Here is a 64,301-nt window from a genome sequence, read left to right on the forward strand (position 1 = left end):
TAGCCGAGCAGCTGCATGCAAGACTTACATCAGCAGCTGCAATGCAAAGTGTCCGATGCAGTGATATAAAGCACACCGCCACTGGACTCTAGAGACGTGTTCTCTGGACTGACAAATCACGCTTCTCTGTCTGGTAATCCAATGGACAGATCTAGAGAACTTGTCTGAAGTTTGGTGGAGAGGGGGATTATGGTGTGGAGGTGTGTGGAGGCCCCCTTAGTTCCCCCCTTCGTTGACCCCCTTAGTTCCAGTGAAAAGAACTCTTAATGCTTCAGCATATCAAGATATTTTGGACAATTTCATGTTCCCAACTTTGTGGGAACAATTTGGGGATGGCCTCTTTTCTTCCAACATGACTGCACACCAGTGTACAAAGCAAGGTCCATAAAGACATGAATGGTGTGGAAGAACTTGCCTGGGCTGCACAAAGTTCTGACCTCAACCTGATAGAGCATATTTGGGATGAATTAGAGCGGAGACTGCAAGCCAGGCTTCCCATTCAACATCAGTGTCTGACCTAACAAATTTGCTTCTGGAAAAATGGTCAAAGATCCCCATAAACATACTCCCAATCCTTGTGGAAAGCCTATCTCAGAAGAGTTGACGCTGTTATATCTGCAAAGGGTGGACCCACATCATATTGAACCCTAAAGAATGGGATGTCACACAAATTTATATGTGTGTGAAGGCAGACAATCAAATACTTTTAGCAATATTGTGTATAGAAAATCTGTGAGGTCGACGCTTACACTACCAGAACACTCAGGCAAAGTCAGATAACCTTGGCAAAAATATTATTTAGAAACTCTTAATCAATGTGAACAATGGTAAAATGTGTGTACTCTTAAGACTTATTGTATTTGCAATATTAAGATTATCCTTTAGCAGGGAATCTCTACTCCAACTTAGCATTACAGTTTTTTCTAAACTACCGTAGGTTTCTACTACTACTGCCCGTCACCACTCCCAGGGTATGGGCCACCAAAGTTAGATCTCCAGAGTGGTTCTCCTGGTCGAAAGGCGAATCGGTTCGGTGGCTTCCTTTCGGCTTTCACCACCTAGCGTCATTCGTCCCTGAACTGTCGGGGGTCCTCCATCTTCCAGAAAGTTAGTCTCTGTTTTTCTTATTGGCATTTCCTGTAGTGGTTGAGATTTTCTCTGGGGTGGGGTTGCTAACCCCAGGCCCAACCCTCCTCCTTTAACTCCTCCAACGGTGGAGTTAAACAAGGTTTACCTGACCCATATTTGTTAAAATCGGATAATAAAGACATCACTCAGATTTGGCAAGAAGCTACTGGGTCAGTCTGACTTCTGAGGATGGAAGAGGAGCAATGCTGGATCGTCCAGTATAAAATAGTTATCACACTTGTCATCTGGATGTGATGTTCAGAAAAAAACAATTTTAAACATTTGATTTAATCAGGTCAGATCAGAGCAGCTTTACCTGCTACACAAGCTTAACCTTGTTGTTTCATTTAGGAACCCATGTTGCTATTAGATTGGCAGCATTATCGGTCAAAGTGTCAGACAGCATGTGAGAACTTGACCCATTTATGCATGAGTCAGATGAGCAGCCAAGATACCCTGGCTGGAGCCCATGCACAATGGGGTCATGAGTCTTATCACCTAGAGCTTTGGTCTGGACTACAGCTAAAAGAAAACTAAAGAGGTTTCCTGCAAAGTATCCCTGTCATTTGTTTGATTTTGTGAGGAGGCTTTGTGACAAAGATAAAACAGTTATTGCATTATTGCAGAAAAGGACATGACCAGGCTGTCGCTCTGATTTAGAGAGACACACTGGACAAGACACTGATACAAATCTGTTGCAGAATCTACAAAATTTACCATTTATTTCACTAGATCTCCACAGACAACATCTGTCTTTTTTTGTATGTTTGTTGTAATTTGTTTTATGTATTGAATATTAAAGATGTGGATATGCAAACATGAATAACCAGGATACTAATAAGCAAGCTTCCCACTCGCAGGGAGACCAGTGATGGAAATAGTGAATGTTGAACTGGAGGGTAATCTTCTGAATGTACTATGATGGAGTGAAGTGCAGTGTGACTTATGCTCCATCTTGAGTGATGCCTGTGGCCGGTTATCTATGTGCATGGTTGCCCTTGCCATGGGGTTACTGCTGCACTCATTTATGATGCGTCTGCTGGTTGTTTTAGATGCAAGCAGGAGTCCATTAAATACTGTGCAGTTTGGCAAAATGGCCATGTCTGTCGCAGAAGTCACAAAAGGCTTGTGTTAAATCGAACATTAACATGAACAGGCACAGACTTTCCCCAGCAGGCAAAGTTAAGATCAGTTCAAAAATCTCTGTGGTGAAAGGTGTACTCCCACACTTCTTTCTTTGTTGGTAAGCGTAACACGGACCTTTCTTTATGTTGGAATATAAATAAGCATAGATCTGTGTGAGGACAGCACATCCAATTTAGCTCACATATTCATCAAATTGCTGTTGCTATGGAAACAGAAGTCTTATGCAACAAATGCAAAATGGTTCCTATAACCAGGTGAACAGCAAGGAGAATAACTGAATGAAAAATGTGTCTATCTATAACATGCACATACATACATTATATATATATATATATATATATATATATATAGATAGATAGATAGATAGATAGATAGATAGATAGATAGATAGATAGATAGATAGATAGATAGATAGATAGATATAGATATATATAGATATATAAAAAATTCCCCACTCGCCCCTGTGGGCGGTCAATCCTTCAAGCTCGGGTCCTCTACCAGAGGCCTGGGAGCTTGAGGGTCCTGCGCAGTATCTTAGCTGTTCCTAGGACTGCGCTGTTCTGGACAGAGATCTCCGCTGTTGTTCCCGGGATCTGCTGGAGCCACTCACCTAGCTTGGGAGTCACCGCACCTAGAGTTCCGATTACCACTGGGACCACCGTCACCTTCACCCTCCACATCTTCTCGAGCTCTTCTCTGAGCCCTTGGTATTTCTCGAGCTTCTCGTGTTCCTTCTTCCTGATGTTGCTGTCATTCGGAACCGCTACATCGATCACTACGGCCGTCTTCTCATGTTTGTCTACCACCACTATGTCCGGTTGGTTAGCCACCACCATTTTGTCCACCACCTCCTCTACCTCCTCTCTATATATGGCGATATTCAATAATTACTTAATTATATTTTTTATTACATTATTATTATATTATTATATTGTTTCATAACTGTGTGGAGTTCACACATTAGGAGGTCTGAGACTTAATATTGTAAACCTTTAATTCTTTTGTGCCTGTTGTTTTTCACTATCACAACCCTGCATTAGCACCCAGATGAAATTTAATAGCTTGTAAAAATCCAAATTAGGGACTAAAGGCATGCTAATTCTAGGGCAGGGTGGGAAACAGCTTTGTGCAAGTAGCAAAATATCTTCTGTGTACTAAATAAAAACACATCGATGGCTGTTTTAACCTATTTTCTCCTCATTTTTTCTTTACTTCAGCTATGTGGTGATTCATGATATCTCAGTAGCATATGGCATTGACATTAAAGTGATGTTTTGTTGCAGAAATACTGATAAAACTTTGATTATTATTGCAACACATTCTAGTGGTCCAGCTAACTGTGCATAAATAGCCAAAGGAGCCATTATGGCTTTCCTCCATTGGATGCATTCATCCAGTGATCTATTCTGCTTAAGGCTATCAGGACAGCCTTGCCAGCTGTTGTGACCGACTTTGCTTGTCTGATTTGGAATGATTTCCCAGACGTTAGCTTAATCAGAAACAAAATGCTGCCCTTTTACATTGAAATGATACAAGTCATTTTTTTCCAGTGGTTTGCTAGCTTTCACCTCAAATTGCTATTACTCTTCCTTGTTATTCACCATAAAGCTCTGAGCTTCATAATGTGTAATCAGTAGAGCTTCCTTTGTATTCATAGTGTGATAGGTGTTATGTTCTGGCTCTACCCCAAGCCATGGTTACTGACCTAGCAAACCTCTGTCATGGTTTTCTATGATTTGTGATCATTTCCTATGATTCTGTTGCTCCTTTAGTACCCCCCCCCTTTCACACACACACACACACACACACACACACACACACACACACACACACACACACACACACACACACACACACACACACACATATATTAGATATCTCTAATCAAACAGCATCTTGGTTCTCTTGGCTCATCTGTTCACCTGAGCCTCAGGTACCTTGGTGTGATCTTTGATTCTGCCATGTCCCTAGAACAACACTCTCGCCAGTTGTTTAGGAATTGCCTTTTTCAGCTAAGAAACATCTCCAAACTGCGAACTTTGCAGTCTGAGTTAGAAATGGTTATTCATGCTTTTATTTCATCTCGCTTAGATTATTGTAACAGTCTTTTTCTTTGTTTGGGCAAAAGGAATCTTGACCGTCTCCAGTTAGTCCAGAATGCTGCTGCAAGGCTTTTAACTAAGACACCAGTGTTCCGTTCATTACACTGGCTTCCAGTACATTTTAGAATTCATTTTAAAATCTTGGTACTGACTTTTAAAGCTTTGAATCGTGATGCCCCCTGCTTTCTGATCTTTTAGAACCCCACGCTCCCTCTCGCAGCCTGAGATAATCTAATCAAAGGCTGTTGGTAGTCCCACGAACTCGTTTTAAGACTAGAGGTGGTTGTGGAATGCTCTCCCTCCATCATTACGTTGCCTTGATTGTATTTATTCTTTTAAAAAGCAGCTTAAGACTCATTTATTTAGATTGGCTTTTAATTAGATTTGTGCTGTATGTTTGATTATTAATGTATTCTGTTGTATATTACTGTGAAGCACTTTGTGGTTTTTATCCTGTGAAAAGTGCTATATAAATAAATTGATTTGATTTGATATATATATATATATATATATATATATATATATATATATATATATATATATATATATATATATTGTCATCATTTTGTCATCATTCACCCGTATATCGTATATCATGTTTCATACAAGGAATGAGACTTCTGCTTTATGGGGTCCTTTATGGGGCTTCTTTAATACGATTATGTGACCTGACAGTCTGAGGTCTGCCTCTGACAGTGATCCATGTGGAGAGGAGCTTGTGATTGTCAGTACAATGCTTTCTTGCTGCTGTGCCTTGCCTAAATGATCGCCATGCGGTAGGCTGCGCTGCAGAATCGCCACTGGCAAATTAACCATCTTTGCGACTTCGGAGCAGACAAAGGACGACAAACATGAGCCAGTTCCCGGACATGTGTCTGTGTTTGTGAACACGTTTCCCCACATTTGTATTTTATTACGCTGAGAGTTTCGGCGGATCCATTCATTACCACCGCCCCTCACTTCTTGCGCAATAGTGAATCCAAGAGAATCTGCCAAATAAAACATTTTAACTAAATATTCACGTTATATCATCAATTCCCTGTAAGTCTGCGATTAATATTTTGCCACATGCTGCACAGCTAATTTTAATTACGGGATGAAAGTCTGGTGAGACTGGATGCATACGCCAAATATTTATGTGGTCTTTTTGTGTGGTCGCCATTCTTTTTTTTTCTGGAGGTGCTTTAATATGTGGTTAGCTCACAGACCTTACACCGACATCGCAATGGGGGGGATGAGAGGAGAGAAATGGGTGGAGGGGGAAGCGGGGAGCTGCGCCACAGCGGAGAGGAGAGAGCTGAAATCTGAGTGCGCGCTAGGGCGGATAGTGTCCTTCCAAGGTCAAGTCACCTACATTGAATTTTATGAGTTCCGGTTATCCATTCAAAATAAACCCAATATGAACAGACTGGCACTGCTTTATTTTTTTGCACAGAACATACTGTGTAAATATTTGATCCGTAGTGCTTGGTTCACAATTCCATTTATTAAACTAAATTAAATACATAAACATAATTCTTTTTAATCATGTCATACAACATCAGGCACAAAAAATGTAATACAGTTCAAGCATCACGTCTCACATAAAAGTCTTTAATCAATACTAAAATAACTATTTAAAATGGTGGTAGTTAAGTGACGTATCACAAATTTTTATGTGATTATGAACAAATTATTATTCATAATGGTTCAAAATTTTACAAATTTTTTTTGTAAGCAAGGAATTACTGAAATCCTTGACAAGCTGTGACCTTTTTCCTTTTATTTCAGCGCCTAACATAATCCCAAACATTGGATTGGTTAAGTAATTTTTTCTCCTCTTCAAGCGCAAGCAAACTTAGGCACAGACCGCTTATAATTTTATTTTGAAAGGGACAGCGGTCTTTTCCGATTCCATAAGGTAAAACTTCGCCTGCCTTGATTATCTAACGGCTCCAGCGACAGGGAAACACACCCGTCAGCAGCGCGCATTGGAGACAAAAAAAGCGCCTCACGGACAAAGGTAATATGGATGCGCTGGAGAGGATTCGCTTCAGCCGGGTATCACAGTGGATGAGCCGCTTCTGTTTCATTTACCGGGAGACCAATTAGCCCACCTTAATGAGGTGCTGGGATGCGAGATACTGCAAGCTAAAAAGGCGGAAGGCTGCATTTAATCCGTCTGCGGATCCTGTGAGCTTGCAATGGCTGTGGCTGGGCTGTGCAACCGGATAGGGAATAATGTGCCTTTTTATTTTGTGATATTTTCATTATTTTGTGGCCTTTCATTTGGACAGTTACGATATTCGATTACAGAAGAACTAGAAAATGGGGCACTGGTTGGTGATCTGGCGCATGACTTGGGGCTGGATATTCGAAAGCTCGCCACCCGAAAAATCAAGGTAACCTCCAACAGCGGCAAACGCAATGTGATTGTCAACCCCAAAAATGGGAAATTGCTTGTCAATGAAAGGATTGACAGGGAGGCACTGTGCGATTTATCCAGCACCTGCCTCATTAATCTAGAGGTGCTGATTGAAAACCCCACTGAAGTGCACCACGTCGAGGTGGAGATTGTAGATGCCAACGACAATGCGCCGCAGTTCCCCAGAGACGAGTATCAATTGGAAATAATAGAGTCTGCTTTACCGGGGTCTCGTTACCCAATTGAAAACGCTCAAGATCCAGATACTGGGTCAAATTCAGTTCGCATGTATCAGCTTAGCACAAACGACCATTTCGCGCTGGTTTCTAACAAACCCTCTCTAAATACAAAGCACATCGAGCTTGTGCTCAAAAAGCCCCTTGATCGCGAGCAGACGCCTTACCATCAATTAATTCTAAGTGCTGTGGATGGTGGGACGCCGGAAAAAACAGGGACGACTAAAATCAGTGTCCGGGTACTGGACTCAAATGACAATATTCCCTCATTTGACAGCTCAGTGTACAAAGTGAAAGTGTTAGAAAACTCCCCCAAAGACACCCTGGTGATCAAATTGAATGCAACTGACCTGGATGAGGGCACAAATGGGGAGATTTATTACTCCTTCAGCAGCTACACCCCGGAGAGAGTGAGGCAGATGTTCAGCATGGACACTAATACAGGAGAGATAAGAGTGAGAAACAATGTTGATTATGAAGAGACTAACTCCTATGAGATGTACATTCAGGCAATGGACAGGGGCCCCGGTGCTGTGGCAGCACACTGTAAAGTGGTAGTAGAGGTTGTGGATGTGAATGACAACGTCCCTCAGATAGTGTTGTCATCTCTGTCGAGCCCCGTGAGGGAGGATGCCCGTGCAGACACAGTTGTGGCCCTTATTAGTGTTACTGATCGAGACTCTGGAGCTAACAAGCAGGTGAACTTGGAGATCCCAGCAGGCCTTCCATTCAAGATCAAGTCATTCAGAAACTATTACACTCTGGTTACCTCAGCCTTTCTGGACCGTGAGACCACTGATGCCTACAATGTCACGCTGAGTGCCACAGATGGAGGAAATCCTCCCCTATCCTCCCAGAAGACTATACAGGTGGATGTGGCAGATGTTAATGACAACCCTCCACGATTTGAACAGACCTCATATACAGTCTATGTGGCTGAGAACAATGCCCCCGGGGCCTCTTTGTGTACTGTGAAAGCTCGAGATGCCGACATCAAAGAGAACGCACGCATCACCTACACAGTGCTCAATGACAACAACCACGGCATTCCTGTCACCTCATATGTGTCTGTGAAGGCCGATACAGGGGAGGCTTATGCCCTGCGAGCCTTTGACTATGAGTCACTGAGAGAGTTTCACTTCCAGGTCAAAGCCCAAGATGGGGGCATTCCTCCGCTCAGCCGTGTCGCCACAGTCTACATCTATATAATGGATCAGAATGACCATGCACCACTGATAGTCAACCCCCCTGGCAATGGCACGCGCTCCTTGGAGACGGTACAAAAGAATGCCGAACCTGGTGTCCTGGTGACCAAAGTGGTGGCATACGATGCAGATGCTGGTCCAAATGCTTGGCTGGGGTATGTGCTGGAGACAGCCACTGACCCGGACTTGTTCAAGGTGCACGAACACAACGGAGAGATCAGGACCACTCGGAGGATCTTGGAAGACAACTCCACCTCCTTCACTCTAACTGTTCTTGTAAAGGATCATGGCCAGCCTGCTCTCTCCTCCACCGCTACTATTAACGTGGCAGTCATGGAGGTGCCACCAAAAGTGGTGTCTGATCCCAAGAGGATAATGCGACCTCAAGGCCCAATCCCTTTGTCCAAAGTGACCGTCTACTTGACCGTGGCTTTGAGTGCCACGACCTTTGTTTTCCTGGTCACTGTGGTGGTGCTGGCTATCGTCCGCTGCCACGCCTACTGCACCCAGCCTGGGTCCTGTTCCCCATGCTGTGTGTCACAGAAACCCCCTCCAGATGGTGGGAACAGCAGCGTGAGTGCTGGCGGAGGTGGCAGCAGTGGAGCTCCAGGCCAGCCTAATAACAATGTGGTGCTTCGGAGAGACCTTAAAGTGGAGCCTCACTACATCGAAGTACGTGGGAATGGCTCCCTAACGAAGACTTACTGCTACAAGACCTGCCTGACTGCCACGTCTGGCAGTGACACTTTCATGTTCTACAACACAGGACGACCCATCAGCGGCACCTGGGGCAGCGGTGCCGACCGCTTTTTCACCAGTGGAAGTGGATTTGTACGCAGACTGAGCATGCCCGATGCCTCCCTCCAAATCTGCCCAGAGGTGGGTCATGAATTTTTTATTTTTACCTTTTGTCCGCATAGCCGGAAGGTCAGGAACCTTCAAGTTTTAAAAAGTGTCTTGAATTTGACCAAGGTGTAAGCAGTATTAGGCACTTTTAAACATGCCAAACCTGACTTTTCATTCCAATATTGTGCCAGTGTGCAGTGTTACCATATTCTCTGTCACTGTCACTTTGTTGCTGCAGGGAGATGACATGTTGCACGTCAGGTTTTTACCCTGTCCTGAACTGAATCCCTGCAAGCTTCAGTCTCTTTGTTTAGTTCCCACTTGCACTGCAAACTTACTCAGTGTAGCCTAGCTCAGCACTCACACCGAATTAGTGTCAGTTGTGATGCTTTTCAAGGGTCCTATGTTATTTCTGATGATTCAGAGATTTGTGTTTCACCTTGAGATTGTCATCACGTCTACACCAGGAACAGGTCATGTATCATTCCTACTACTTGCTCACCCTCTTTGCATGCAGTTTTGATTTGTCTGTGTTTTTGTTGTGTGTGACTGAGTAAGGCAGTGACATAGGAGCAGTTGGGGTTTCCTGACTTGATTTCTGCTTATGGTTAGTTTTGAGGTTTATTTTTAGGGCTGTATTGCATTTATGACTTCTGGGTGATTTTTTTTAAAAAAAGAGAGAATCATTAATGAGTTAACCTCATTTAATAATAGAGATTTTTAACTGGCAATATTAAAATTAAGGGTTTGGCTTATGTGATTTCCTGAGCACATTATTTCCATTTGTGTTTATGTTAAAGTTATTCTAAAGTCATTTAGATTATGTCTTAAATGACTCTTGCAAAAAAGTTTGGGGTGACATATTCTGCTTTTATCACTAATGCTTGCTGATGATGCAAATATTCATTTTTTAGTTATTTTTAGTTTTTTGCTTTTTTGTTGTTGTTGTTGTTTTTTTTTTTTAAATTTATATGATGTTGAAGGTTTGGATTTTCCACGAGTTCCCTGTCTTAATTAGCAGGTGGCAGTCTCTGGTAAATTAGTTATTTTAAAAAGAAATCTGATCAAGACAAATGTAGCAGTGTAAATGAAATTAACCTCCACACTGTGTTCATCAGCCTTGCAAATTAAATTTACTCAAATGGGCTGGATCTACCAGCAAAAAATACTCCCCCCTGATATGAACTAAGGAACATGATGTGCTTTCTTTATCTGGGACACTTGCTGCTGCCAGCGCAGGTTTGTTTCTTAAACACAGTTTTTTTTTAAATTCAGCGTTGTGCATGTGCCTACTCATGAAGAACATGATTATGAAAGAGTCCGGCATAATTAATGGCTGTGAAGCATTAGGTCATTAAAACAATGACTTGCCCCTTCTATGCCATTTATATTGCAAAGAGGGGGACGTTCTTTGAACTTACATGTAGAATCATCAGTGAAATCTACAATGACCAAAGTCCTATTGGGACTTCCACTTATTTCTGGGAGTCCTAGCAGGCTTACAGTGGTGAATAGCCTCAAGCCCCAGATCTGAACTTCACCAATACTTTTTAAATTTCTGTGCTCAACCTGAATGTTGTTTATCAGGTTTTCAGTGCAAGTATAGAATGTGCTATGTACTATTAAAATGTGCCCATACAGTTACCATTGATTAATGATAATTTAATGTTTTAGATGAGATATTCAGAAAAGGAACACAATTAAAGAGGAAATACTTTTATAAATACTATGTGTTGATAGCTGAGATAGCCGTATCTTAATATAGCAAGGACCAATGCAGGCCAGAGATATTGGATGTGGCTGGTCTCTCTTTTTTTATTGGAGTTTAAAGGCAATTATTTACCAGAGGGCTGCTGGGAATTTGAAGCACTCAGCTAGGTTCATCAGGAGCAGACAGATTTACTCCAGTGACACACAAACACATACGCATTAGTCTGTACTGTCATCATAGTATTCCTTTAAAGGGCATTACTCTCCCAGCTCACACATTTACAGAGCAGTGGAATGAGAGACTGTCCAGAAGCTGTCAATATGGCTTGCAGTCATTGTCCTTTTTAAAGTCCTTTCGTGTGTGTGTGTGTTTGTGTGCGTGCGCGCGTGCGTGCGTGCGTGCATAAGGGCGTGTGTGTGTGTTTGTGCTTGCAATCAGTGACACAACTGCAGTGTTCCTATCACGTCCAGAACTGGGATGCGTATCATGATTAATTGATGAGGCCATGGCTCTGCACAGTATGAGATCAAGCTAAACTTACTCTCTTCATCCTCCCTCTCTGTCTCTACCTCTCTCTCCTTCATTTTCTTTTCTCTCGCTACCTCTCTCTCCCTCTTGCTCGCTCAGCCCAAAGCCCCGAATGCTGACTGGAGATATTCTGCATCTTTGAGGGCAGGGGTGCAGAGGTAAGCATTTTCCACGTTAAAGTCTTGTGCAACTTTTTATCATCTCAAAAAAGGTTCCACCTTTCCACTCTACTCATCCTGCCGCCATCTAGTCTGCACCATTAGAGAGACCCCTCATTTTGCTCTTGCAGCTATAACATATACGATTCCCCAAGCAAATGATTTATTCACATGTTACAGTTACATTTATCCCCACACCTCTATGGAAATGATTCAAAAAGCTACTGCAACACTAATGCTGTAGCTTTTCAGAAATGACTGTGAGTGGCGCCTAAGCATTTGTTTGAACCTTTAACCTCAACCTCTCCCTTTGGGAAAAGGCCTTTGCGGTTCGGTCACTGGATTCATAGCCTTGGTCCTCTGCAGTGAAATACTATATAGGTCATCTACATTCTGAGCATCACTCCCTCACTTGCAGTCTTTAAGCTGGAAGCATGAAGGACAAACAGGCAGATGATGACATTTCCTAGATTATCACATGCACATGTGCTTCAGTGTCTGCATGTACAACTGCCCCTCACCACCACCCCATGCATGCGTTTGCATTTCTCTGTGTATCACATATTATTGTGCAAAGATGATGTTTTTTTACATCTCTAAGTTTTTCCACTTCTTATTGCCAAATCCACACAAAACAACACCTCCAAAGACATATTAAACTAAAACATTTTAATTGTTTTAAGTCTACAAACACTGTAGTACTCTAGCTATGATTATCCTCTCCTAAAATCATTTCTAAGATTTGGGATTGAAACCTCTCCTAGGTATTGTGTCAACAATAGATTGCTGTGATTTTAGTGTGCTTGCTCTTTCATGAATATTCGAGCATTCCCACCTACATATATCTAATTAATGAAGCACTACACTTTAAGCAGTGTCATTAGCTGCAAACCAGAGAATACTGAAATGAAGAGGATCATAGAAAAAAGCACCAACGATTAGAAAAAATTCTACCCAAAACAAAACTTAACAGTTTTCCCATGATTATGTCAGAAAATGTCTTTTATTTCCCCATAAGTTGATCTAAAAACAGCAGGGACATCAGGAATTAATGTGTTTACTACTCACACGCCTATGCTTTCTGCAAAATTCTCCCAAATTTCATGGTACCAGTGCTTACAGCTCATTTGTGAAGTCATCTTCTTAGTCTAAGTTGATTTAATTGGATATTAGTGTTAATTTGTATGGATCATGTGCACTCTGTCATCAAGTCACTATTACATGACATGGATTCAGATAAATCATCACTGCAATTTGCCGCTGCCACTTCTTAAATGACAGTGACTGTAAAACACACAGAGACACAGAGATGGCTCACATCAACACTTAGCCACAACACAGGCGTGCTGTAATGTAACAGCATGTAACACCAGCACTGTTGACCCATATTCTGAGTGTAGACAGAAGTGCAATACATCAGTACTTTCTGTGTCATATTCGTATACATCAAACTGCTTAGAATACACCTGGTCATTTTTTCTTCATGGGAAAATCAAGATAATGCTGGTTGCAGATGATAGTATTAATGTGCTGCAGAAAACCTAGTCAACAACAATTAACTATATATTTATAACAAATGGATGAGGGAAAAGATTTTTTACTAGGGTGGGTGTGGCAGTTTTATATAAGCTCATACATTCATATTTAGTAAAATATTTTGACTTTCTGCCAAATGCATTTCCTCAAATGTGGTTGTTTTCACACCACAGTGTCAGCATGGTAAAGATAAAGCTATACAGCAAGCTGTCAGTTGGCTTCCCTTAGCTTAGAAACTGGAGACCAGGATGGAAAGGGGCAGGTTTGCTCAGTCACTCAGAAAATTGGACAAACTAAAATAATTGTTTTTCTTTCTCAGAACTGAGTTAAATTCCTATTTTTGCACCTAATTGTATCCTTGTTAGTCTTTCTCTCTAGCAGCCAGTGTAGGTGAAAGCCAGATCTCTTCCTCTTGTTTGGGGGTTGCTAGGGCACTGGCCAGAACTATCTTTCCTACCATCAGAAGGAGAACTTCTAGCAACCTTGTTACTGCTGGCAGATTCAGGTTGGCTGATTTAGAAAATGCTGATATTCTGGCCTGATTTTCAGACATCTGGGATCGACATCTGCTCATCCTTGGATGCAAACGGATTAACATTTGTTGGTAGGCTTATTGCACTCGTAGAAAAGTAGCAAGTGCTCTTTAACTTAAATAGTTTTGCTGTCTTCACTTCACCTGTCTCTCCCCTACTGTGCTTCTTATAGCTCAGCCCCTGCTAACACACACAAGGTGAAACAAAGATCAGAAGATGAAAAGCTAGCACACCCAAAAATGATGGCAAAACAAAGTAGAAAGTCTCACACTGTACTAAATCTGTAATTAGTAAAAAATTTGATTGATAGACTGTTAAATGACTTTTTCACTGGTTTAATTGATCTTTTTAAAAAGCTCTATATTTGAAAAGCTCTATATATACTATTGTCATCAGTAGTGTTCTTATGTATTTGTATAAACATGTAACAACTACATTAACCTACATTATGCTATTATTTCAAAGTGAATATGAAAGTATTTGTCACTTAAAGTGTTAAATTACTTTTTTTAAAGGCACACAATGAAACATATGCATTTCATGCATTATTCTATTGTGATATCAAAGTAATTTAGATATATTCAATTACTATTCAAAACACTGAGCATGGATCATGATAGTTCATTATGCTTATAAATTTCAAAAGCTATGGAACAATTACAAGTGCAGAAATCCGTCAAGTCATATTTTACATAGAAGACTTGCAAATGAAGACTTGCAGTGCACCTTTGTTATTGTTTGCAAGTGGCACTGTTTTCATGTAGCAAGGTGTTTGGGCATAGTTATAGTATTTTAGTGTAGTTATAGTGTATACTGGTGCACACTGTTTTAGCGGTTCTTAATCCTGGTGAACTTCAACCACAAACACAACCACATAAAACAGCTGGTTATCTGGGACAGAACAGCTATTTTCAGTTTCCATTATAAGCAGCAAAGTTTAAAGAGCACTTCATGTAGTCCTACAGTAGTCGTCAGTATGCATATTTCTATTCTGTGAAAAGTCGCTCATTCTTTTATGTGCTCCGACTTTCTTCATAGCTATTCCTAGACCAATTTAAATGCATTACCAAAGCCCTGAGTCTTTAGATATTCTGTCATAGGAGGCAAAGCACAGGTATTCAGCCTGAAGGGTGGGATGGTTTGGGTTTGTTTTTTTGTTTTTTAAGTGGGGGTGGGGGGCTGTACCCACTTGCAACAAGACCACATGAATTTATCCACAACTTCTCTTTCTGGAGAGCCAGAAAGCCACTGTCAAGGTCTAAAATAATCAGTATTGCTGTTTGAAAGTTTTTAAGCTATTTGAATACCACTTAATTTGCCTTATATTAAACAGAAATGTCATCTTATTAGACTATTATTTTAAATTGCTCAGTTGTGGATGGATTCCAGGGTCTGCACCAACAATCATTTGAATTTCATAACAAAATCTCCGAATGTTAAGGAAAATGTGTCCTGTTTTTAAATATTTGAATGTTTGCAAATTTTTCACTGACTTTGCTAAATGTGATTGCCTTTCAGTTCCGTCCACATGGAGGAGTCCTCTGTGATGCAGGGAGCCCAGGGCATGCTGGTTCAGAACTGGCCCACTGTATCTAGTGCTGCAGGTGAGTGGAAATGTAGGAATCAGGATACAGGAGGAAGATTTTTTAAAACTGATATTAGCTAGATGTGTTCAGAATATTTAGCTAGAAATAGTTCAGATGCCCAAAATATAATTTGGGTTAAACCATCTAGGTCAAGGTCAAGTTGATTTATATAACACATTTAAAACAACAGTGTTGACCAAAGTACTGTACATTAGAAAAAAGTGCCCCAAGAAAAAGTAGACTAAAAATCCAAAACACAATAAAACAAAATAATATAAAATGAAATAAAATCCAAAACAATAAAATAAAGCAAAGGAAAAAGTTCTACTTTTTGATGGATGAGAAGCTGGTTTTGTCCTTACATCATGATATAACTTGAAGGGCAGCTGAACAGTGAAGCCCACTGCCAAGGTCAACACCTTATGCCAAAATTTTAAAGATTTTTTTCCTAAATTTGACGGATTCTTCTTTTGCCCGTGTTCAATCTCTACCTGCAACTTTTTTTGTAAGATCATTTTTTTGGCCTTTTAACCTTTATTGGATAGAGACAGTGTAGATAGACAGGAAAGCGGGGAGAGAGAGAGAGAGGGGAAGGCATGCAGCAAAAGGCCGCAGGTCAGACTTGAACCCAGCCAGTCACCTGCTCACCCACTGAGCTAAACCAGCACCCTAATCTACAACTTTTTATCCACCATTAATATTTACCATAAATAAGTAATTGACATTTGTCTCATCATGTAACTGTCAGCAAACAAACAAATTAGCATGTATGCAGAGTTCCATAGGCCAAGCAACATGCATAGTCAGATAGCCACCAGAGCCGTTGGACCCTTATGCAGAGCACTTTCATACATAGAATATTGTCACTTTAGACAACAGCAGCAAGCAAGAGCTAGAAATCAGAAAAGGCAGCTGTCTCTTATAAGAATGAGTTAGTGAGTGGGTGACAGTACTGAAAAATGTTGCAACACAACTGATGTGTAAAGAAAGCTGGACTCATAGACCCGTGCTTTACAGAAAGTGTGTCTTAGAGCTCATGCTTAAAAGTTTGTGTGTGGAACTTTACAAGGGCACAGAGGCTGGAAGACTTTGGTAAGCAAGATTTCAAAACCACGTTTCAGCACTGTGAACCGTCCCCCTATTCTTCCACCCCCGCATCCATTCATTGATTTTCTGTCTGGCTTCAGGAATTAGGACATACTTGAGGGTGAAGAGTAGCATCACAGTAAATCACTTGGCAAACCAGGGTCAGAATATGATTTTACTGCCTGTCAGTAAACATGTATAAATAAAGATTGTTTTTCTCTCTGTATAAAAGGAAATTGGGAAATTGTTTGAGATACCAGCTGCATCATTTCCCAGTTCTAGTGTATTCCCCTCTGCCAGAGTGCAGCAAAAAATGTGCAGTTTTTTTACTTACAGCAGATGGAAACCATCTGGCCAACTCTGCCCCTATAAAGACTCAAATATTGTCTCAAATATTATCTTTAAGCGGAGTGCTCAGCATACTGCGGTCCTTCCAGTTGTTGCTGATGCATTAGGAAATACATTTTTAGGAGTGGCTTAGTGCAATAGCACTGTTACACGTCATCCTTTACTGTGACACATTTTCACATCTGTAGCAAACTGTTATCACAATGAAGCCTTTAATAATTGACCAATTATTAATAATTGGTCAATTATTAAAGTTGTTCATCTTCCATCAAGTGTTGCTGGAGTTCCTGCATTGTAAATTCTTTCATCCTCTCCATGCACCTTGGAAGTAGGTGAAGTTGTGCCAGAAATCTTTGCTGCGATTTATCACAATGAAGTCTTCCGACATGCTGTGATGCATCTAAATGTGGCACCTTCAAAACTGTGTTTATGTAAGTGACCCTTGGTGCAGATGAGGAGACATTTGTCTGATGCCAGAGGGGGAGATGTGCTGTTATCACAAACAAGAAAGTGCCATAAAAAAAAGAAAGATGTGGCAACATTTAAAGAAACTGTGATTAGAAGATGAACAGAGGAGACGTACAGGGGGATGGAGGGAAAAAAAGCGAGGTGTGGGGGGATGGAGAAACAGAGAGAGAAAGGTTAAGAGGATTGGCAGGTTCCTGCAGTAGTGGTGTTGCTAGGGAACACCATGTGACCTGTTGCCTGGCAACACTGTCTAACTGAGAGATTGCTGCAGCAGCCGCACCCTCCATCAGCAGGGAGTGGGCGAAGGCAGTTTCCATAGCAACCAGTCATATCTCTGAATGGAATATTTAGAGACAAAACAACAGAGGAGTAAAGGGGAAGGGGACTTGGCAAAACCATGGTTTTAAGAAAGAAAGAAAATGCATTTTAGATGATATCAGGTGGAAAAGCAAGGTTTATGCATCCTATGCAGAATACATGTGGTACATGTCACATATATGTACGAGCACTGTGACTGTCGCATTTCAGTGTGCCACAAACCATCAGAGGGATTCATTTTAGATGGAACCGTGTCTCGGAGTAGCCTATTTTAAATGTAGGTTACACCAAATGAGGCTTCCGACACCCTTATATTTTCACATCAGGTGCCACTACATGCTCCTCGCTATACTTCCCTGCTCACTAGCAGTTACAGTGTAATCCATTTGCTGTGAAGTATAGGCTGTTAAAAAGAAACACTGGCTGGGGCATGTTAGATAAACAGCAGCACAAAGGCAGCAAAGCTCTTTAAAATATTGCACTCTGTGACATGAAGAGCTTATATACACCTAAACAGGAAATGTCTGAATTAAAACGTGGGTTGTTTTTTAAATTAACAATGCCAGAGGTCTGGATTTTTTCAAGCAGTGCATGAAGCCCTAGAATGTTCCAAGACACTAAGGCGATGCCCATTTGTTTCGGTGTGCTCTGTCAGTGGATATTGTACTTCTCTGTACATCATGCAGACAAATACAAACTTTTTGACCTCTGCTCTGTGTATACTGTATCCACACACATTTGGTACTCTAAGCAGGTAATGGTAACATGGTTACAAATCAAAATGAAAATTGTAGAAAATCTAAAGATCATCTAAAAATTTATTTACTACAGATTATAGATCCAGATGTTTCCACCAACGCAAGTAGCAACATTTCAGAATGAAAAATTAAGCCGCCCTGGCTCAAAGGTTAAGCCAATCCCTCCCTCCCAATGGTAAATTGCCAGACAGCAGAAATAAATGTTTTTACAGCCTCTATGAAGACCAGAAATGTTTTGGCCTTTATGGGAACTCTAGAGTGAGTTTTAATATATTGAGATCACCTGTTTAAATTGCTTAAAGGCTTAACACTATGTATTATTAGGCCCATGGCCCCTTTGACTGATAGGTAGACACTAAGCTTTACCTCAGCTAATTTGAGTCACTGAACTGGAAGTCTCTCTGGTACCTTCTGGAGTATTTTTAGTGTAGTTATCTAACAAATAATATGGTTTGCTGTGAGGTATAGACCTTCTAAGAGTTTCTGCTTGAGTTTTGACAACTAATATGTTTACATTGATCCAAATATGCTCACTGTCCCCCCCCCCACCACCACCACCACCACCACCACCACCACCACCACCACACACACACACACACACACACACACACACACACAAACCCAAGTCATGCAGGCATCAGGCCTTCAGAACAGGAATTCACAAACAGTGTGACATCACATATCACATGGGTAAGTCTCTTTTATATACAGTCTATAGGTGAACTTCAGGATTTTCCTTGGCACCTGAAATGTATTTAAATAAACTTGATATTCCATGAAGATGAATTCCTAATTTGACCTTTCACCACCAGAATATAAACTTAAAGTACACAAGATGTTTCTAACTCGTATGGTAATCATCGAATTACACCGACTACATTATACATAATACATGAGGTTGAAATTTTAATGACCTTTTAATGGCTTGTTCTCAACTACTGTGTCACCACTGCTGTCCAAACTACTGTGTCACGTGTAATTTTATGGTGAAAAGTAAACTGCAGGTTATAACGCTTGCCCCAAATTAATTTTAATACTGTGTTTTCACATTGCATGTTTACATACATTAACCTGTAAAAATAAAATGTAAAATGTGGAAAGACCCTTTGTGAACATTTAACTATTAGATAAGACAATATTACTTAGAACTCCCAAAATTTAAGCAAAAAAATCACCTTCCTTTAAGAGGACTTATCAGGTAACAGGAAATGGTGTGTCTGTTACATAAAAATGAACTGTATACTATGTATAGAGCAGTAAAGTGCACTATATTTTCTCCCGCAGTTTTTCGTGCATCTGAGCAGCTATCTTTTCATATTTTATTACTTAAAGTTCTTTCTTCTCCACATGAGAAGTGGACTTTCTCACTTTAGCAATGGAATCAGTTAAATCGGACTTTGTTGAGCACAGATTAAACATATGCTAACAGACCGTCAAATGGTATAATCCTAATCCTAAAACGACTGGCATTAGAGTTTATTAGTAGTAAGTCCACTAATGTTAATGTGAGATAATAGCATCTGACACTAAATAATTACTAAGAAGCTGGTTATTTAATTTATTTAAGTAAAGAAACAAAAAAAATGCAGAAAGTTGTGTGAATTTTAAGAAAAAAGGTCAACCAGATTACTCTGCATGCCTTCAGTAGCAATACCCAGGTGTTAATGGGTGGCCTGGAAGGATCTAGAACAGCAGTCCAGCTCCCACAGTTGGCGACTTATAAAATCTGATAGGCAGGTTAATGCTTATTACTATTGAATGAGTTCATTTTCATGCGCTGCAGACTAGCATTGCTTTCAGTGACAGCCTGGAGGTATTTGCTCAGTGGTAAGAAAATAATGACATCCCACAGCGCGCTTACACTTTCAACACATCCCTTTTCCCTTTCTCTTCCCTGTGATGCGTTCACGGCGCAGACATAAAGTTGGTAGAGGTGCTTAACTGGCTGCTGAACAGGAGGGAGCATAAACTCGAATGTATCTTTTCAAACAGCTCAACAAATATCAGCAAACAAACAAACTCTTTCTGCACAGTTTGTCACAAAATGCATCCATCAGATAATTGCGGTATTTCCCACGGAGAGAAAATAAAACGTTAACGTGTGACACTGTCAGAGATGGAGAAAGATGTAAGAAAGAGAGGAAAGGAGATAATTTTCAAAGGACTGCTCAGCAAGTTAAATTTTATAGACTAGAAACTTGAATCTTACATGTTATACCCTCATTCATTTTAAACATTGGTAAAACATATAGTTGATATAGTGATGCACTATGCTGGGCTGGTTACGTCTAGGGTACTATTACTAGCTTATACTACAATAAGGGTAGCACACAGAAATGTATATTTAAGATGATGATGCCGATTAGATTCACTCACTGAATCTACCTTTTATAATTCCTCATTACCCCATTAAACATCACCTTAAATCTTGCTGAATTCATTTGGCTAAAGCAGTGAATATTGGACTAGCAGCACAGGTCAGCTGATCGCAGTCTACATGCAAAGAAAATTCTACTGAGCTTGCTAAACAAATTATTATGTGACTTATTTCTAAGTAATTCTTTCCCCCACGTTGCACTGCGACACCCAAGCTTCCAGTTCCCCCATCTGCCAAATCCCAATTTGACCCCTGGCTATACCCCATTGTTTCTGTTTTATTTTGGCTTTTTTTCCATCACCTTGTCTTCTATGTGCTAATTATAAAATGTTAAACACGTGTAATAATTAAATGATCACTTCTGCAAGCAGAAACTAATTCGAACTAATAATTTATTTGTCTGTTATCTGACTACTCCTTCTATATTAAAATCAATGACCCTTTCTGGCATTGTAGTTTCTTTATTTAATATCTAATGTACTTGCAATGAGTCAATGATAAATCATATATGAAGCATGCCTATACACTTTATATGCTCACTGAGGTTAAACCGCACAATAATGCAGAGCGACTGACTGACCAGTTCAGTAGAGACCATTACATCTGCTGTCATTGTAGCCTGTACGTGTTATATATTTTTATACTCAATGGACTCGTTGTGGGGACTTTGTGGGACACTGTGCGTCTGAAGAGCACACATTTTCAAAATAGTGTACTTCCCAGTGGGGCAGTGGTTGAAATCATTTCAGCACTCCAGCAATGTCATAAATAGCCTACAAAGAAAAATCAAACAGAATATTTTTGTAGGGGCCCGTTTTTGATCTAAATATTATCCAGGCTGAAAGTAGGTCAGCGCAGAGGGAACTGGTGTGAGCCTGAGAGCGCCGTGTCTGCAAAACCCGCCCACCCCCATCTTTCTTACTGCCTCTCTCTCATTCACGCTCTCTCTCCCTTCTCTCTCCGTCTTCATCTCATCTAGCATCCGCTTTCTTTTTGCATTACGAAATGTATGACCCTTTGACCTCAATAGATGGGTCCTTTTCTCACGTTTCAAAATAATTATTCAATATAGGCTATAGATCCCTTCTTCATTTTTTATTTTTTTGTCAATTTGCAATCTGGGTTTCTTAATCTTTCACATCCATGCACTGTTGAATCCTTGTCTCTGGCTTCCAATGAGAGTAGGATTATGCTGCAGCCATCATCCAAATACAAATTGCACTGCCAAGTTAAACATCCCTGTGGTTTAAAGGTTAGTCCCCTCCTGTCCCTTCAGTGAACTGGGTTGCATTGCTCTCCTTAAAGTATATGAATCTTGGCTATTGTCAGGCCAACATTTAACCCTGTAATGCCAAATGTATCATATCATGCTTCTACCACTTACAAGCAAAACGATCAAAATATCGCTGCGTGTTAAGGCCGCAGTGAAAGAGTATACAACGCGTATGTGTAAATGTACCAACAAAATGCACCTCATTGATAAAAGATTAATGGAAAATTGATATCAGTCAATATCAGTCAAGTTACACATCTTTACCACTTCTTTCGACAATTGATGCTTTCATTTGAGATTTTACTTCCTTAATATATCTTATATAGCTTTGATTTCAGCTCTTTTCTCCTTTTTTGTCATTTCAATTTAACTTTGCTCTTTCTTTAACATTTCCAAATTATTTTGGTCTGTGATATTGCATTTATTTTATTTAGCTGAGTTTTTCATTATTTGGCTTTTGGGATAGTTTAGCTTGGAAGCTTTAGAAACAAATGGATAGCTTTAGCCTAACTCTCATTAAAGGTATTTAAGTCTGCTTACCAGCATCTCTATGGTGCAACTGGGTACCAGCTAATGTGATGTTTTTAAAAAGTTAATATTTTTTTCCTTTTTTAATCAGAATCTCTCAGCTAGAATGCTAAGTATATCGATTCCCTAAAATTTTAAACAGTTCCTTTAACAAATAAATAAAATGTAATGAATTATTCTCTTTTCTTTGTTTTTGTTTTTCCTTTTTGTTCTTTTCCATTTTTTAATCACGCTTGTGTAGATGGAGAAGGTGGTGGAGAGCTATCACCTCCAGTGGGCGCTGGAGTTAACAGCAACAGCTGGCACTTCAGATACGGCGCTGGACAAGGCTATGGCCTTCCTCAGCCCCTGAAACCAGGAGAGATTCCACCTGAAGCCTTCATCATTCCTGGATCTCCAGCCATCATCTCTATCCGCCACGACCCAGGTCCTGTGGATGACAAGGGTGAATTCATAAGCTTTGGCAAGAAGGAGGACGCCAAGAAGAAGAAAAAGAAGAAGAAGGACAAGAAAGATAAGAAGGAGAAAGGAAAAGATGAAAGCGGTGATGACTAGAGAAGTGGTGATATGAAAGCAAAGCTATTAACAAACTACCCAATTTCAGAGCCAGAAAAATAAGCCAAATGCATATTGTAGAACCAAGGGAGCCTCCTTGCGCCATATTTGCATAGACATTGTATAGTGGCCAAATCCTCATTAGACCAGGCCTGGCTCCAAACGTCATGCGAACTTGTTAAACAAATGCTCTTTATCGAAAGAATGGACCAAATTACACCAGAAAATGATTTATTGTCTTAGATTAGCCTTTGTGATTTGCTGCCCACCCCCACTTCCCCAACCCCTTCCCCCACCCCCAGTTTGTATAACAACAACAAAAATAGCACCCAAAAAAGGTGTACTATTTGTAACGACCATTGCCAACTGAGGCTGCCTGTGATGACATCTCTGGCCCTCCTCCTTTTTGACTAGTTCAAGGGTAAGTAAAAAGTAAAAGAAATAACTTTAAAATTAAAAAAAAAGTAAACGGGGCTATTGTCTTCAGTATTGTGGAGGTGTTGTAGAAAATCTAAAAATGTGGGCTTTTATAAAAAATAAATACGTAAAAAATATAATAAAATGAGCAAAGACAACAGCATATAGTATGCGTAGCATAGGATTAGCACCTTTGAGACTACAAGGTGCCTGAAAGAAGTTAGACCACGCTCAAATAAAGAGCTCTGTTTCAGTGTAACATAGCACATTGTGGAGGCTGAGGACCTGGACTGGGTTGCACCAACTATGCGCAAGTTTGTTCCCAGGTTAGGGTATAAAGTGGTGGCCTCATAACTGCTAATTCCTTTGCAATTAGCATGTCGCTAAATTCAATGATAGAGTAGGTATTAAGACGTGAGTTCAAAGGTGAGATCTTTTGATATTATTAAAAGTTAGAATGAGTAGCAAATAAGTAATAGCAATATACTGGATGGTTTTGGGACTAGATTCGCATAAAACATGGCCGATTCTCATTTGACTTTTAAAGGAAAATGCTAGTATTTGAATGTTTTAGTCCACTTTCTACCAATCATTTTTTAAGGCTAATCATTTTCTAAAGCACATCATTTTGTTTTTGGAAATTCTATTGGTTTTTTTTTTACCTGTTTTTTTTAATGGACTATAGCACAAAAATGCATTAGCTGAGACTCGGAACTGTTTCACACTGTTCATCAAAGTGAACACATCGAATTTTGTCCTTGTTTTAAGCCGTATTTTCATCACACTATAGTGTAGCTACTGCACTGACACAATTAACCAGATTAGGTACAGTACCTAAGGCGAGTCTCAGCGTATTATTTTTCACATTCCATGGAATCTAATGCCAACAGAAAAGGAATGACACACTAAATAGTTGAAAATAGCCCACAGTGTTTGTGCAATGTGTAGACAATGGACAGAAACATTCAAAATCATGGCTGTGGCTCTTCAAGTTGCAAAACAGCAGGGAACTGCTAAAGAAAAAAAAAATGCTGCGTGCAGAAAACTAGATTCTTTATTGTTAGTGAGTGCATTTGTGTGACTTGTATCATTTGCACCTGCTTTATTGCTTGCTTAATATTTTTAGCGTTTACTTAAGGTTACGTTTGGACAGATTTCTGTAGTGGTACCGCTTGTAATTTTAGCAATGCCTGAAATGGGATTAGTGGCGACTTCGGCCATAACTAGGGAACCTACGTGCAGCTGATGCAACCAGCCCCTGACATGGCTTCTTCTCTTGGAATATGACACAGGTTAATGGGGTCTGAATTAGCACACCCAGTCTGAAACACACATTACTGTACACAAACACTGATTACACACAATCCAACAAATCAAACATATGCACACATGAACACATAAATTCAAAATACACGAAAAGAATACGCAGCCCTTTGTGGAAACTCCAAAAACTGAAGGCCAATGCCACCCTTAACATGGGAGTGTATTATATGGCTAGGAAGCAGGAACGCTGCTTGTCGCTTCATTTCTGTTCCGATCCGTCCTCTTCTGTCTTTGAATGTTAAATAGTTGTTCTTTAAGCCTTGCGCCACTGCCTCGCCTGCTTCAGTGCTTGTAGGATGTGCTTGCCCGCCGCCTGTTTCCTCGCTCTACTCCTGTTTCCTCAAATCAACATGGTTGGACATCTTTCCACTTTGCTTCAATGAACTGTACAACAGTAACATGTGTGTATTTGCATATTTACACAGATACAGACACATAGACATATAGACACATGTCACACTCTCATAGACATTTTTTTTGTCTCAACTTCAGCTGAGTTTAGGCGCTTCTGCCAGAATGTCTCCTCTGGTTGCTCATTGTTGACAGCTCTGTCATCTCTCGCATGACTTGTATGCACTGAATTGCGAAGACGCCTGAGAGCTTAGCAGAAACTGAGATTATGCTGTGCTAGATATGAGGCAAGATGGAGTGCGAGTCAGAAAATAGTAGTCATAGTAGTCCATTGTGTAGATACAGTGTAGGAGACAAAGAAACTATTGGGCAAGTCATTTCTCCTTTGCACAAGCACATGTATTGCAGTTAACGCTGACTGGGAAGGACAGTTCAGCTGCAGTACAAAGAGGCTGGAGGCTGAATTCAAATTATGATAATTACTATTATAATAAAAATTGTGACTGAAAGGTAACAAAATGCAAGGTTCATTGGCTTCACCTGGCATCACCTTAAAATTTCCCTTTTTTTGCTTTATGGCTCCACATGAATATGGGGGGAAAAAGTTTGCTGGGAAGTTTTGGCACTGATATTGTGTATAAACATAGTGTGGTAGAAATGGGAGCAGCGTCAACATGATTGAAAGTGTCATAAAATCTCACCTCACTGTTCCTTTTATTAGACCACCATATTACCGATCACTATAGGGGTATATAGGTGCTGCTCAGTCCTTCCCATGCACACTATTCCCTCCTCACCTGCCCTGTTCTTCAGGTGTACTTCTGTGCTGTCAGATCACCAAGTGGCTGTTTGCATGTTATAAGCAAAGGAAACAGATCCTATATAGATACTATATATATACATAGATATGTTTTTCCACTGGGAAATGCGTATTGGAATATATACATATACCTCTGATACACATTCTCAAAGACAATACACACACCTCTCCATACAGACACAAACATACAGTAAATACAGACATGGCAACAGCAATTTGTGGAAAAACCTAAAAGAAACACATTTTTTTATCATGTTGAAAATAAATTTAATCTTCTAGATATACATAATGCTATTGTGTTATGCTATGAAATGCCTTTTTTTCTTTCTGTTTTTACCCATATGATTTTCATGGATAAGAAAATCAGTCCTTAAACTAACTTGTGTTCAACTTTGAAATGATGATCAAACAGACACTATTGTGAAATTATATAATTTGCTCACCCTCCGTACCTTTCCCTTGCCCAGTAGAGAAAAAGGCAGAAAAATAAGAAAAAAAATATCAAAATACAAAAAAATGAAATAAAAAAAAAATGAAGTTGATGTATTCTCTGCTTGTGTATAGTGAATGTTCCTCAGTCGTTGGGTGTGGCGGTGAGTGGCACATACCAGTCGACTGTGACAGTGCAGATCTGTTAATAACTTTTTTGTACACCTGCTCATCATTGTAAAGGTGATCATAGTGATTCTTATGATTTAATCAATCTGGTAATGTGTTTTGTTAATACGTCACAAATAAAGTTTTTTTTTTCTTAAGTATCTCAAACAGTGTTTTGAATTCAGTTGAACTAACAGCTTATTTTCTCCTTCAGTAGACTGTGACGCCCTTTTTTTCCTCTCCACTTTCGCAACAGTGGAATTTTGAAATGTGGGAATGCAGGAAATGAGAAAATACAGCATTAGGATCTGATGTCAACAAGATCTCAACATTTTAAAGTTGGCAAAGCCATGAAAAGGGGACTGGATGATGATGAACGTGGGACTTTAACATCCCTTCTATTTGAACAAAGACTTGTCTTTCTTTAGGAAAATAGGAAAAGCCTTTATCTATTCATTGCACTGGCTCCATCTGTCTGAAGAAGTAATTAATGCACACCACCCTTCCTCCGCTTTCTTGCTGCAGCCGACCCATACTGTTCATATTTAATAAGCATTTTGTTTGCAGCATATGTAATAATTAAAAAGGCTTTCTTTTTGTGGAATTAATATCTAAAGACATCAAATTCTACTTTAAAGATGACTTCATTCGAACACAATTCATTCTGAAGACACTGGTACATAGGACTGTGACTTTCCTCCATTCCTGGGTAGCACAGGGGGGCAGTGGTTAACAAGAAAGTCCCTGCTTCAAACCTCATGGTCACCTTTTTCTGTATTAGCATTCTAACCAGGCCTGCTGGCTTTCTTCTGGGTACTTCCTGGCACAGCTTAAAAGCACGTATGTTAGTCTAACTGGCGATTTTAACTCATTAGTGTTAGGTAGATAAAGTGGTTAAAGTGCATAGAACAATGTAGTGCATGAATCTATGGTTAAATGTGATTTAGGTATGTCTGGATTGCTTTGAGCGGTCAGTGTGATGGGAAAAATGTTACATAAATGTCAGTCCTTTTCCAACAGAATGATGATAATTAGCAGTCATACTGACATATTGTCAGTGATGTAAAAAATAGAAGAGGAAGAAACAGTGAAGGGGCATAATTAATGTTTATCTGCCCTCTTGTGGCAGTTTTTTAAAATGCAGCTTTAAAATGAAAAACAAAATTGCTAATTTCAGTGTTTGCGTTTCATAATACAGCTGTATGGAACACTATTGAACCTCACTAAAATATGTTTTCTCCATTGTGACTCAACAAGAATATAGCACTCTGGAAGCTGCTGAATTGCATACAGATTTTCAGTAAATTCTCAAATATTTGATGGCAAGGGCAACAACTTTAGACTTACAAAAAACAGCCAAACGGGTCAAAAGACTTATATGATCCAGACAGAGTCACAAGCCATGTCACTTCATCACCTTTGTATAACTTCATTGGTAACTACAACCAAACTCTCGATAGTCATATTGCATTGTGACAAATGACAACAAGAGTCCAAGGATTAATAATGTTACTGTCTCTGATTCACATGTACAGACTATTATCAGGAGTTCTCATGGTTTAAAAAGATGGGCTATAATTATTCTAATATGTCATTATATTTGCCTAAAGGAAACATGTTTGAAAAAAAGAGAAAGAGCCTTAGTAAAATGTAAATGTATGCGCATCTCTTAGACCCACATCTAATATTCGAAGCCCACTTGTCAAATTATCAGTCTATTGTCACTACGCTAACAAGGCAAAATACAAATATACACCCTCGCAAGATTTTTTTTTTTTTAAAGGAAAGCGATTTTCCTTTTCAAATGTCTTCACTAAAGCATAACCAACTGTTATGATGAATAAATGCAAACTACACAAAACTCTTACAGTGACAGTTAAACCGTTTTCGCTGTAGGCATTTTCCCTGATACAATACTGTGTAATTGCCCCGAGGCTATGAGATAATATTTTATTCACAAAGTCAGCCTCATGTTCCCTACAGCTGCAGTGATGGAATTTGAGTGCAATCTCTTGAAATCAGAAGTCAACACACAGCCTGGTTTCCATAGTCAAATTTGCTAATATCTGATGATAACAATAGTCTGATAAATAATTATATTACACATCATATTTCTCATCTTTCCAGTCTAAACGGAGCTGGCTACCAACCAAATTATTAGTCAGCAACCAGTCTATGCTATATATTACCTATATAGAGTCACAGAATGGATACATTTTCATTATTTTAATAGATTAGTGTATGAAAATAAAACATTAAAGTATTAGAATATTCTTAGTTTGATTTCATTTGTTTTTGTATTTAAAGTTTTTGGAGGTTTTAACATCCATGACATAATCCTCTTCATCCTGTCTAATTTATCCTGTCTTTTCTCCTTAAATTTGCAGTGCTGTCTAACACTGGCTGAAGATTTAATCTTGTGAAAGTAATAACACTGTAGGAGATGATGCAATGCAAAAAAATCATTTCAGGTGCAAAAGAATCGTGAACATCAAAACATACAGTAATAAAACAACTCATTCTTATCTTTTTATTTTAGGAATATATTATTTAGAGATTGTACAAAGATCACTTGACTATAATCAATATTATGACGTCCATAATAGTGCATAACCTGATTGATTTGACAGCAAATATAAACATTACCATACTTGATTATTCATAATTTCAATATATCCTATGAATATCATGTTGATGCAGGCATGGGAATAAATTATGTTAGAGGCTGTGGGCTGTAGTGTCCATGAACTTAAATGACATACATCAAAGGGCTTATATACGACACATTAAAATCCATAAATGAGAAACATTTTGATGTTTTATCAATTATTTGTCAGATGTAAAAATACATGGTTTTTTAAATAAACATTAATTGATATTAAATTAAACTTTTATTCACTTAAAACATGTACTTGAATGTTGCATGTTTGCTATGGAAAATAATATTTTTTTCCATTATCCCAAGACAATATTCAAATTGTTGTTATAATTAAAGAAATTTGCCAAAAGAAAAGAATTCCACAGGGCTTAACTGCAGTACTTGATAAAGGTAGAAACCATGCTTTAATGTCAGCAGCAGGAAAAAACCTTCAAAACTCATTTTTTTTAATGTATTTATTTTTTTATTTTTTTATTTTTATTTATTTGTGAAGACATCAAAAATTTTGCACAACAACATAATAAAGTTGCAAAAACAAGAAAAAATCTGAATCTGAAAAGTAATTAATATTCATAAAAGTAAGAATACACACGTGGTGAAGTGCTTTAAATGCCAATGTGGAGAAAAGTACACTGTACGATAGAAATACTGTATGTTAATTACAAGTACTTTTTTAAGGGTGTCCTGTCCAAGCAGAATTATGGTCTACATCCACTGTTGTGCCAAAGGACCGGGGTGTGATGGTGAAATGCAAACTGTGTACAGGACAGAAACATCTGTATTATTCTGCTAACATAACTTTGGCTCCTTTTTGCGAACATTTGCACAGACAGCATGCTAATGCAAAGCTGGCAAAAAAAAAACCCAGAGTGATGTTGAAGCTGAGTGATTCCAAGCCCCAGACCCGCAACTGGACCCTGGACTTCAACAGAGGCAGTGGCGTAACAGAGGAAGTGATAAGGAGTCAGGCTTGAAACACTGTGGCCTCCATTTCTGTCCTTACATGCTAAAGTAGAATCACTGTGACGATCACTTTGAATTCTCTTTGGGTTGGTTTTCAACTTTGCTTTGTGCTGTCGATTTTGTGTTCATATCTAAGCACTAAAAGAGAGATCCTCATCCTCAAAGATGTGTCCTCATTAGAATATGGATTTGTGTTGGTATGTAGAACATTAGCTTAAGGTATATATTGTTTACTGGAATAAAGTGAAAGTAATGTTTAGTGTATTGAATTGCTTTTTCCAGTGAGTAATTAAGAAAGTACTTAATTGCTTTTAAGAAAAGTAATGTGAAATACATACATAACAACCCCAACACTGGTCATGAAATGTACATAATGAGCAGTGAGAAGCTGAAACAATGGCCTCTGGGAACTAGATGCAGACAGAGAAAAGCCCAGGAGACCCAGGGCATCCGAAGACCCCCCAGAGCACTGAAGACTTGGGGCCACACATCCTGATAATAAAAGGATGTGTGCCCAAAATGTGAAAAATCAAACATTAGCTATACATGAATGCTTGTTTTCTACTTGGACTAAGCCCGATCTAGAATAAAAGTGCCTTCTCTGTAAAAGAAACCACATACATTAAATAAATTAGAGACTCAAATTAGTAATAGCGTTAAAGAGACTGTATTTGTAATTACTGCCTCTTCAGACTGCTACAACTTTGTTTACATACATTTGTTGCCATTTACATTTCCTGTTTTTTAACTTGTGTGGTAATTTACACACAGTCCCTACCCCACTGATGCAAGTCACTTCCTCTCTCTCCCTCTCTTTCTCTCTCTTTCTCTCTCTTGCTCTCTTTCTCCACCCAGCTATAGACCAGGATACATGAATGCTGGGAAGGAGGACAGTAGCAGAAAGAGCAGAGAGGGAGCACCGCAGAAAGAGTAAGTGAGAAGAGGAGGTAAAAAGATAAGGCATAGTAGGGCAGAGAGTGTTGGAGGACAGCATACTGTGGCATACTATGGAGCAGTGTGGAGCAGCAGGACCAAAACAAGAAGCGGGCGCAGTGAGGACACAGCTTGGCTTTATGCCTGATCAATAAAAGGTAGATTAGTTCAGAATCTGAGCAGTTACGAAGAGGACTCATTAAGCAGCATTGCTTTACCGAGATGACTGCCTGTGGACTGCACTGAGTTTGAATTGTGCAGCCAAGGGATAAAAACATATGAAAACAAAGTCACTCAGAACCTTGAGAATCCATGAGGACATAAAAGAGAGTGCGTAAAACTAACTCATTTGGAGCCAAGACTTGCAGCAGGATCGTACAAAGACTGAGGTATGTCTGTTTTTTATTCCTAAGTTGAGGGCATGTAAACATTTTGCGGCTTTTCGATAGCTTGTTTTTTCTCTGCTTGTTTTTTTATGGTGTATTAACAGGGCAAGACAGTTGTCACTTATTATTAGACAGCAACTACAGACGTGGGTCACTTGACCTAGCTCAACTAACATCAGTTGACACGAGAACCAAAATAATAGTCCCTGTGGATGACTAATGTTCGTCTAGCAATTTAGACATATCTGGATAAAGGATTTTGAGGGGTATGAAGGCCAGGAGAAAGTGAAGAAAGACTTACCAAAATGTATTTACATGTTCTTTTTTTGTCATGAATGAATACATGCAAGCGCTAACATAGACACACACTCTGTGTTTAACTGTACAATAAAGAATTGCTGAAAAATCCACACATGATCACCCTGGTGTTGACAACTGAACTGTTGTTGCATAAATCATTAAAATGACCTCCTCTACACATGAGAAAACTTGTGTGCACGCATAGACACACACACACACACACACACTTACACAGACTGTTCCCTTAGTGAAATGGTGTTGCGGTTAAATGCACACAGACCTTATAGGCTATAGCATTAGTGTATGGTACTCTTTTTCAAGGTGAGCTGAACGTGAAGGGTAATGGGGTGAAAGCTGCCTTCTATGGCAAATACTGTAATGAAAGAAGACAGAGTTTACTCCAGGCACTATGTTGAAACATTAATGTGGGTGGGATCTTTGCATTATGTTCAAAGTGCTGATATAATATATATATAAGTGTTATATATAATATAACACTTCTCTTGTTATCAGCATTTGCACATTGTCATTGCTTTTTCCAGTCTTATTCCAAGAAAGTAAGAGCACAATCCTCACAATTCTTGACAACTCTAGTTACCCTCCTTTTTTTTGCACTATTAAAGCGCTTCCTTGTCTCAGCCCAAGCTCTGTGCGTTGTTTCCTGCTTACTCATGGATTTCCTTCACAGTGCCATCTAAAATGTCTCTCGCTTTAAACGTGTTCCTCTCTTACTTTTAGATGGATGTAATGATGTGGAAACGCTGACCCCCTTTTTGAATTATCAGACTTTTGAGTCGAACAGTCAAGGAATGGGGAGACGAGCAGCTGACCTGACGACTTCGGTTCCGGTTTTAGGAGTCCCTGCCTTGGTTGGCGTGCGTGGTTGGAAGGCAACAGGAGGAGACAGATCCGGAGGAGCCCTGTGGGGACTTCAGTGCAGTGTTGGTGTTCAGACATCCCCTGCGATAAGTAGACCTCCTACCCAGCTAACTGATACACTCTCAGATAACATTAGTCAAACATCCAACAGCTATATTACCAAGGAAACGGAAGACAAGGAGATACTGCTAACAAAGAGTGACAAGGAGAAAAAGGCTATTCTAAAACAGAAAAGTGGCGAATCCAAGACCAAAAAGGAAGTGACTTTCAAAGCACTTGGAGGTGAGGCCTCAAAGGATGTGGCCTGCTGTCAGAGGAACAGTAGAGGGACTTATTGCTATACCAGGGCAATCAAGACAAATCCACACATTGCAGGGAATGCCAGGTCTAATTGTAAATCTGGTAACCGTTACACTAATGGCAGTGTGGTTGACTCAGAGGCAATCGGTGGGATTACCGTACACAATGATGAGGCCGAGCCTGTAAAGGGAGCAACCTGTCGTGGAGGAGACCGGACCAGATTGCAAGGTCATTATACAGATTTGTGTAGGAAGACGCTGCCATTATCTGCTGCCCGACCTTTTGGTATGCCTCAAAAAATATGCAACCACTGTGGAGGGAGACAGTCTGTAACCAACAGAGCTGTTATTATAGGGGAGAAAATTCCTACTCCCAATGCTTTCTTTAGAGGGAACTCTTTAAACTCATCCTTCACCTCACTCTCGACCTCTACGCCTTTCCAAATATCCCACACTGAAAAAAACCCTACGGCAAACCAACAACTCTCCGACAGCATTAATAATACTGACAACAGGACCCAAATTACAGTCAATCCGCAATTATTATACGTTAATGAGGAACTAAGGTATCGAAAAACACCACACCCTGCATGCCCGGTCCACTCTATAGGCAATCAAGTCACTTTGTCAAATATAAATCCTGCCAGAAGTGAAACATCAATCCAACCTACAACCGTCCTACATGCTAAAACCATCACTATCACAAAAGCAACAATAGAAACCAGACAGGATGATTCCAGTGAAAAATTTGGTGCCAAACCTCCACAGGACCATAAGCTCTCTCGTCCAACAACTCTCCCTTTGACCCCCAAGTTGGCCATAGCTACCAAGGCCAACAACCCACATTCGCACACTTACCCCAAGCGCATTAAGACAACACAACACATTTCTACACAATACAATGAATCTCAAAATGTATGTGTGTCTATACATGCTGCACCTGAGATTACACTGTCACCACCTTCGCATTTATATACTGTAGCCACAGGGACTGGAAATACATCCAATACCAACACACTCATATCAACCACAGTTTTTAATTCTGCACCAACGTCCACAGAAAGCATAGCTGCTAAAGTGAATACTCAGCATAAACCTCTACACTCCAAGCATGCAGGTCAAATAAATACAACTAATAACCAACAAATTAGCCCTAAATGCCCCACATTATCACTGGCCAGCAATGCATTCAACCAAATGCATAAATCAAAGTCACCTGCACACGTTTTACCCTCAGGTCCACCGCATGCTCTGCTTGAACATCATAAACTACAAGAAAAGGCATCCACAGCAGCTGCTAGCACATCTTTAGCTAAAATACCTTTTACTGACAGAGGAATAAGCTCAACTGGAATTCAAGCTTTTGCTAATCCACAGCATCCAGCTATACCACATCTATATTTGAGCATTTTAAATTATAAAACTAATTCAGATCAAATTGCATGTGATGATAAGTCTGTGCCTGCACAAATAATTCACCCTAACTCTTCAAATTCTGAACCTCTGCTTCACGCTTGTACATCTTCCCTAGACACAACATCTAGTGCATCCAATCTCCTAGACTCGGAAGTTAAGGTGCCTGTGAGTACTACTTCCAGCTCCAGACTTGGATTTAACAGCACCCTGAACAAAAATATAGCTCTCAGGAACACAGCATTCAATTCGAAAAAATCTGCAACCCCAGCTGGCACGCATTTGTTTGCCTTGACAGAGAAACAAAATAATGTCTCTGTATCAAGTGCAAATTTGCTTCAATCAATAGGCACAGCACAGGTAGTTAGCTGTAATGAAGCCCCCGACAAAAGCAAACCTCAATGCACACTAGGACCAGACATCAGAACTCAAAGCAGTAACAAACCTGGTAAATGTGGTGTTGTTCGTCATCAGGAAAGCAACTTAGCACCTCCGCATGCATTATCTAAGCCTCAAATTGTGCCAAAAGATCATAACAGGGGCAGTGATGCTAGCACTAATCACCCTAAATCAACCAATAAACCCAGCGAGGAGTTGCATTCTGATAAAAGTAAGTTCAGTGCTAATCTAACCAATGAATTAATTGTGCATGAGTCAAAAGACCATGAAAATTCAAATCCATCGCAGGTCGCAAACCTCCAGAAATACATTTCCCTAATTAAGTCAAACAGCTCTTGTCTGCAGGGTTTCATAAAAACAGAACAACAAAAGCCTGCACATAATCAAGGATGTGCAGAAACAGAACATGAGGGACACTGTGCAACATGCCCACCGGTAACAACAGCCCAGCAAAAGAATTCAAATGCAGAACGGTTTGCCTTGGGTGTATCAGCCAGTCATGCAAATGTTAAGCTTAAAACTGACGTCGTTAAAGAGACACATCCCATCAACTCAACACCCTGTGTAACAGTGCAAACAAACTGTGGACCCATCACCTCAACTAGAAATGTCAAACCCATCATCAAATCCTCAGTCCAGCAAAACTCTGACATATTATTACCGCCACAAACACTCACACGTCCCGAGCGTTCTTTCACTGCGCCAGCCCCATGCAGCAGTGAGAGAGAACCCCGTATGCACACAGGCCTTGATTGCAATTCCATATTGCTATCATCAACAAAGCCCTTGGCATCCTATCTCCGCCTCCAGTCTAAGAAAGTGGAGGCAATTGACAACTCCGCTCCTCCTCAGCCGTGCCCAGAGGACACCAGCCTGGCTCACTCCCACCCAGCTGATGCAGCCCTGCTGCTGCCATCTTCCCCACAGTGCTGCAAATCAGCAGCCTTACAGCAGAGACTCGAGACTGTGGAGGCCAGCCTGGCAGCCAACAAGGACAGGATCACTACTCTGCTTAACATTATCCATGACCTAGAGACATGCCATGCTCCCACCAGTGGGTAAGTAAATGTGCGTGTGTGTCTGGGCTCTGAGTGTGTGTGGAAGTGTAATAAGGGATGTGTTGAGCTTTCTTTTTCACTTCAGGATCATCAGTTTTTACTTGAATGTCTAATATTTAGTACAATAGAGCTTCACACATTTGTGAATGGCATATACTTAACATGCTTTGTTAGAGATGAGTTGTAAATACTTTGCTGTAATACTTTATATTCAGTCCAGTACAGGTACAGCTGCCAGAATCCTGTCTAGGAATTATTTTAAAAGCATTCCTGCTTCTACTGATCTCTGGCTTTACAGTGAGTCATCACTTAGATTGGAAACACTCAGCAGCATTGAATATCAATGCAAACACCATTGTTTTTAGACCGAAAACAGTTGTGCACTTGTTAAATTTTATAAACACATGTTTTTCTCACCCACTGTTCAGTTAATTAGCTACCAATTACTCTATTGCCAAGGACAAAAATGATACAGAAAACCAGGATGTAGGATGTTTCTATCTATTACTGTACAAAAGCAAGGGTACAGTAACCAAAACAGGGTCAGTTTTTTTCTTAACATTATTTGTTTTCTTTTTTTTTTCAAAAGCACAGAGCTTCACGTGTTTCTCACATATTTCTCACATATTTCCCCATTCCGTCCTATAACTAAAGTAAATAATAGGAAGAAAGATATTCCAGCATCCGCACTGGAAGACCTCAATGACATTTGAACCAAACGACTTTCAGTCGTGTAAATAATTTCACACACTGTGATTTAAGTTGCACAAATCAATTTGAAGGCAGTACTACTAACATGTTATCAAGTCTGTTTCACAAACGTGCAAAAAATCTGATTCGAATTGTAGTTATGTGGCATTGCAACATTGTTGCAGGTTTGAAAAACAGGTCCGTGATTATGCTCCTGAGTATGATAGAAACCTACTTGGGCATTTCAGGGGGGCAGAGATTTATATAGCCACGCAATTCTTCTGGGACAAATAACAGGAATTAAAACAGGCCTCTGGCAACGTGTCTCTGTCAATCATTCTCATTCAGTGTGCTGTGTTAATAAGCTGTGACTGTCTCTGAGGTCATGTTTTAGAAAAAACAACTCCTAATAACCTACTGATGTCTTACACGCTATGTTATATAGACTGAAAGTGTCTCAGATGGATACAGTGATAGGAAAGATGATTACACTGTAAATCTAAAAGGATGACTTGGTTAACACAAAGTACGGGTTTAGGGTTTATCATGACTTAAAAAGACGTCATATACCTTAGTTGTTACATCAGTTGCATCGTTTATTTTTCTTTCATTAACAATAAGACACAATGATTCATGTAAGCTGCTGATAGTTGATAGGGTCATACATTAATTCATCCTTCCTTTTCCATTCAAGTTATGTTAGTATTCTTAATAGCTCATACTCTCTTGCACTAAAGGGTTACAGAGTTAAGCAGTTATTCACAATATTTGTCATATAAAATGTGCTTTATCTGTATTCCAGTCGGCGATCCCACAAAACAGGACAGGACTTCAAAGACTGCTCAACGTGTCAGAAAACTGCTTGTGTTGTATACAGGTGAGATGACAGTTGTGCCTACATGCAAAGTCTGAACACATAACTGATCAAATCTGCTGCAATGTACCATAACAATTCTACAGTATAATTAATACACCTTAATTTTGCTTCTTGCTTCCCTTTTGGTGTTCATTCGATAAAAGAGATGAAGAAACCAATTAAACCAAATCAACATGCATGGCATGCACAGTAACAGGAACACGTATCAGTTTATTCAAGGACAAAGTCGGACAACAGATTTACAGTTTCAGGCACACAGTTCAGTTCATGGGTCAGCACCTTTGCCATTGCAGCTGCCAGTTCTTTGCCAGTCTGTTCACTTCATTTCTCTAAAAATTAATGACCTACTGTCATTAGCAAGCAGTTTCTTGCTCAGAAGTAACAGAAGGATTATATTTTCCTGTCAGAGAACACGATAAATCTTATGGAAAAACTGCCAAATTTAAGCACTTGCTTTATGTAGCACAGTCTATTTGGAAATGTAAGCAGGCAGACAGAACTGAGTCAGGTCCAAGCAGCCTACAAAACTGATTTATACTGATTTATGAAGTCAAAATCTGCATTGTCAGTTGGATTGTAGACTAATTGATGTTATGCTGTATTAAAATGAAATGTTTTAGAAGATTCGATGACTCGTAGGAAGCAGGAGAATATATCAAAAGTAGTTATAGCTAACTGAGCTATTACTGTCTTAGTTTTCATGACAGCAATTCAGCAGTAGCGGTTGCATTTCAGTGCCTTGCAAACTGAACCTAATTCCCCTTTATTAAAGAAAGCAGTGAAAGGAATTGTTTGTCTGCTGTCTGAGAAGAGCTTTCACATCCCTTGCCTGTAAGACTTATCATGGAATATTGGTTAGTTCTCATATTCCAACACTGGTATAGTTTACACCTAATAACTAAAATGTTGCATCAGGTGGAAGCAATGGAGAATAAAAAATATTACTAAGTGGGGCGAGGACAATCTAAAATTCTTCTCATCATCTTTTCTGAAAACAAAAACGCCTCAAGCTCGAGAAAGCAAAACCTTAAATTGTCTTCATCGTGAAATATTCAAAACATTCCTGTTGATCTCCTTATTTTCCAAAACCCCTTTTGTATGACAAAAAGAGTGTTACATAAGTTGATTTGCTGACTAGTGTGTGTGCGCGTGTGTGTGGAGTGTGTGTGTGGGCATCTGGTCCTTAAAAGGCCAAGTGGGAAGATAAGAATATTTAAACCAGACTTGTGTACCCTCCAAAAAAAGAGGATATCCTGCTGGGAAATGTCTACCTGCCCAAACCAGTCAGCCACTTTGAAACCTGACAAGTGCAACGCTTCCCACATGAGGAGACCACACAAAGCAAAGTGAAATGTAGCAACACAGTTTATAGTGATTTTGAGGCATGAAAAGCTTTTGCATTATGTAAAAATGAGCTGGAAATGCAGATACGACTCACTAAAACATTCATTTGCATCTTCGGAGAAAGCTTTCAGGTTTGACACACTTTTTGTTTTTTGTAATGTGTGTTTTCTTCAGGTGGGAGAATGACTAATTTGGGGCTGTGTGTGTGTCTCTCCAGTGTAGAGTATGACTTCAGGCAGCAGGAAAGACGCTTCTTGGAGGTTCTGAATCGTTCAACTGCGCACCTATCCCAGCCTTTAACCTTCAGCCTGCTCCAAAATGTCGTCATTAAGAACTTAACAAAGACAAAGCTGAAAAGCAAAAAGCTGTGCAAGACTCTGTTCAAATGGCTTCCAAGAAAAACTCACAAAGTCTAGAACTCTTTTCAGTACCTGTGTGCAGTTTAATAGCCATTATCCTGTGTTACAAGTGACCAGCAGAAGCCTTTTGCAGAGAACTCTTACTATTCCCTTTCTGCCCGTAGAATGAGATTGCTTTGAATTATGTTCTTCCCAAGTAAAGTTCCACTCTTCTGCACACTGTCAAAGCCTATATGAAGGATTTTCTCAAATTTGAACCTGATCTTTGTGACCTTCAACTAGTACCATCCATAAGAAATGTATTTTCACTTTTTCTCAAGTTAAATGTGTTTTCTTGTCAATATGCTTGCATTAAAATGTAGATTTCTATATCTAATTTTGTACATGAGATTCTGTTCTGTTTGCACTGTTATAATTAAAGCATTTGATTCTATATTCCCTGTTTTAAATGTTGCTTTACCTTTTAATTACCGTTAAGTAGTTTGATATAACCTCTGTTTATTTGTCTATAAATTAGTTAATTTGATTCATTCTAATTGCTAAACAGTTTTTGGTCATTTATGAATGAAATAAAGATTTTTTTCCACTTAGGACATGTACGTTCAATGCATCTAAACCTTTTCACAACTGCAAACTGGCCACAAGGGTGCACAAAATACAGAAGCATTCATTATGCCTTTGCCAATTGTGCTGATGGTCTCCAAATCCCCGAACAATCTGAACTTCATAAAAGGTCTCTGAGTAAAACAATGAAATGACGAAAGGCTGCAATGAAGCATGCACACACCCATGAGCACACTCATGGACACACATTTATGGACATAAAAAGCAAACTAGCAACGTGAAACAGACCCTTGTAGTTTCATAGAACTGTTCATAAAGTGTGAGGGGAATTTTGGATGAAAGCTTGTGAATAAGAGTGCGTGCAAATTTTATTTGAGCAGTATGTCAAACAAAGATTGTGATATTACCTTCTTAGCAGGCGATACTCGGGATTTAATTAAAAACCCCTCTAAGAAGAAATAAAGCACACTGAAAATAAAAGTCATGTAACACTGTTACAAGGAATGTGGGCTCAAAGCACCTCTGAAAGCCTTGAAGCCTCGTACGAGTAGCCCTGTTCAGTACATTTAAATGTAAGTAATGTGACATGCAAAGGTGCAATTTTCATTTAAAGTCCCAAAAATTCTGCATTGACTTTTAGGTGCAGACTTAAAAATGCATAAAGGTATAAAATACTAAATATATAAATAAAATATATGATTGTCCAAAGCACCCTGAGGCAACTGTTGTTGTGATTTGACGCTATATAAATAATATATACACTGGTCAAGGGCACTGTTCCACGTAATCACATTTTATGTGGCTAGAGACCAGCCTAAGAAGTTACTTTTACAAATAGCTCTTTCAAACTATATATTTGTGCATGTATACTTCATCATTTATTTCTCATTATGTCTGGCTCCTCCACCACTGCTGTCTTGCTTCCCTCAGTTCTACCTCCTCAGCTCAAGCTTCATCTTCAGGGCTTTAACACAGCAATTAGACATGTGGCCCTCTCTCATCTCGGGACATCTGACAATAAGCCAGCTAAACAACAACGGCTGGTTATAAGCTAACATTATTGGAGCTAGTGGAGTGTCCTAAAAACACACTTTCCCTCTAAATATCTTGATTACATTGTCATCTGGTATGAGAACGTGTTCGGTAAGTGACTGATCTGATTTTTTTATAGCCTTTTCTTTAGCCTTTTTTCCCCTGCATGTTGATAGCGTAATATGCTGAAATCCTCACATAGCTGCTGGCTGTCAGGTTGGATTGTAGGTACAAGCTGTGCAGGAGGAGAACTTTTCAGAATTCATTTTTTAATTGCTTCAATTATGCCATGTCAGTTATGAAGAAAGCTCCTGTGTGAGTCTGTACTATGTCAGTGCTTTAATGTAATGAGACACTTTGGAGAGTTTGTATTTCTGAATGTTTATATTTCTGCATGAGGCAGTTCAGCAAAATTAAGTTAAACTTAAGTCAAATGTAATACGTGATTTGATTCATTTCAAAGAGAGATTTGCACTTAAATTTACTATACACAAAAGAACTTTATAAACTTTGGCTAATAGAAATTGTGCAGGAGCATTCTGCTGAGTTTGTGTACTATCTGGGGCCTGCTAATTTTGAAAAGTGGTACTGCTGAATAATATTGCAGCCACAGCAAGTCCACGCCCTAGAAGACAAGAGGAATGGGTCCATAAAATAAATTTAAACAGGGCAGACCACATATTACATTTTTATTGATATCCACATCAGAGATTATCTTTCACTGTGAATTAAACCAGTGTCATCTATGTGCAAATTCAAGTGCTACATTTTAAAGCGGTTCGACAAGTAGTTCTACAGTTTCATTTCCAACCTTTACTGTGCTTGTAAATCAACTAGTGTAACTCACAAAGAGGCAAAGAAAAACAATTTAACGTGTCTCATAGACAATCACTGCAAAAAATATGACTGTTGCTTCTTTTGAAGTGAGGTAATTGGGTAGAGCTGGAGGCAGATATTTGGGAAAAAAAAATCATCAATGCTAAAATGTCTGCTGTACTTAAAGCATACATATCTGAGGAACTGCACAAATAAAGTCTTTAAGTAATTCTTTAAGAAGCCATTTTCTATTTAAGTGGAGATTGTTTATCTAAACCCCCGTGCTTTTATGCATTTAAAACAGCATTTATCTTCATTTGCTTTCCCACAGTCAGGAGTTTAGTTTCCAAACATTTCTGTGAGCCATTTTTTACCAGATTCCCCAATCATATTATACTTTGTCAGCGTCATTTCAGTTTTTAATATATGCTTCCTTCTTTTGAATTTTAATAGAAGTTTTTGGTGGGTTTTTTTGTAACTCGCCTTGATACGCTGATTTTCAACAATATTCCCACGTTTGTAAGAGGATACTCAGAGCTACAAAACGTAGCTTGTAAGCCACAGAAATATATAATAACACACAGCTTACATTCGTTGCAGTATATGCATATGTATACATATTTGTTTGTATATGTATACATGCATATGTATACATATGCATATAAAAATCATTTTGCTGCACATAATCAAATAATAGAAACCGGGTTTACATATTAAGTGCTAATTGACCTTTTACAGTTGTTACAATACTAAAAAAGTCCACCACCTTCAGTCTGCATCATATAATAGATGATATTACCTCCAAATCAGATTACTGCCTTCCAGGTGAAGCATTACAACACTGCAGTTGATCTGCAGGTCCATGCATCCCTCAGCCACTTCATTATTTTGGTCCAATGGTCCATCTGGATTAGGTCCAGTGACTTCCATCAGCCCTAGCATTAAAGAAAAAAAAAAAGCTAAGGGTAGCAGCCAGCTCACAGGCTCAGATAAGTTACACTGTATACTGTACACTGCACCTGTGCATTGAACAGCAGATTAAGTGATTTTACAACTGGTAAATAATGTTGATCATATATTAAGCCCTACCCTCCCAAGAGCTATGGCAATAGAATATACTTATATGACAAGAACAGGGACTGGATTGTGTAGATGAATAATACTGTAGTCCAAAAAGTTAATATAGGATTAAAGGGAACTGGTAACAATATAGGTTTCCACCTTGTGTCAAATGGGGCCAAACTAATTATTTTCACTGTACCCAGGCAATGACCACTATATGAGATGCATTGCTTAATGGTCTACACAATCAAGTATAAGGTAAAAGATTCCTGGTTCGACCCAAGGAGGAGTAAATCTCTTCCTATAAATCCATGTGTTGTATGAAGGATTTCTGAGATATATATTTTTGTTAAATCTGGCAGCTCAAACATACGGAGCTACCTGTTTTGGTGCCTTTTTGTGTGAAAAAAGGCAGACAGCCTCATTAATTATGAAAAACTCATTGATTATGAGGCATAGTGAAAGCCAGACTAGTTAGCAGGGGTGCCACCGGGGGGGTGGGGGGTGGCCACCCCCCAAAATTTGCTGCCCCATTTCAGAGAAAATGCTGATATTCCTTCTTTAGCCCCAGTTTTCTCATAATCAGTGATTTTATTTAAAAAATAATAATAAATAAATAATGAAATATCAACTGTAATACCCAGTGCCTTGAGATAAATGTTAATGCAACGTGGTAATATTCCCAAGCTAACATAGTGATCTGTAGGATGCTGTGTCAGAGTAATTTTAGTTTTTAAAGTTTTTCCTTTCTTTTTGTAACTTGCCTCAACTTGCCTTGATATGCTGATTTTCAGACAGTCAGATCCACAAAACACACAACATAGCTTTCTCATGCTAATATGTGCTACACACACATCTTGTGATAAAAGCACACTTCCAAGAAAGAAAGTGAAACTCGGAATCATTTAACTCCGATGACTTTCAACAGGATACTGCTTGCACAATCCTATGGCTCAATATATATATATATGTGTGTGTGTGTGTGTGTGTGTATATATATATATATATATATATATACACACACATATATATATATATATACACACACACATATGTATATATATATATTTTAGTATGTCATTCATAAGCCATACTATGTTTTTTCTTTATTACTCTTTGACAAAACTATGACTTTATCTGTGACTATGTTTATCTGTCACCCGATTTGCATGGATTTCTCCAAAATATTTACTGTATGATCCTGAGAGTGGAAGTAAGCGTACCACAAATAAGCACACCGAGGTAAGCTGGTGCTGATTTACATTTTCTTGTATTTTTACAGCGCTGTGAGTGTTATGTGACACCAATGATTCATGAATGCTTTTAATCCAGTATAACATATGCTAATTTTTTAAGAGCACAGTACTGCACAAACAGTACTTGCACACATTAGCATGAGTAACAGATGAAGCTATTTTCCTAAATAGCTTGAAGGCAGGGTCCTTCTTTTTAGGAAATTTAGGAACATAAGAAAAAAAGTTACCATTCATGCAATTTTTGAAATAAAAGTGAAGATTTTAATATTTTGTGTTTTAACATGTTGTGCTTTGTTTTTGTTTTTTAGGAGGCGGGGATTCTGTCCCAAGAGAGACAGTTTCAGAGAGGACAATCATTTCCACTGCAGTGCTTTTCTCCCAGGGCAGCCTGCTGTGCCCTGACAGATATTTTTTAGACTGAAATTCTGTGCAAATTGCCCTGTTGTTTTTCTTTCCAGCACAGTGAGCGGTGGATTTCTACACCTGCAGGATGCTATAATGAATGTATTTTCCAAAATCTAGTCAAACTGAGCTGGCCTAAATTTGAAGACTTTGAGTCATCTTAGCCATAGTTTTCAATCTCTTTCTATATCTCTACTGACAATTAATGTTAAAAAGAATGTCAGCTTCTTCTTTTTTGCATATTCACTCTGACAGTGTCATCATGAGGATGTTTTACACAGTGAGGTACTCCTGCCCTCGCCGTTATATTTGAAAGTGTTAAGTGTAAATATTTAGTAAATATCTGTATTAGTAGGGCTGTACGCAAGAAACTGCATGCTGAATTTTAAGTGTCGTCTTAATGCACTTAAAATGCATTAAGACAGCATTAGGGTTGTTCAGTAATATGATTATGTTCAGAAAATGTAAGTTTGACCTCATTATATGTGGACAAAATGCAAAATGTGGACAATATGCAAAATGTAGAAAAAAAAATCACTACACCAGGTTTCCAATCAGCCATAAGAGTGTAAAGCTGATTTTAGTTCATATGTCTTCATTTATTTGCTTATTTATTTGTTTAAATCAGATTGTTTGATCAGAATGGGGCCTATTTGCTGTTTTACCAAAGATAAATATCCCTGGCTCTTGTGTTTCTCCTCTATATATGGAAACATTGCTGCCGGTTTCATTCACAGAGTAAGCTAATGACTCATTCTGACGTGGAGACTCACTGCCAGTGTTCCTTGGGGACAATGAGGAGTGGAATAGGGCAGAAAAGGGCACATTGGGGTTTAAGCTCACTGCTCCTCTCAGGGTCAAGTGTCCTCCAGAGGGGTTTTAGAGGAGCAGTAATCCGCAGAGATGGAAGATATCGGCTTTCCCCGGAGCAGAAATGGAAAAAATGACATGGAAGAGAAAGGAGAACGTAATGGTTAAATTTCCATAAGAGACAAGTCAATTGACTGGGGTTTATTTTGTGGTCTTGAACATGATGTAATGTGGTTTGATAGTCTTGTTTAACAAACATGACAATTCCCACTTTAGTCTGACTTTTCTTTTTCATGACTTTACACCATCATGTTAAATATTGCGTGAGGTCAAATTAATAAAAAACAATGAATAGGGATGTGTGAAACCTGTGATCTTGCCACATCACACCACATTAAGGCGGTATTTGTAGTGTGAATTATAATCACCAGAGATAACCTGGAGAGCTTAGAAGCAATGCTTGCTTTATTTAATAGAAGTGATGTCTCTTTAAGAAAATGACTAACAGTAACCAAGACATTACATGTCCCTCATTTCCCCAAGAGCCTAATCTATTTGACTGACAAGGAGACTACCACACGTATCCACACATAGAATACATAAACATGTAACACAAGAATTTTTTTAAATGCATATTAAATATTAAAAAACACATTAAACTTTTTTTTTTTAAAAAAAGGGTAATTTAGTTTGCAGTTAGAATATCTTTGTCATTAATTTTACTTGAGTTTACTTAGGTCAAACTGATGGTTTTTGGACTGTATGTTTTACACCATTCCTCTGTGATAGAACAATACAAAATACATCTTTACAATCTTTAAAAAAAAAAAAAAGAACCAATACCCTGGCTTTTACGTCACCAGCATCTAAAAGCTTTTACGTATTTAGTAAAATATTAACTAAATTAATTCACACACTCCACATTATGTGGAACCAGGTTCCAGAGTGGATTTGAGAGACAGACCCCCTCTGTACTTCTAAGGCTGGGCGTAATACTTTCCTTTTTGCTAAAGCTTATAGTTAGGGTTGGATCAGGTGATCCTGAATCCTCCCTTAGTTATGTTGCAACAAGCTTGGAACTGGGGGCTTCCCATAATGCTTTAAGTATTTCTTCTTTACTCACCTTTTTCACTCACTGATGATTTTACATTTAATCATTAGTAATTATTCATCTCTGGCTCTCTTCCACAGTATATCGTTTGCCTTGTCTTCCTCCCCTCATCCCTAACTGGTTTCAGAAGATAACTGCCCCTGCCTGAGCCTATTTCTGATAGAGGTTTCTTCCTGTTAAAAGGGAGTTTTTCCTTCCCACTGTTGCCAAGTACTCGCTCAAAGGGGATCATTTGATTGTTGGGGTGTCTTTTTATTGTTGTAGGGTATTTACCTTTCAATGTGAATCACCTTGAGGTGACTTTTGTTGTGGTCTGGTGCTATATAAATAAAATGGAATTGAATTGAATTAAGACTTTTTGTGCATTTTTTGGACATCAGGTATGACATCTGTTTTTTTAATTGCCTAATAATTACAGAATTACAAAGGCAGGGTTCACTTCAGGTCACCAGTCTGTCACAGGATCATTCATGCTCACATTCACACCTATGGAATTACATATAACATACATATAACTTTAGACTATGAGATGTTCAAACCACAATTTCTCTTTTGAAGTAACAATGCCTCCACCACCTCTGTGCTCCCTCTATGCATGACATCTACTCATTCATACATTTTCTTCCACTTATTCAGTTAAGGGTTGGGGGGAGCTGGAGCATAGCCTAGCTTCATATGGACAGAGGCCTAGTACATCCGAGACAGGTTGACAGACTATCCCAAACATAAACACCTGAGTCATCTGACATACTCTTTCGCATGCAGTGTGGATATTGGAAGTTTTGGACTTTAGTTTTTCAAATTTCAAAGATAATTACCTGGTTGCTCATTTGTTAAATCCATATTTAGTTCAAATGCTTATGTTACATATCAGCAAATTAAGAAGAAGCCACAACTGAAGAGAACTTACCTAGTGAATCTCTGTGTGTGTAGAAAACCTGCTTGTTAAAGAAATTAGAGTTAGGGTTTTTTTCAACTTTATAGAACCGCTGTCATAAATGAAAGCTAAGGTTTGGGGACGCATCAACACCAAGCAGGACATACTCAACACCTCGGAGAGAGTGACGGAAAGCTTGTTAGTCAGGCACAGCACTCCAGGCTTACATCTTGTCAGCACACCTGTTTGAATAATGATGAATGACTAAAACATAGCTCAAAGCCCTTTATCATTCCTGCGTTCAGTCAAGAAAATATGCATATAAGCAATAATAACAGTTTGGCAGATTTCCCTCCAAAAATGCAAACATTTTTACATGAACACATTATAAAGTACAGCGCTATGCAAATTTTATTGTGGAAGGCAAAGAAAACCATATGCAAACTGGGTTCATGCATACATTTAAGTTGAATGCGACATCACCATTAAATGCTAATGCACTGTAAACCGCTGCAATAAAAGACTCAGCAAAGCTACTCTGAGTGCAACAGCTACTTAATAAGTCAGATTATTAATGATTTACACTGCTCCTAGTTTATTCTATCGCATTTGTTTCAAACAATTACATGTTTTTTATGTACATTTTATATTCCTTCGGAATATAGTTACAATAGGTAGAAGCTGAAACAGAGTTAGCTGCATATATCGATATATCCATAATATAATTTATTGATTTATCTAAAACTTTAAAACATCTGAGTAGCAATTAAGATCATATTTTAAAAGGTTCTTCGCTGTGTTTCCAAATGTGAAAATTCACTGTTCTCTATGACAGCAAACTAAATATCATCAACTAAGAACATACTGTATACAGTAAAGCAAATCTATATCTATAGAATAGGACAAACATAATAATTATAACAGAATAACTACATGTTTACATAGTTCCATAAAGTACAGTTCTGGACATTATGCACAATTTTATTAGGAAATTGCTTTCTGTCTCTATCCATTTCTGATAGTTCCGGAGTTGAAGCCCCTTCTACAGTACCCACTCATGCCCAGCAGGTGGGAGAAAAGAGTTACTAAACTGACTAGAGGATTTGAAGATACAGTGGCTTGCAAAACTATTCGCCCCCTTTGAATTTTTCCACATTTTGTCACATTACAGCCACAAACATGAATCAATATTATTGGAATTCCACGTGAAAGACAAATACAAAGTGGTGTACACTTGAGAAGTGGAACGAAAATCATACATGATTCCAAACATTTTTTACAAATAAATAACTGCAAAGTGGGGTGTGCGCATTATTCATAATTTTTTCGTAATTTGGCCTGAGTGCAGTCAGTTGCCCATAGACATTGCCTGATGAGTGCTAATGACTAAATAGAGTGCACCTGTGTGTAATCTAATGTCAGTACAAATACAGCTGCTCTGTGATGCCTCAGAGGTTGTCTAAGAGAATATTGGGAGCAACAACACCATGAAGTCCAAAGAACACAGCAGACAGGTCAGGGATAAAGTTATTGAGAAATTTAAAGCAGGCTTAGGCTACAAAAAGATTTCCCAAGCCTTGAACATCCCACGGAGCACTGTTCAAGCTATCGTTCAGAAATGGAACGAGTATGGAACAACTGTAAACCTACCAAGACAAGGCCGTCCACCTAAACTCACAGGCCGGACAAGGAGAGCGCTGATCAGAAATGCAGCCAAGAGGCCCATGGTGACTCTGGACGAGCTGCAGAGATCTACAGCTCAGGTGGGGGAATCTGTCCATAGGACAACTATTAGTAGTGCACTGCACAAAGTTGGCCTTTATGGAAGAGTGGCAAGAAGAAAGCTATTGTTAACAGAAAACCATAAGAAGTCCCGTTTGCAGTTTGCCACAAGCCATGTGGGGGACACAGCAAACATGTGGAAGAAGGTGCTCTGGTCAGATGAGACCAAAATGGAACTTTTTGGCCAAAATGCAAAACGCTATGTGTGGCAGAAAACTAACACTGCACATCATTCTGAACACACCATCCCCACTGTCAAATATGGTGGTGGCAGCATCGTGCTCTGGGGGTGCTTCTCTTCAGCAGGGACAGGGAAGCTGGTCAGAGTTGATGGGAAGATGGATGGAGCCAAATACAGGGCAATCTTGGAAGAAAACCTCTTGGAGTCTGCAAAAGACTTGAGACTGGGGCGGAGGTTCACCTTCCAGCAGGACAACGACCCTAAACATAAAGCCTGGGCAACAATGGAATGGTTTAAAACAAAACATATCCATGTGTTAGAATGGCCCAGTCAAAGTCCAGATCTAAATCCAATCGAGAATCTGTGGCAAGATCTGAAAACTGCTGTTCACAATCGCTGTCCATCTAATCTGACTGAGCTGGAGCTGTTTTGCAAAGAAGAATGGGCAAGAGTTTCAGTCTCTAGATGTGCAAAGCTGGTAAAGACATACCCTAAAAAACTGGCAGCTGTAATTGCAGCAAAAGGTGGTTCTACAAAGTATTGACTCAGGGGGCTGAATAATTACGCACACCCCACTTTTCAGTTGTTTATTTGTAAAAACTGTTTGGAATCATGTATGATTTTCGTTCCACTTCTCACATGTAAACCACTTTGTATTGGTCTTTCACATGGAATTCCAGTAAAATTGATTCATGTTTGTGGCTGTAATGTGACAAAATGTGGAAAAGTTCAAGGGGGCCAAATACTTTTGAAAACCACTGTAAGTACCCAGGTTTTACTGCAAAGGAAATGTTTTTTTGTTTTGTTTTTTTAGTATATATATATATATATATATATATCTTAGAGTGAACTGAACTGAATTATATTTACATTTTTAGCAGGATTTCTGATTTTATTTTGGATGTGTACACATGCGAGATTATTTTGCATGTGTACACATCCAAATATGTGCACTACTATACATGTGACAGGGATCCCAGGACAGACATCTTTGAAAAAATGAAGCCTCCTATATCATCTAGAGTTTGCAGTACAGTTAGGTATCATAACTCTTAAGTTACATGTGTTATTGTTTAATCCCTTGAGCCTGCAGGATTATTCAGACTTGCTTTAATTGTTAACTTGTTTTCCTTCGTGGGCAAGTATGGTGATTTGAGCACGTACTGTCAACTCAGGAACCTCGTTTGAAAGAAACCATTAACTTATTTTGTTAAATGACCATTTATTTTTAGAGTCTTATTGGAGTGGAGGTACAGTTTTATAATGGATCACTGGTCATTATAAAGCCTGAATATTAGTTTAGGGATTCAAGAGAGACAGTGCATGTCACACTAGAAGGTTTGAAGCTAAAATACCAACAAACAGTCTGAGAATTTTTTTTTAAGTCGGGACTTGCTGCTGAGAAGAGACATTGTTATTGAATATATAAGAAGCTCACAGACCATAAATAAAATGCCTGTTAAGTGACAATGACTGAGAGTGAAATTGAACTTCCTTGTTTTATATACATGTATATGTGTGTATAGATAGATAGATAGATAGATAGATATATATAGCTGGATAGCGTAGTTGTAAGACTGCATGCCTTTGGAGCAGAGGGTCTGTATCCAGTAAGGTTCCCAGGGCTAGACCCCCCATGCTAAGCGAGCCTACCGCAGACAGATAAATATGAAGGCATGCCGGCGCCATCGCCCGGATCAACAAGGTCCGCATCAGGTGTTGAGGAACCAGAGCGCCCTAATGAGAAGTGGGCTACTGGAACAAGAAGTCATCGGTGGGCAAGAGATGAAAATGGGGCGTTGTTGGAATGCTACTACGCATGTAACCCTGGCGGAAGGGGTTACATGAATAGGATGAGGGACCTATGGAATCTTCGACACCCAACATCCACAATGACGGCAAAACAACTAGCAGCTCAGTGTTCCAACATTCGAAAGAAGGGACTGCTCTCACAGCTATTGATGAGGTACAACACAAATGCTACGGCAAGGGAGAGCCAGGACGCCAGGTCAGGGGAGAGATATCATCACCCCGCCTGAGACTGGGTACCAAGCCCCAAGTACGATAGAAGCAGGATCGTTGAGTGCGAGAGGAACTGAAAGATAGGATCATGGCCAAGCTTAAAACCTGGATCACCCATAGCTGGTTACCAAGACTATGTGAAGTACCCTCAGAAGGTCTGCTAGATGATGTTAATGCAGCACTGCGGACGATACCTACAGCCACCATTACCAACTCTAACAAACTCACTGTTACACCATGGCAGCAGTGATCAGTGAGATGCTGGGCTATAAGTTGAACCATGGAGAAGGAGACTAGAGGCTAAGATCAAGGTAGCACGGAGAGAGGTTAGCCAACTATCGGAGCTGCAGAAAGGTGCGACAAAGAAGGTGCCTAAGAAGTACAGCAAGCTGTCCATACCTGAGGCAGCCTTGGCCAGCCACTTAAAGAGGTACACTAGAGAGATTGAAGGCAGCAGAATAAACCAGCTGTTCTCCACAGAACCAGCCAAGGTGTACTCTCAGTGGCAGAGAACAATATGAAAACAGCACCACCAAGGCTGGAGACGGAGCAATACTGGAAGAGCATAGGGGAGAAGGACGCAACCCATAACGGCAATGCTCAGTGGCTAGTGGATCTGAGGGCAGACCACAGCAACCTCCCTGAACAGGGTCCAGTAACCATCACAGTGGCAGATATCCAAGAAAGGGTCTCCAGTATGAAGAGTTGGCACCAGGCCCCGACATGGTTCACGCCTACTGGCTGAAGCCTACTGGCTGAAGAAGCTGACTGCACTCCATGAGTGCAGTCAGCTTGTTTAATAGCATGTTTAATTCCCTAGAATTAAAAAAAGTCCTGTTAGCAAACTGCACTTTAAATTTTGCTCTGCATTATCAAATCAATATTACCATGCAAACAAGTCAAAATGTGACAGATAGCAAGGCTCATGTGCTAAACATCAGCAAGTTGCCATATCAGTTTACCAACATGAATGTATAATGCTGATTCTATGAAAAGCATCACACATGTGCAGGGTGCGGATCTTGATAATCATCCCTGAGCTGTGTAGGTCACTAAAAAAACAATATGTTTATTTCCTGTGCTGCAGGTTTTTTGTTTAAATTATATGCTGCTCAAAGGATCCTTTCTAAATGCTGAGAAAAGAATAGACTTTCTAAGCAGGTGATGCACTTACTGCTATATGATCGACTGAGTGTCATATAATGACTACTAGTGGTCTGCACTGCAACATTGTAAATGATAACAAATATACAGTTATATAATTAAAGACATATTGTTTATAATTAAATAAATAGCGGCTCACTTTTCCCCACTAATTATATTACCTATTAACTCTGTCTTGTATAAGAAAGAATGATACAGGCTGAAGCCGTGGGATAAGCATTCAACTCTTCTGAAGATGTGGGCTGAAATAAACTTTAAAGGGAGCAAATGAAATGATGTCACAGAACTGCAAGAAGTGCATGTGCTGATAACATCTACAAAAACAGAGCGGGCAGTAGGGAGAGACAGAGCGCGAGAGAGAGAGAGAGAGCAAGAGAGAGAGAGGGATACGTTTACACAGCCAGGCCTGAGGAATCAGAAGATCTATGTTCAAGGAAGAAGTGTTGGATCTGACAGGTGTTTACGACAAACCACGTGAGGTGAGCCAATAAACATTTCTCTTTTGTGGTTGTTGTTGTGATCTTATCTGAAATGAGACAGTGCTGAGATGAAGGCTCTCGCAAAAAGAGAAACTTGATGTTTCTGTAGGACACGTGTGTGTGTTTATACCAAACGGATGTGGGGATTTGATTTATTTGATTTTTATTCCTATTCAGAGGATGTTAGCTGGCATGTAGGCAGCTGGCAGTATGTGTATAGGGCAACACAGAGATAAGCTGTGGTCAGGCATGCTTTTGCATGTCACATGTGAGTTTTAAATGTGGATTATCAAGTTAATGGGTTCTATTTTCTGATTTTGCTGACTTCATACTTCAGATTCAGATTTGGGTAAATGACAGTAGGGCTTGCTGATATTGCAGTAAACATGTAGGAGTTCTTCCAAATGAGCCACATGAAATTAAGTCTGTGTCTCTGAAAAGACATGAGCCGTGTCCCTAATGAAATCAGTTTACTCTAAACAAGTTGTAAACAAGTAGTAAAAAAGCAAAAAGCAGAGTTTCAGACGACAAGGCAAGAACCCAGTGCCACTGGGCAAAAATTATATAACCTCTTCTAGGATTTCACTTTGGCAAATTCCCAAATGATTTACCAGACTGCTCTTCGTGGTTTCTTTTTTCAGTTGCTAATTATTGAACTATAATGGTCCCTCCCCCATATCCATCACTACATTCTTCTGCCATTCCAGCCAAGATCTTACTCCCTCTCATTGTTGATTTTTGGTACCTTCATTAGTTCCATGATCAACAGGAGAATTCAGGTTCTCTGACCACTGTGTGCACGATTGCTGCTGAACAGAAACATATTACCATTTCATTATTTTCATGAGATAGTCTGGAGTGCAGAATTGAAGAAAGAATTTTCATGTGGTAACTGTTAGTAAGCAATGTAGTATGATGAGCTAAAAGAGGTAGCATTACTTGTGGCATGTAGTTTGTAGTCATGCACAGAGTGTTAGCCTGACATCAATCCGCACATCCGTTTGTTATAAACACACGCACGTGTCCTACTGAAACATGGTGACCACAGATTATATCCAACTATTCACATTGCAGGGAACTATTGTAAGTATTACTTGGCAAGCTTATTTTTTTTTTATTAACCTCTTGCTAAGTGACAGTTTGACAAATCAAAAATTGTTTGAAAATTTTGTTTGTTTATTTATTTTTATTTTATTTGTTTGCAAATAAAATGTTGCATGTCACCAGTTCTCTCTGTGCGTTTGTAAGTCAGCAAAAGTGCAAAAAAATGGAGACAAACATCAGTGATTTTTATTTGAATTTTTTTCCTATTAAATCCTCCCTGACTTTTTATGGCCTATACTCAGTAAAGCCTGGTTATTATGGCTGTAAATGATGGTAGCCAGATGACTAAAACTCTGTCTGTGCTGAACAAACAAAGTCCCCATGGAAACAACACGTTTTTATCCCCGAGGGAAATCCATTGAGATGATCAAAAACATTAAAAGGTTCGATCCTCTGAATGGCCAAGTACAGGTGAAACAAAGGCTGCTTTAAATTCATTAACTTGAAGCATGAGAAGACAAATGGTAATGTCATCATTTGAAATAATGGCCTAGTTATGAGTTGATTATGATACAATTATATTATTATATTATTATAGGTAGTTCTTAACTTCACATACTTTACAGGAAAGAAGAAATAATTACATTGTAAGTCAGTTTGATTCGTGATTAAATAATAGCACCCAAATTTTGGAGGAAAGGAGATACAAATTATACCGTAAGTAATTTTAAGTACTGCATAAATATTTTTAAGTACTGCCTAATTTATTTGTAATTGTGTGAAGAATAAACCACCTTACATCTTAAGAAAACTGTCATTTTTGATAAACTGCACCTTACCTAACTTTCAGGTATTTACTGTAAAAGGAAAGGAGACACTCATTTCCTGTACACTCTTCTTATGTTATGTTATGCTTGAACAGTATTTGTGGAAGAAAAAAATTTAATTTAGAATTTTGCTCCATCATTATGAGATCTCCAAAGTCTGCAAATGTTGAGACTTATCACATTTACACTGGTAAATTTAAAAGAAAATCAAATCACGGAATATCCATCATGCACATCGTCATATGGAGGAACATTTAGGTGAGGGGTGTTGGCATTTTGTGTGCTTTTTTTTTTTAGAAAGAACACTGTTAGCAGAACAGTATGTGTAAGGATTTTTAAAAAAAAAAAAAAAAAAAAAGGACTTCAGCGTTTTGAAGAGTATTGTTCACAACTGTTGCCTGTGAAGCCAGAAATATGGATCTGACTTTCTTTAATTAATTAATTAAATTACATTAATCTATTTTATTCAATAGGGATGATGCTTTTTAGATAATTTGCAGAAAATTAAAGTGAAATGACAAAAAACAGTCAACTATGCATACGTTATAATGATTAAAAAATGTTTAAAAAAATTGTTATATTAGAATCTAATTAATTTAAAAAAAACTGTGATTTATTTTACACCAAACTTTGAGGTTTACTGTGAAAAATTCTATTTGGCTAATTTAATTTGATTTGAGCAATTTGGTTTCATTTAGAAGTGTGTACCATAATGAACCTTTCTGAAGAATGCCGACTGTCAAAATTTTGATCTACAATGTTTTAGAGATGCCATTCACTATAGGCTATAATAGGCTATGGCTGTATCTAGAAATAATAACTTTCTTCCTGAAAATATAATTTAAAAAAAAAATTGAAAAACTTAATTAGCTCTACCTACATTTACACCTGAATAGTCTGTGTACCTTGCATGTTCCTGAGACAAAACCTCGTGGCTAAATTAATCACATATCCTCTCTTCCAAAAATAGGATCTTTGAACACGGTTGTCAAAAAAAAAAAATTTTACTCTGTTATCATTACTTATCATTCTATTATTGTTGGAACACAGCCATAATTTCCTCCACCCCAATATAAACACAATAACGCGATATCTGTTCTTATCGTTTTTGCATGTTTGCTGTCGCAGCATGAATTACATTCTGTTGTGAAACCCCTGAAGAGGCTCTGGATTGGTGCCACAAAACAAAATTACCACAACTGTAATCTAAACATGAATGAACAGTTTGTCTTGGTAAACATGTCATAAAGTTGAGGCTCTGGTATCTTACGGTCTGTTTAAACCATGCTCACTAAATATTGCATGTGTCTCTGATGTTTGTCTAAGGCAAAAAAAAAAAAAAAAAACACTAGCGATGAAACAGTCTATGATTGTAGCTATTTTCATGTGTCTAATTTCTATTTTGAATGAATTTAAAAAATGATGCATGGACAACACATGAAGCATGACAACATACATTATACAGATGTGATCAAATTAAATTAACTCTTACAGGAAATTGGTTTATCTTGCTTATTATTAAACTATGAGTTGCATCCATCAGCACTGGCTCAAGGCAGGGCAGCTGTCAAACACGCCAAAGAAAAACAGCGCGAGTCTGTTCATTCAGAGTTTTTATATTTTCATGCTGTAAAATTTGATGTAAGTCGGGATTTTTTTTTCTTTTAAAAGTCCTCCCATGCTTAAAGAGCTTCAATGTTTCTATGTCTTCTTATACCTTTAGACTTTTACTGTTGTCTTTATGACTGTTTTTAATATCTTGTTATGCATTACGCTGATGTTTGTGCATAATATAGTGCAGCTAGTAAAAATTTGCATCTAGGGACAGTTTTTTTTATTTCTATTTGTTGTATATTTTACAGCAGATCTTTCAGTTATGGATAGTGTAACATGGGAAAATGTCAGTGTGGGTGTCATTACTTGGGTGCATTTCTGTCTATAGAGGACTCCTCAACTGGATGTATTTGTTTATTTAACAATATAAGGCACAATGCAAGGGTTGTATACATTTCTCTGGTCTAAGTTCTATGAGTCACGGTACTTTCAACATGATATTGTGAAAGCAAATGGAAAATGTTATTGTGGAATGCTTTAATATGTGTTGAAAAAATATGTAACTTTACTTAGCAGTGTTACAGATTCCCTGGGAGGTCAAATCCAAAGTCAGTGTAGAGATCAATTTTCTCATTTCTGATTTCAACTGAGAACATTTGGTCTTAGAACTGCATTAGTAGCATGAAAAATCAAAAACCAAATCTTTTATGAAGATTTATTTTTTTATTGGATAGTGGAGGAATGAAGAGGAGACAAGAAAGTAGGAAGAGCACGCAGAGAAAGACATGCAGAAAAGGTCCAGAGCTCATGCTGCATTCAGTGTGTAGCATATGATCGCCTGTTTAACTATTTTCAGTTTCAGTCAGCCAAAACAGTCAGTATTGTAGTCCACTGTCTTATATTGAATTATTTATATTTTTATGGAAACCTTATTACTTAAAAAACAAATTGAAGTGACACTATTTTATATCTACATATACAAACATAATGTCAGGATTTGTATGCAGCCCTGTGCATAGTTTGCTTATTTGTCATTTTCTCAGTGACCATCTGTGGTATATTGACCTTTAACAGTGTTGGACTTAGACTTTTTCATTAAATGAGGGATAAACATGTTTCCTTTTTATAGCTTTTTAAGTAATCCCATTGTTTTTGTTTTTCACCAGGGTCATGTTTACTTCAGAGGCTGTGGCAATGTGAAACAAGAGAAGACTATGACGGGCTTTCCATACAGAGATATGCACATAGATACCATGGAAAAGACAGTCTGAGGGAACTGACAACAGCTGAGAAACTTTGGAGATAAGTGGATGAGGCATTTTCAATATTTACTACTGAGGTACTGGCAGTAGCACTGTTCCAGTGCCAGAGAAGGAGTGCATCATGATCGCCACAGCACTGCGCTGGCTCATCCTGGTGTTTTTTATCATTCTAACCATTGGTGGTAACGTGCTAGTGTGTTTGGCTGTAGGAATGAGCCGTCGACTATGGAGAATTGCTAACTGCTTCGTGGTTTCGCTGGCAGTGACAGATCTCCTCCTTGGCCTACTGGTGCTTCCCTTGTCCGCCACTGTGGAGCTGCGCAGTGGGGAATGGCCGTTTGGAGGAGCCCTGTGCAACATCTACATTTCACTAGACGTCATGCTGTGCACGGCCTCCATCCTGACCCTCCTGGCAATCAGTGTGGACCGATACCTTGCTATTTCAGCACCCCTTAGCCACTCCCAGAGAGTTACACCTCTAAGGGTGACATTGGCTATCATCACCATCTGGGCTATGTCACTAGCTGTGTCCGTTCTGCCTATCCACTTGGGGTGGAACACAGCGGACTACAGGGTTCAAAACTTAGACTGGGGCATGGGGGATGATGAAAAAGAGGGCTACTACTGTCAGTTTGGATGGAATAACAACTATGTTCTTCTTTATGCCTTTGGCTCATTTTACCTGCCTCTGATGGTTATGTGTGGAATGTATCTTTGCATATTCAGGATGGCACGAGAACAGGTCAGTGTTTATTATGATTTTGTCAAAGGTCATTACTTCAAGGCTTACATTTCTTTTTGAAGATGTCTGGCCAACTGCTATAGAAATACATATATAAATAAAGATATTTTTTTGTTTTTTCAGTGGACATTTAAATGGCATTTATTTAAATTCATATTGTCTTGTAATTGTAAATCATTGACTATCCAATCAGTGACTTGGTTAAGTCCCAAGAACTCATTATCTTTGTCCCCTGGCTCTCTGTCCTTCTCTTAACCAATCTTTTCAGGCTAGGCGAATTCGTGCTACCCTGCCATCATTTGCACGTACAGCAACTGCAGTGATAGCCCGAGAGCACAAAGCTACAGTGACCCTGGCTGCAGTACTTGGGGCTTTTGTCATCTGTTGGTTCCCTTACTTCACCTACTTCACCTGGATTGGAATGAAGGAAAAGACAAACCCGCCTAATACACTTCACTCCGTAGTCCTGTGGTTGGGTTATTTTAACTCTACCCTTAATCCAATACTTTATCCAGCCTTTAACAGGGATTTCCACAGAGCCTACAGAGAGCTGCTTCACTGCAAAAGACTATATCGGAGAAAACTGCACCTTAACGGTGTATCGGTAAATAAGCGATTGGCCTTTACTAATGGAAAAAGACTTTCTCAACAGTGTGAGGGACAGATAGACATACAAGAAAAAGACACAGAGGAGAAGACCCTCACGCTACAAATGGGAAATAGTATTCCTGATGAGCCAAGATGAAATGCTATGGATGTTGTCTCCCCAATAGAATCTAGAGTTCCAGCAAAATATTGCTTACTATTACTCACTCAAAGTAAAAGATTACCCAATGGTTTACACTGTCACTCATTTGTAGATAGTGCCAAAGTTTATGCAATTCCAGGCACAGTACAATAAATGTTACATAAAAGTTTTATTAATGATTAATAACACTGTTATTGGAAAATAACATAAATCTTTACATGTTTATTTTAAGTTGCACATTTTTCTTTGGTTATAATAGTGTTGGGCTAAGACAGAAGTTTGAACTGCATGTTTTTAACTGTAGTCTTCAGTGTAGCGAAGTTGATCTGAGTCGAATAAATAGATGACTCAGTAAGTTCCCAGAAAGCTGCATGGAGACATGTGTAGTTAAAAGTTTGCAAATTGTTTATTTTTAAACCCTCCAGCCCTGCTATTCAAAGTAAATAAGTGACCAGCAAGTTCATTTGATATGTACAATATGTGTATGAACCCAAATAGGACAAACAGAAGGACTTCCTGGACACTTTTACAGATTAACTGCAGTTGAACAAAATATCCTTTTTAAAAAAATATGAGTTAAGCTATGATAACGACCAGCTCTTTTCTTTTATCTTAATTTGAGCTACATCATTATAGCTATGCTGTCTTTATGTATTATAAATACATCAACAGATGAGATCACTTATCTGCCATTATAGACAGATGTGAAACTTGTGCACAGTGGTGATATAGACTACAGTAAAAATCAAATCTACGTAAATCTAAGAAAAATGTATGATTTCTGTTTACATTTTTAATTTATAATGAAATTAGCACAGCAAGAGATTAATGCATTCAGTGTATTTATGAAACATTCTTATTTCATGTTATATTTGTTATTTTTATTCCATAAAAGTACTTTTATTAATTACCTCCTAACTCTACCAAATCAAACATTACTCAAAAGTAAACTGACATGAATGTTGTGAATATTTTACAGACAGTGTGCTATATACTGAATAATGCTCTAACATGGTTTTATTTGTGTCTTTGAATGTATGAAAAAGATTGTCAGTGGGAACTTAATTCAACAAAACTCATTAACAAGGCAAGCTGGACCTTACTGCACCAAACACAGCTCAGAGTGAGTGTTGCATGTACAGCTTCCTGCACGTAGGTGCTGTGGGAGGTTTCATTGGCATTTCAGAAGGACAAATGTTCTTCCAGCAGGAGAAACACAAACAGAGACTCATGAACATTTAATAAATGGGCTTTCTTTCCTGGACATTACATCTGTTTCTATGCATTATATTAAACTGTTTATTTATTACTGCAATTGCAGAATATGCAGCTTTCTCTTTGTCTTTTCAAAATCTGAAGTGAGTGAAGTGAGAGATATGCTCTTGTGAATGTTGATTATAATCAATATTTGTTTGCTTTGTGTGTTTAATTGGAAAAAAAATGATAGCTGAAAACATCATTCATCAGAAAAAAGAATGAACTGATCCTTATTTTTAAGCTCTGATATGTATCTGTATGTATAATGTATATTGCATTGCTTAAAAAATACATATTATAAGTAAGTACAAATAACTTATGCAAACAACAGGTTCCATTCTTTAACAGGATATACAAATGTAACTTAGTCTGGGTTGTCTGTGCTGCAAATTAACTAAACCAGACTGAATATAAAGGTCAGAAAGACAATCAAGATACAAGAGTGCTGTCTGTAGTCATCGGCATACATGATGGGACCAAATTGTAATTTTTCATTGTGATTAAGCTGATGAAAAAGCCGATGCATCATCATGGCCTTTATGAAAATGCATCGTTGGCTCAGAAGTGCACTAATCCAAAATTTTACTTGCCTCACTATTTATTTTAGGCCTGATACATTTGAAACCTTATTAATAGTCTCAGATGTGCAGTCCTTTATTTTCACTCTGGTTATCTCTGTTTACCTGTGCATCGTCAGTTCCAGCATTACACCTCTAGGGCTGAGGATAAATAAAATTAAATCAGCTGTCCAAAGAGCAGCACTTTTATCTAACTGTCAATAGCTGGATTATTATAGCTTTGGAGTGTGTCTCTGTGCGAACGGTTATTTGTCCACGTTTATGTAACACCGCACATACATGTCACATCACATACGCGTAACAGCAGGTCTGCTGTTGAGGATTGCCATTTCAGCATCAGTTATCTTTGTAAATAAAATTCTCTTTTACCAGTGTTTAAGATGAACCGCTGGGTTAAGGGTATACAGTAAAAAAAAAAAAGAAAAGAAAAGAAAGAAAGAAAAATGTGTGTCATGTCAGTTTCACTTTGGCACAAAATGTTAAGTCTCATTTGTCTGAAACTATGCAAAAACCATCATATGAAACTATGAAATTCTTTAATAAGATTGAGTTGTTGTTAATTGCAGTTATTTTTTGGTAATGATCTTTCAAAACAAAAGTCTATAACTAAAGTAAACAATTTAATATGCTGTGATTCTGGCTTGAAGTGGAATCTTGAGTAAACTGTTAGTTTTATTTTTAGATTTCTTCCTGTTGAAAGTGAGTTTTTCCCTACTGCTTGCTCACAGGGGATGATCTTATTGTTGGGAATTTATTCTCTGTAATACTGTAGGGCATTTACCTTACAGAGTAAAGCGCCTTGAGGTGACTGCTATTGTGATTTGGAGCTACACAAATAAACTTGAATTTAGCCAAATTGCTGCCATCAAGCAAGATGTAGTTTTTTGAACCCATCATTTACAGAAGTGGAACCATGTGTCTAAAATGACACAACACAAGCTTCTGAATGACCTGATATTACATTACATTGCCAAAGGATCAGTCTCTAATTAATCCACTATTGGATTAGTTGGGCCAAAATAATCCTATAGTGGATTAATTCTTTCCATAGGAGTATATTTCATAGCTTCACCCTAAGTGGCTGAGCAGCCATGGGAATAGTTTTCAGAGATGATTCACCAAGATCAACTGTTTTTTTTTTTGTTTGTTTGTGTTTTTTTCAGGATGCCCATATATCAGTGAAAATATCAGTGAACAAACCATGTATTTCCAGCAGGTGGCAGTGTTAGCCAGCTTTCTCTCTGATGACTTGTTTAACATCTGAAGTGTATGTGCTTTTCAAGGCCTTAGTCTTTCTCCATGTGGCATTTATTGCTTAAAACAAACATAAAACAAAGCAAACAAGCAGAAATCAACAATTATGGATTATTAAAATAACAGTAAATCAAGGGACATTCTGCTGATTCAATCAGAATCAGAATCAGAATACTTTATTGATCCCTGGGGGAAATTATTTGTGATTTGTGATTATTTGTGATTGTGATTGTGGTTATATCTCTGCAATAACTAATATCAACATATTAAAAAGAGCACTCTGACAGCATAATGCATTGGACGATGAACAGCAGTCAGAGGCAGAGTTTAGCAGGTCTTTAGGATTCATTAGAAACCACTCAAGTCATTAAGATCAGAACTCTTCTGGAATGTACCCAATGTGCAGCTTTGGGATTAGAAAGAGACAAAGTGGGTTTTCTATTATTATGATTATTATTATTTAATTAAGATCCGAATTGAAGGTTATGTCTCAGTCCACACTGACTCTCCTTAGGTCAAAGATAAGAAAAGAGAACTAATAGAAATGATATCAGCTCATAAATACAGTTTTTTGTTTTGTTTTGTTTTTTATGGGAGTCTAAAAATTCAAAAGCGTTCTCTAATTTTCACATAGTCTGTGCCCAGTCGCTGCCATTTGTTCATTTATTTGGTATCTATCTGTTTATTGTCTTGAGAATGTGATAAGAGCATTTAAATATCCTCATGCATTATGCAACGGAGTAGGAGGAGAAGGTGGGTGGTGAGGTGAAGAAAAAAATAACTTAAAATAAGATTCCTTTTCTGGTTTCAGTGCCATCATGAAAGTCTGCATACGCTTGCTAATACTGCCTTTGCATGTGATTGGAGGCTGTTGGCTGGTGTTTGTTAAGTCGCACGTCCTAATGGTCCCCAGTAGACCCAAACAGGACAGCAGCTGCCATGGATAATTAAACAAATTTCTTCCGCAGGCTGCACTGGGAGTTGATGGAGGTTTTACAATTGTTTTAGAATTAACACATAAAAGTGAAAGAACTACTCTACGCTATACGCTTCCGATAACAACCGCACTCTGCGTCTGGAGCCTAATCTGGAGATATTTTGCGTTTGCACTGAAAAGGTTGTAACACGTGTTTGCGCTGTGCCTTCCTCTCTGATGCAGTACAGGCTTTCTTTGTGGAGTCAGCACCTCTGTTCTACCTACATAAGTGTCAGCTGCAGCAGAGGAAGTGCACAGATTTGCAGCTCTGTGGAAGAGCCGGAATAACTGTACAACTTTACAGGTTTTGCTCTTAGGTTTAGAAGTACTGAAAACGGGATAAAGGCATGTAATTAATAAAGTTGTGTTTTCTTACACTATATCAACATTCTTTTCTTACTGTAGCAGCTTACACAAGATCGTCTTTCTTTATGTTTCTGGTTTCTGACTGACTTGTGCGTTGACAGAGCAAAAAATAAATAAATAAATAAATTTTTCTATGTATACTCCATTTGCCATCGTGGGCCTGTGTGTATTTTTGTATGCCGGTCTAGCTTTTGGCTCTGCTTCTTATCTCAGCTCCATGGCTTCCCACTGTTCTTGTCACTTCGCATCGTTCCATGCGCAGATGACTGCTAAGCTAAACTCCTGTAGAGATCCAGGAGCTGGTTTGTCTGAGCATGCTCAGTGCGGGGGCTTGGAAGACTTAACATCTGAGTGTGGGAGGCAGCACACTGCTGCTGCAGGGGTCAGCTGTGCGGATGCCTGCACCCAACAGCAGTTGTTTTCATACTGACAGCACTGAACAGATAACCCCGAGGAAATGGCAAAAAATCTGTAGCTTCCCTCGCCAGGATCATCAGAATGAGTGCAGGAAAGAGCACCGGGGGTTCGACTTTCAAGCAATTTGATTCAAAATATGCACTATTTGAAAAAGCCTTCTTTGTGCTTGACGAATGTGCTTCACTATGGCAACAATATTTTCTGCCAATATGTGACAAAGTATTTCATCAGTTCATTTATTCAGATTCATACATCACCATGGATACTATGAACAAACCAGTTCTTCTCTCTTCAACTACCTTTGGCTTCTTTTTAGTGATCTTTGTAGAATATTGCTGCCAACATTTTTTTATGACTAATGTCACTTTTGCCTGGTACACAATGATAGATCAAATAATTGGTTTGGGTTATGACGTTGATGAAGGGCTATACTAATAACTATGCCACAGAGCACACTCTCTAGAAGCGGTGCAGAAATTAGACCAGTGAATTATCCAAGTTCTATGTGTGTTGACATTGCCATGGCTACTAATGGTCTCTGCGGGGCAGACATGATTACAATGAGTATGTGGATGAAGCAGCAGATGAGAATGCCAATGGGTGACTTTCTGGATTCGCAAGGTGCTTTGCAACTTTGTTGGAAAGCACATCTAATGATAAAGCAACCTGTAAAGAAATGCTTCCGTCACTCCCTGTCCTGTCTCCATCTCATAACAGAAATCCGTGAACTTAACATATCTTTTGTTTCTTGCTGGCTTCATAGACTGTATATAAGACATGGAATTAGCCACCATGACATAACCCACTGTGTTGACTGAACT

General features: G+C 38.8%; 3 protein-coding genes across 3 annotated transcripts; all 3 read left to right on the top strand.

Annotated features, from left to right (window-relative positions):
• Positions 1 to 6,287: 6,287 nt before the first annotated feature.
• LOC146378772 (protocadherin alpha-C2-like) lies at positions 6,288 to 26,496 on the top strand. The gene is made up of 4 exons (XM_084941815.1): positions 6,288 to 9,100; positions 11,406 to 11,464; positions 15,052 to 15,137; positions 22,517 to 26,496. Exons 1-4 carry the CDS (start codon positions 6,560 to 6,562, stop codon positions 22,828 to 22,830), a joined length of 3,000 nt encoding a protein of 999 aa, XP_084797941.1. The 5' UTR covers positions 6,288 to 6,559; the 3' UTR covers positions 22,831 to 26,496.
• Positions 26,497 to 30,714: 4,218 nt separating this feature from the next.
• Positions 30,715 to 39,330, top strand: LOC146378773 (uncharacterized). Its single transcript, XM_084941816.1, has 4 exons — positions 30,715 to 31,282; positions 32,318 to 35,627; positions 37,120 to 37,194; positions 38,756 to 39,330. Exons 2-4 carry the CDS (start codon positions 32,389 to 32,391, stop codon positions 38,952 to 38,954), a joined length of 3,513 nt encoding a protein of 1,170 aa, XP_084797942.1. The 5' UTR covers positions 30,715 to 31,282; positions 32,318 to 32,388; the 3' UTR covers positions 38,955 to 39,330.
• Positions 39,331 to 57,053: 17,723 nt separating this feature from the next.
• Positions 57,054 to 58,695, top strand: hrh2b (histamine receptor H2b). Its single transcript, XM_084941392.1, has 2 exons — positions 57,054 to 57,884; positions 58,153 to 58,695. Exons 1-2 carry the CDS (start codon positions 57,264 to 57,266, stop codon positions 58,627 to 58,629), a joined length of 1,098 nt encoding a protein of 365 aa, XP_084797518.1. The 5' UTR covers positions 57,054 to 57,263; the 3' UTR covers positions 58,630 to 58,695.
• Positions 58,696 to 64,301: the final 5,606 nt, after the last annotated feature.

The sequence above is a fragment of the Perissodus microlepis genome, chromosome 10 (genome assembly GCF_051167445.1).
Source record: "Perissodus microlepis isolate ML-2025 ecotype Zambia chromosome 10, ASM5116744v1, whole genome shotgun sequence".
NCBI lineage: Eukaryota > Metazoa > Chordata > Actinopteri > Cichliformes > Cichlidae > Perissodus > Perissodus microlepis.

Coding starts and splice junctions, on each gene's coding strand:
- LOC146378772 (XM_084941815.1), top strand. CDS start 6,560: ATGGCTGTGGCTGGGCTGTGCAACCGGATAGGGAATAATGTGCCTTTT. Junction 11,465..15,051: donor TTGAGGGCAGGGGTGCAGAG/GTAAGCATTTTC, acceptor ATTGCCTTTCAG/TTCCGTCCACATGGAGGAGT. Junction 15,138..22,516: donor CACTGTATCTAGTGCTGCAG/GTGAGTGGAAAT, acceptor ACGCTTGTGTAG/ATGGAGAAGGTGGTGGAGAG.
- LOC146378773 (XM_084941816.1), top strand. CDS start 32,389: ATGGGGAGACGAGCAGCTGACCTGACGACTTCGGTTCCGGTTTTAGGA. Junction 35,628..37,119: donor TGCCATGCTCCCACCAGTGG/GTAAGTAAATGT, acceptor TCTGTATTCCAG/TCGGCGATCCCACAAAACAG. Junction 37,195..38,755: donor ACTGCTTGTGTTGTATACAG/GTGAGATGACAG, acceptor GTGTCTCTCCAG/TGTAGAGTATGACTTCAGGC.
- hrh2b (XM_084941392.1), top strand. CDS start 57,264: ATGATCGCCACAGCACTGCGCTGGCTCATCCTGGTGTTTTTTATCATT. Junction 57,885..58,152: donor TCAGGATGGCACGAGAACAG/GTCAGTGTTTAT, acceptor CAATCTTTTCAG/GCTAGGCGAATTCGTGCTAC.